This window comes from Emys orbicularis, chromosome 21, assembly GCF_028017835.1.
Source record: "Emys orbicularis isolate rEmyOrb1 chromosome 21, rEmyOrb1.hap1, whole genome shotgun sequence".
Taxonomy (NCBI): Eukaryota; Metazoa; Chordata; order Testudines; family Emydidae; genus Emys; species Emys orbicularis.
The window spans coordinates 21,452,574-21,521,770 of NC_088703.1; the positions used below are offsets into that span (position 1 = coordinate 21,452,574).

The 69,197-nt window shown below is 57.8% G+C and overlaps 2 protein-coding genes across 6 annotated transcripts; both read right to left on the reverse strand.

The window, feature by feature from the left end:
- Window positions 1–4,529: 4,529 nt before the first annotated feature.
- On the reverse strand, window positions 4,530–25,557 carry PPP1R12C (protein phosphatase 1 regulatory subunit 12C). The gene is made up of 23 exons (XM_065420932.1): window positions 25,285–25,557; window positions 20,818–20,948; window positions 19,545–19,663; window positions 19,303–19,462; window positions 18,283–18,427; window positions 18,088–18,162; window positions 17,653–17,741; window positions 16,778–16,917; window positions 16,523–16,608; window positions 12,457–12,633; window positions 12,089–12,211; window positions 11,398–11,483; window positions 10,966–11,058; window positions 10,484–10,574; window positions 9,916–10,047; window positions 9,031–9,121; window positions 7,877–8,004; window positions 7,506–7,582; window positions 6,902–7,007; window positions 6,545–6,649; window positions 5,555–5,605; window positions 5,317–5,364; window positions 4,530–4,682 (listed from the first exon to the last, which is right to left on the reverse strand). The coding sequence occupies exons 1-23, from the start codon at window positions 25,555–25,557 to the stop codon at window positions 4,596–4,598; spliced, it is 2,613 nt and encodes an 870-aa protein (XP_065277004.1). The 3' UTR covers window positions 4,530–4,595.
- A 667-nt stretch (window positions 25,558–26,224) lies between these two features.
- TNNT1 (troponin T1, slow skeletal type) lies at window positions 26,225–35,773 on the reverse strand. Of its 5 annotated transcripts, none has more exons than XM_065420706.1 (13): window positions 35,742–35,773; window positions 35,344–35,357; window positions 32,159–32,191; window positions 31,058–31,090; window positions 29,067–29,088; window positions 28,684–28,747; window positions 28,407–28,523; window positions 27,957–28,034; window positions 27,740–27,850; window positions 27,290–27,399; window positions 26,722–26,812; window positions 26,524–26,564; window positions 26,225–26,270 (listed from the first exon to the last, which is right to left on the reverse strand). In XM_065420706.1, exons 1-13 carry the CDS (start codon window positions 35,771–35,773, stop codon window positions 26,225–26,227), a joined length of 792 nt encoding a protein of 263 aa, XP_065276778.1. The 5 variants fall into 5 exon arrangements, with proteins under 5 accessions (XP_065276778.1, XP_065276776.1, XP_065276780.1 ...); XM_065420704.1 differs by having other exon boundaries at window positions 32,159–32,194; XM_065420708.1 differs by lacking the exon at window positions 31,058–31,090.
- Between the last annotated feature and the right edge of the window lie 33,424 nt (window positions 35,774–69,197).

Genomic DNA, 69,197 nt, shown 5'->3' on the forward strand with positions numbered 1-69,197 from the left:
AGGAAGTGTTATTTACTCCTTCTCATAACACAAGAACTAGGGGGTCACCCAATGAAGTGAACAGGCAGCAGGTTTGAAACGAACAAAAGGAAGTATTTCTTCACACAACGCACAGTCAACCTGTGGAACTCCTTGCCAGAGGATGTTGTAAAGGCCAAGACTATAACAGGGTTCAAAAAAGAAACTAGATAAGTTCATGGAGGATAGGTCCATCAATGGCTATTAGCCAGGATGGGCAGGGATGGTGTCCCTACCTCTGTTTGCCAGAGGCTGGGAATGGGCAACAGGGGATAGATCACTTGCTGATTCCCTGTTCTGTTCATTCCCTCTGGGGCACCCAGCATTGGCTACTGTCGGCAGACAGGGATACTGGGCTAGATGGACCTTTGGCCTGACCCAGTCTGGCCGCTCTGATATGCACCTATGAAGTTCTGGGTGCAGATCAAAGCCCACGAAAATTCCAGGGCTGCAGAGAGTGCCTGCAGGAGGCAACAGGTTTAGTTGACCCAAGAGGCGATTTTTATACGTTCGCAAACACCTGCAGGGGGAGAAAATACCCCGGCTCAAAGGGCTCTTCCACCGCGCCGTGAAAAGCGGGACCCGTCCCCATCCCAACTCCAAATCAGCCACCGGGTTTGCATGACGCCTGGCTACCCCGGTGATGGACTCAGAGCCAGACCAGCGGCCTGCCCCAGGAGACAGATGTTTGTCAGACTCGCCTGCCGCCGCAGGAAGTTGCTGTGATGCGTTTATGAGCCTGTCCCGTGCCTCGGTTTCCCTCTCGGCTTTGCACGGCGGTTAACGCAGCGACGGGAAGGGAGCAACGAAGAACCAGGTGACACCGCCCCAACTTGACTGGGGGGAGGAAAGGGGGAAAGGCCCAGCCGCTGGGGAAGCATGACAAATTTCGGGGGCCCATGTGGGGGGTAACAGTCCTAGAAACGTCGGGCCAAGAGGAAGCATGATGGGGGGATGCGCCAAGGCAAGGCCACGGAAACCCGTATCATCCCGACAGGCGCGTCCCCAACCTGTTCTTAAAACCCTCCAGCGCCGGGGACGCCAGGTAATCCGGGCCAGAAAGTTGGTCTGAGTATCGCCCCTGGCTGCAAGCTCCTGCTTCCTTCTTCTCCGCCCCCGGCTGGACACGGAACAATCGCCGTTCTTCTGCCAACCTCTGAGATCCCCGCCGGCCGTTCCCACATCCGCCCCGCAGCCTCGTCCAGCTCCGGGCCCGAGTCTTGCAACCGTTCGCAGAGCGCGGCTCGGAGGGGGTCGGATTTTCCGGGGAGACGCCAGCAACAGTCACTTGCGCCAGCGAAAAAATAGTGCCAGCGGCCGGGGAAAATTTCCCGAGAGGCGGAGCCGGAAAACGGCAGCTGGGGATGGTGGTGATCTGTGTTTGAAATCATTATAGAGCTTTCGGCCTCTCACCCCCCCCTCCCATTAAATAATTATTGTGGCCCCCCCATTCTTCCGCCCACACTCCTGGGTTATCTCCCCAGACCTGGGTGGAGAGTGGGGGCTAGTGGTTAGAGCAAGGGGGCTGGGAGCCAGGACTCCTGGGTTCTCTCCCCTGGCTTGGGGGAGTGGGGACTGGTTAGGTTAAGATGGGCATGTGGATACGTCTCGGTCGCTTCCCCCAGAGGTGCCAGCCACTCCCGGGCTCGCGGGCGCTCCCCTATGCCCCAGCGTACCTGTAAGGGTTATAGGCCCCACGCCACTCCCCGGTGTGTCTCCCCCTCTTTGAAGTGGCGGGCGCTGCAGAACGGACTCATTTCAAAGGGGCACGGCCGCAGACGCCCAAACCGGGGTAAAGCAGCAGGCTGGTGGGAGAGACTCATTGGATGAACAGAGCCCCGGTCGGCTTGTACCGGCCCCCACACGGAAGCCCCCCGCCTGGGCCCAGAGACCCTTTCGGGGTCTGCTTTCTGTGGCGCACTTTCGTCCTAAATAACCAGGCCAGGCTGCGGGGAAGCCGGCTGGGCCCGGGTAGCCCCGGCTGCTGGAATCAGCCCACCCCCGCAGTCTTTAAAGCACTCCTGCGCCCCCCCCCCCCCCCCCCCCCGTTATCCCACACATCCACCCGCGCCCGTCCCTCCAGCCCCCCTCCCTGGCTCACCGAGCCCTTTAAAAAACACACCAGCCGGGAGCGGGACGGGCTTTAAAATCTTTTTTTTTTTTTTTGTTAAGTTTTCATTTTTGTAAGATTTTTTTTTTTTCTAGCCCTGTGCTTTAAAGATCTGCAGCCAAACTGCTAAAATAAACCAATACAATATATAGAATTTCCTTTGCTGTATTGCACACGTCGTATCTTTCGGGGAGGCGGGGGATGCTGGATAGAAAATACTTTCCTTTATATACAGATATGTTCACGGGGGGTGGCGTGGGGGGGAGCGGCCGCCTGGCTTATAAATTGGGGGGACCCCTCTGCAAACTTCATGGGATTTTTATTTTGCTGAGGGGGCGGGGGAAGATGGCTGCACAGCCTGGAAAATTTTGGATGCCCTCAATTTGGGGGAGTGTTTTTTTGCTGAGGGGGCAAATCAGTTGCATGGCACAGAATTTTGGGGTCCCGTGAGTTTCGGGAGGATTCTGAACTGAGGGGGAATCCGTTTCATGCCCTGGATTAATTTGGGGGGCACTGAGGGAGGGAGAAATCAGCTGCATGGCACTGAGCATTTTGGGTGCCCCCTGGGAATTTGGGGGGATTTTGAACTGCAGGAGACGGGAAGGGCATGGAAAGTTGAGGTTCCCCTACAAATTTCAGGGGGACATTTCAGCAGGAGGTGTGGCATGGCACAGAAAGCTGGGGTTCCCCTCAAACTGTGGGGGGACACTTTCCAGGAAGCCACGCTCGGGGGCCAAACTGACACAATTCAGTTTGCATGGCCGTTTTTAAAGGGAGCCTGAACCCTGCTTTTTTTGCACTTGCATCTGTCCAAAGCGCGCCCCCCCCCTTTTCAAGGGGTGGACGGGGATGTGCTTGGGGCCACTTAAGGAAGGGGGCAGAAAACTGGGATCTGAACCCCCCCTCCCATGGCACATTTTCGGGGGGGCTGAAGCAGCGGCTTGGTTCTGAGATCCATGCCCCCCCCACACACACACTTGGGGGGGGGGCAGCAAGATCTGCAATGCCCTGTCTTACCTGAACCCAACAATCCTGGGGGTGCCCCCCAGCTGGGTTTGCGATAGAGGGGAGTTTGGCAAAGCCAGGAATCCCCATTCGTTCTGTACGTGTCGGGAGGGGCGGGACATTGGGGAGCTGGGGGCACCCCCCCACTTTGGTCATGTGGTGCCTGCTCCCCCCAAATCTACAATGGAAGAAGCCCTTAAGAGGAAGAATTGGGTGGCACCCACCTATTCCCCGCCATCCACATGGTTTGGCCCAGATACTGCAATGGGGACAGGGAAGTGACTATAAAGTCCCGCCCCCTTTTAACACCAAGATTCCAAGGGGGGTGGAGCCAAGGCAGGAATGTGGGGGCAGTACAGCAGATGGGCCCACCCCCTTTGGACCCAACCAGTGCACACTGAGATGCCCCAATGGGGCTGTTTATTCGGGGGTCCTCTCCCCCCGACATCCCCCTACTGGGCCCCTCTGGGGGCTGACCCTAGAGTAGCCCTCCCTGGAACCCCCCTGTTTCTCCCCAGGGGCCCCCCCAATACTGGCATAGCCCCCCCCTTTCCTGATGCCACCCACACTCCCGTCTGCCAGCCCCGCCACTTACGGCAGCTGTACGCCCCCTCCCCTAACAGCCCCACTTTGGCTGGCGTTTTCCCTAGCGCAGGGGTGGGGGGGCATGGCACGGTGCTCCCGTGGGGGCGGGCAGGTGAGAGATCCTTGGCACCCATAGGGGGCGCCGTGGGGCAGAAACAAACCTGCTGGGTGGGAAGGGAGTTAATGTTCTGGGATTTGTTTAGCTGGGGTGTGGGGGAGAATTGAAGGGGCTGTAAAAAGGGGGGGGGCCTTGCAATATCCCTCATCTCCGCTAACACCCCCACGATACAAACGGGAGGGTGGGGGGAGGGAGAGAAGCATTTTGGCTTCTAACTGGAGATTACTGGGGTAACAGAGGCGGGGGGGAAAGGGGGTTACACGCCCCCCCCCCCCGAGGCTGGGACTGGGGGAGGGGGGCAGGCGGGAATCTCCCCCCCCCCCCCCAGCTACTGACAACGAGCGTCACTTAACAAGTAGCAGGAATTGTCAAGAGCCACAAATAATAAATATTTGTCCGGGGCGGGGGCTGGATTTTGCTCCAGCAGCAGGTGTGTTTTTTTTTGGGGGGGGGGGGGGTTGCCACTCAGAGCGATGGGGGGGGGGTTGGTCTGATTATCAGGGGGGCTCAGACACCCCTCCCCCCAGAGGAAAGATTTGTGGGGGAGGTTTAGCAGGAGGTCCTTGGTTTGAGGGGGAGGCGTAAGGGGGTGTGGTCCTGCTGTGGGGGGGGGGAGGGGCTTATTCTGGTCCATAGACTCCCCTCTCCCATGGCACCTTGGCTGGGGGAGCTGGTCTGGAGTGTGGGGGGGGCTCCCCTGCCGGCTGGAAGGGGCTGGCCCGGGAAGTGGGGCGACTCCCTGCCCTGGGCGGGGGGGCATCACTTGGAGAGTTTGCTGATGACCCGGATCAAAGCCGCGTTCTCGTCCTTCAGGCGCTGGTTATCGGCCTTCAGGTCCGATAGAGCCTGGGGGAAGAGGACGGGGGTTAGCGTCTGCTCAGCCCCCCGGTGTCTTGTCTGCCCCCTTCCCCCGGATCAGTCCCCCGGTAATCCCATCTGCCCCGGTGTCCCGTCTGCTCCCTATCCCCGGATTAGTCCCCCGGTATCCCATCTGCCCCGGTGTCCCGTCTGCTCCCTTCCCCCGGATTAGTCCCCCGGTATCCCATCTGCCCCGGTGTCCCGTCTGCTCCCTTCCCCGGATTAGTCCCCCGGTATCCCATCTGCCCCGGTGTCCCGTCTGCCCCCTTCCCCCGGAATCCCATCTGCCCCGGTGTCCCGTCTGCTCCCTTCCCCCGGATTAGTCCCCCCGGTATCCCATCTGCCCCGGTGTCCCGTCTGCTCCCTTCCCCGGATTAGTCCCCCGGTATCCCATCTGCCCCGGTGTCCCGTCTGCTCCTTCCCCCAGATTAGTCCCCCGGTATCCCACCTGCCCCGGTGTCCCGTCTGCTCCCTTCCCCCGGATTAGTCCCCCGGTATCCCATCTGCCCCGGGTGTCCCGTCTGCTCCCTTCCCCCCAGATCAGCGCCCCGGCCCATCTGCCCCGGTGTCCCAGCCCCTCGCCACCCACAGGGCCCATCCAGTCTGGTGCTGATCCAATTACCTTCAGCTCCTCCAGCTCCGCCGCCTTCCGCTCCAAGGCCCGGCGCTCCTGGGGGGCCGGAGAGAGGGGGGGGTTGGTGAGTGGAGATCTCACAGCCCCAGCTGGGGGCGGGGCAGCTCGCCCCCCCGAGGGTGGACTCCTCAGGGGGGCAGAGTGAAGACCCCAGCTGGCTTGGGGGTGGGGGATGGGGGGCCGTGTCCTGGTGGCACGGTGCCCCCACAGCGGGGCAGGTACTTACAAATCTCTCCAGCTCCAGCCGCGCCGGCCGCTCGGCAAAGCGCTCCTGCCTCTGCCAACGACACCAAGCACAGGTGAGAGACGGCGCCCTCTAGAGGGCGAACGCCGCACACCCGATTCGACCCCCCCCCCACCCCAGCCAGACCCGGGGCGACGCTATACAGAGGATCCACCTTCAATTCCTCCTCCCCGCCCCGGGGCAATAACTGGCCGCTGGAGAGAACCGGCAGGTGACTCAGAGCAAAAGCAGCCGCTGAGAGGGACCAGCCCAGCCCAGCCCAGCCCTGCGCCATGGGTCAATATTTACTGAGCATCTCTGGGCAGCGGGTGGAGCTGCAGGGGGCTGCCAGCAGGGGGGGCTGTGTGGGGGCAGTGAGACATCGGACATCAGTGCTGAGCTCCCCACCCCATCTCCCCATGGCAGCCCAGCGCCCCCTAGCGCCGCCCTGGGGCCAGCCCTGCCTGCCGGGGTAGAGCACCTTCTAGCGCCGCCCTGGGGCCAGCCCTGCCTGCCGGGGGAGAGCGCCCCCCTGCTGGACCCCCTGCAGCCCAGCGCCCCCTAGCGCTGCCCCGGGGCCAGCCCTGCCTGCCAAGGGAGAGCGCCCCCTGCTGAGCTCACCAGGGTTTTCTGTCCAGGTCTCTCCTCCCAGCCCGGCTATGGCAGGGGTCCACAGGGAACGCGGCAGAGCCGTGGGCATTCGACCGGGTAACCCGGTGCCTGCCCCCCCGGGGGGCAGTCTGTCAGGGCAGGCAGAGACGCCCCCACGCTGCCTGGAACGCCCTCGTCCCCCATAATGCCCTGGGGCACAACGCTACCACTCTCCTATCACCCTCGCCCTGGCTAGCTATCCCAGAATCCTTTGCAGTGGTGGCTGTGTGGTCTCCCCCTCCAGCAGGCCATGGGGCAGGGGGTCTGGGAGAAGGGAAGGGAGCCCCTCCCCACCGTCGCCTGCCCCTGGTGCCACCCCAGCCCTGGCGCCCCGCCCCTCACCTGGGTCACCCGCTCCAGCTCCAGCTTGATCTGGGTCAGCTTCAGCTGCGTCTCCTGCAACTGCTCCTTCAGCTTCTCGTTCTCCACCTGGAGATCTTCATAGAGCTGGGGGGGGGGGGGGCACAGAGCTGAGCACAGAACCCAGGAGTCCTGGCTCCCAGCCCTCCCCCCGCTCTAGCCACTAGACCCCCCCCCCCCCCCCCAGAGCTGGGGAGAGAACCCAGGAGTCCTGGCTCCCCTCCCCGCCCGAACCACTAGCCAGCCCAGTGCTTGGGTGAAGGGGAGGTTTGGAGGGACAGATGCCCCAGCACGAGGGAGTGGGGTTCAGGGTGCTGGGGGGTTCGGCCCCTGCCCCACCTTTTTGTATTCATGCTCATCCCCGGCGCTGCCCACGCTGCTGAGCCTGGCGCAGCCGTAGGCGTCCGTCCGGTGGGGCAGGAGGCTGTTCAAGTGGTCGGACGTGCTGGTGAGACAGACAGACAGACACCGCCCTGTTACTGCAAGGGGCAGGCTCCCCCCCCCGTACCCCCCAGGTCCTCACCCGGCACCGAGATGCAGCCACCTCTGGGGTGGGCTGTCGGCGGTCTCTAGTTTGAAACACAGCTGGGCTATAGCACCCCCTACTGAGCTCTCTGTCCCCCTCCCTGCAGCCCAGCGCCCCCTGGGGCATCGGGGGGGCCCAGCCTGCCAGGGGAAAGCACCCCCTACTGAGCTCTCTGTCCTGCTCCATGCAGCCCAGCGCCCCCTAGGGCATTGGGGGGTGGGGGTGGGGGGGTCCTGCCTGCCAGGGAAGAGCGCCCCCTGCAGCCTAGTGTCCCCTTGTGCCACCCTGGGGCATTGGGGCCAGCCCTGCCTGCCAGGGGAGAGCCCCCCCCCGGAGGTCTCCCTTCTGGGCCTGAACCCCCTCACCCCCGTTTAGCGTCTCTCAGGACCCCGTGGCAATGCTGGGGGCGGCTGGTACCTGGAGCTCCCGGCCGGCAGGTACCTGGATCCCGGGGCGGTGTCATTCAGCTGCTCCGGCTCTTCGGTCTCGTCGCCCTAGAGAGAGGCCGAGGGGCAGGAATCCATGGGGGCGGGGAGTTAACAGACACCCCGGGAAGCACGCCCCGCCCCTCCGGATCTTCCTGTCACCCAGGTATGAGCCCTCCATAACCACCTACATGTAATCCCGGGCCCCCTCGTCCCCCCACAATTCCCCCCCAGAGAGTCCCAGCCCCCCTCCTGGCTCTGTTATTACCCCCTAGGGAGGCCGAGCCCAGATCTCCCCCCCCACCCCGCCGGCGAAGTGGCCCAGCTGCCCTGCCCACCCGGAGCCTGGCCCCCTCCGCTCACCTCTGCGTTCTGCACCATGCCCGTGGAGCGTCGTTCCCGCCGGCCTTTCCGGCGGTCCCGCACGGCCAGCCGGTTCCGCAGCTCGGCCTCCGCCTCAGAGCCCAGCCCCAACCCCTCGGGCTCCGGTGCTGCAGCAGAGACGGGGCGGGTCAGGGGCGGGGATTGGGGCCCCCCCACCCCCTGTAGCACCCGCCTCAGCCTCTTTGCCAGTTTGTTGGTTTCACCCAGCAACAGGAGACCCGGGACCGGAACAAGCCACAAGGGGTTAATTCAGCTGCTGCACGGGATGTCCAGCCAGAGTCTGGGATGGAACCCAGGAATCCTGGCTCCTGGCCCCCCTGCTCTAACCACTAGACCCCACTCCCCTCCCAAATCCAGGGACAGAATCCAGCTGCCCTGGCCCCCAGCCCCCCCTGCTCTAACCACTAGACCCCACTCCCCTCCCAAATCCAGGGACAGAATCCAGCTGCCCTGGCTCCCAGCCCCCCTGCTCTAACCACTAGACCCCACTCCCCTCCCAAATCCAGGGACAGAACCCAGGAGTCCTGGCTCCCAGCACCCCCTGCTCTAACCACTAGACCCCACTCCCCTCCCAAATCCAGGGACAGAATCCAGCTGCCCTGGCTCCCAGCCCCCCTGCTCTAACCACTAGACCCCACTCCCCTCCCAAATCCAGGGCCAGAACCCAGGAGTCCTGGCCCCCAGCCCCAACCACTAGACCCCACTCCCCTCCCAAATCCAGGGACAGAACCCAGGAGTCTTGGCTCCCAGCCCCCCCTGCTCTAACCACTAGACCCCACTCCCCTCCCAAATCCAGGGACAGAACCCAGGAGTCCTGGCTCCCAGCCCCCCCTGCTCTAACCACTAGACCCTGCTAACTACACACCACAGAGCACAGGGGGTAGAACATGCTGCTGCTGCGCTGCCCTCTGCTGGCCACCTCCTGGGACTGCAGGCAGGGGCTGGCTGGAGGATCTATGGGGGGGGAAGTAGCATGCAACAGCCCCTCCCCCCCCCCACATTTCCCAGGGGCTGGGCTGGACCCAAGAGGACAGAACCCCCCCCCCCACCGAGCAGATTGCCTGGCTCCTGAACCAGGATCCCAATGGGACAAGACGGGGGGGGGGGGGGGCGCGGCACGGGGTCAGACTCACCTTTCTTTGCCTGAGAGTTCACCACGATGGGATTCACGGGATACACCGAGGAGCCCTCGGGGTTGGCTGTGCGGCATCGCCGGGCCGAGTCCTGCAGAGGGGGGATAATGACCCATGGACGTGAGGTGTCTGCTGGACAAGGCCAACCCCCTCCTGGGTAACAGACTCTGAGCCTCAGAAAGCTGGGATCCCCCCCGGATCAGACCCACGGGCCCATCTACCCCAGTATCCCACCTCCCCCGGATCAGACCCATGGGCCCATCTACCCCAGTGTCCCGCCTCCCCCAGATCAGACCCACGGGCCCATCTACCCCGGTGTCCCGCCTCCCCCAGATCAGACCCACAGGCCCATCTACCCCAGTATCCCACCTCCCCCGGATCAGACCCACGGGCCCATCTACCCCAGTATCCCACCTCCCCCGGATCAGACCCACGGGCCCATCTACCCCAGTATCCCACCTCCCCCGGATCAGATCCACGGGCCCATCTACCCCAGTATCCCACCTCCCCGGGATCAGACCCACGGGCCCATCTACCCCAGTGTCCCGCCTCCCCCGGATCAGACCCACGGGCCCATCTACCCCAGTATCCCGCCTCCCCCGGATCAGACCCACGGGCCCATCTACCCTAGTATCCCGCCTCCCCCGGATCAGACCCACGGGCCCATCTACCCCAGTATCCCGCCTCCCCCGGATCAGACCCACGGGCCCATCTCCCTGCCCCCCTCAATGAGACCCCCGGGCCCATGAACTCACTGAAGCCCTTCACACAAACCCAGCTCCCCTACCCGACTGCAGTGTCTGGAGGCAGGGAGTCCCGGAGGTTAACGACCCAGCTGCAGCTAGAGCCAGGGTTGATCGGCCCCGGCTCCGCCCCTGCCCTCACCGTGGTGTCCAGCGGCTGCTCCCCTTCTCGGCCCCGCTTCTCGTCCTCCCCGATTCGCTGCTCGGTGGCCCTGGCATCCCCGGATCGGCCAATGGTCTTCTCGGCCTCCTTCAAGTCCGTGAGGGTGACGCCCTGGCAAGGGAGCATGTGGGTCAAGGAGGGGCATGACCAGGGCTGGCACCCTGGTATGGTGGGAGGGTTGGCACCCTTAGGGGGAGCAGGGTCGCTGGCCAGGGCGGCAGTCACCCCCGCAGGAAGGGAAACGACGTACAGCACCCCCAGGAGGTGTGGTAGCGTCACTGCACCCCCAACAGAGAGGAAGGGACCGGCCCAAAGTCAGTGACAGAGCTGGGAAATGAACCCAGGAGTCCAGGCTCCCCGCCCCCACGCAGCTCCACACAACTAGGTCCCCCCTCCCCTCCCAGAGCCAGGCAAAGAACCCAGAAATCCTGGCTCCCAGCCCCCCCTTGCTCTAACCACTAGACCCCACTCCCCTCCCAGAGCCAGGCAGAGAACGCAGGAGTCCTGGCTCCCAGCCCCCCCTGCTCTAACCACTGGGTAGAAGTACCTGGGTGGATCGCCGGGACTGCCTCATGAGACGCGACCGGGCTTTGCGCTGTGATTCCGACTCCTCATCCCGCACTGGGGTCTGATACGATCTGGTCGGGGTGGCGGGGGTGTTAGTGAGACCGGCAGGAGCAGAGATCCCTCGCCCGGCGCTGGGACACATGCCCCCTTTGGGGTGGGGGGCGGGAGCTGGGTATACAGGGACCCCTCACCCAGCGCCGAGATGCGGCCCCTCGGGGGCGGGGCAGCAATTTCACAGCTCACAGTAACACCGGTTATCGAGCCTGGGCTCTCCTAACCACCATCGCGCCCCCCCCCCCCCTCTTCCCCCCGCATAGCCGCACTCTCCACCCACAGCCAAGGCTGTGGGGCTGTAAGTGGGGTGCTACAGGAGAGGTTTCCCCCTGCAGACACGGTGCTAGTACCCCCTGAAGGTAGAGCTCCATCACCCCCACAGCCCTCCGGCCCCAGGTTGCCCCCTACCTTCGGCGGTCGCGGGGGTCTGTGCTGGAAGTGGGCAGCTGGTTGGGGGCAGAACCCACGTCGATTTTCATCTGCAGGCCGTCTTCCAAGCTCCTATAGCGTCGGCACAAGAGGGAGCGTCAGACAGGGTGCGCTGAGCTACCGGACACATCGCCACCCCGGTAAACCCCACTCCCCTCCCCGAGCGTCCTGGCTCACAGCCCCCACCCCCCAACCACGAGCCCCCACTCCCCTCCCAGAGCCAGGGAGAGAACCCAGGAGTCCTGGCTCCCTGGCCCCATCCTGCTCTAACCACTAGACCCCACTCCTCCCCCCCCCCCCACCTCCCAGAGCCAGGGAGAGAACCCAGGAGTCCTAGCTCCCAGCGCCCCCTGCTGTAACCACTAAACCCCACTCCCCTTCCCGAGCCAGGACAGCACCCAGGCGACTCACGCTCGGCTTGGCTCTGCGTCTGGCAGGGTGAAGATACGCCGGGTGGGCGTCGGCGGGACCCGGGCCAGGCGCGGCGGCTCCTTGCTCTGGCAGGGGAAGCAGAAAAAGGGCCTGTGAACGTCTCGGCTACAGCAGGGCACTCAGGGCTACCCCGGCCTCCAGCCAGGAGGGGGCGTTGCCCAGAGCACAGCTCGATACCCTCTGGGAGGCAGGGTGTCAGTCCCTGTTGCAGCTAATAGAGTGCAGGGGGAAGGGAAAGGAATGGGGTCTAGTGGCGAGAGCAGCGAGGGGGGGAGCTGGGAGGCAGGACTCCTGGGTTCCATCCCAGCTGTGGGGGTCTAGCAGTTAGAGCACAAAGTCATGAATCAGGAAAATTAAGGAGCAAGAAACAGACCAGGGCGGGGGGCAGAGTTAAGGGGAAAACACAGGGCTGGAGAACAGACAGACATCGGGATTGAGGGATCCAGTGGGATCCTAAGTGATCCCTGCCTGATGCTCCAGGACGGGGATCCCAGCCCTCAAGACGCCCTATGGTGCCCCCCCACCGTCCCCAGGGGAGAAGGGCGGCTCGAACTAAGCACCTAACAGCATAAGGCGTCCCGGAATGCACCAGGTCACAGCTGACATAGGCGAATAAGCAGGTGGGCGGGAGGGGAATAAGACCACTCCCCCTATGGGCGGAGCCTCCTACCAGGTCACCTGATGAACTCCCTTCCTCCCGACTGGCTAGCTCTGAGGCTACGCTCTTATTGGCTAACCCCGGGCCAATCAGAGTCCTGTTCCACTTCTGTAGGATTTCCCAGATGTCCTGTGGCTGAGGGGGGAGGGAAAGCGGGAGACAGTTAGTGGGAGAGACAGATAAACAGACAGACAGGCGCGAGAAGTCTCAAAGGCACGCTTTGCATTGTGGGAAAGAACCCCTGCCCTCCCAGAATCCTCTCTGCTGTGGCATTTGCCGTGGCGAGAGAGGGAGGGGTGTGTTTTTCAGTGCCCCCTTGGCTAGACTGTTGGAGTCGGGTGCCCCCCATGGCTACAGGGTTCCCCCCCCACCTCCCTCACCTTCTCCTCTGTGTCCAGCCTGGGGCTGGACGCCGAGCGCTTGATCCTGCCCTCCTTGGGGGGCCCCTCGTCCAGCCGGGCATCCTGCAGCACCCCGAAGCTGCCCGTCTTCCGCAGCCCCGCCCTCCAGGCGGGCGCCGACGAATCCTCCGGCGCTGCGGGACGGCCTCCGGAGAACTGCATGGGGAGGGGGAGGGGGAGGGACGAGAAAAACGGGGAGGGGAGTTGGGGGGGACAAGGGGGTGGAGTCAGGATGGGTGGAGGGAGCTGAACCTAGAGAGGGGGTCACGGAAGGGGATCGAAAGGCAGCGGACATGCTACGCCGGTGGGCGCGGTCTGCCCCATGCCCCCCCATCCCACACGACCCCCATGCACCCCGAATCCTCCTACCCCCCAGCAACCCCTCCATTCTCCCCACACCCACCGATCCTCCTCCCTGATCCCCCCACCTTGACCCCTCCTCACCCCCCTCCCAAATCCCCACTGAAAGCGACACGCACCACCCCACACTCCTCCTCACATTCACCAGCTCCATCCCACGAAGCTGGGGGGGGCCATTAACCCTCCCCCCCCCCCAAACGCACTGGCCTTCGATCGCCTTGCGTGCTAGGCTACGGGTAAGAAGCAGAGTGGAGGAGCTCGGAGGAGGGGGGGGCAGATACCTTTCCCCCTTCTGTCCCCCCATCACATAGGGGGAGGGAGGCAGGTATCCTTCCCCAATCTGCTCCCCCCCCCCCCCCCCAATTATATAGGGACAGGGCTTAGAAAAGGGATCTCTAGTCAATTTCAGACTGCAAGGGGAGTGGGCTAGAAACTACCCGGAGTGGGAAGGAGGGCAGTCGTCTGATCCCCGCAGAAGGGGAAACCCCGCCCCCCGCCATGCACAGCCGTAGGGGTGGAGGGGGGGGGGGAGATGCTGCCCCCACCTGGGCCAACCAGGCCCCCAGCCCTGGGGACAGATTGAAGCCAGCGCCCTCTAGTGGGGAAAAAATAATCAATTATTGTGTCTCCAGAGCTATTCGCTTACCAGCCAAGGGGACGTGCGTCCTCTTAGCAAGTGTCCCCCCGGAAGGGCCCCCGCCCACCTAGTGTATCTCAGCACCGCTGGCCGTGTAAGGTGGGGTTCGATTGGCCGGCGGGACCCCCGCTGTGAACCCTCCCCGTACGCAGGGCCACGGGAACAGGATCCGAGCCCGCATCACCGCCGAGCTCCAGGAATCAGAAAAGCAAACTCAATATCCCCCCGCGTGGTGGGAACCGGGACCGTCTGGGTCCGATCGAGGGTCTCAAACAAGCGTTAAACCCCAAAGGGAGGCTCCCACAGAAGGGGTGGCAAGATTGCACGCCGTCGGGGATGAGATTCCAGGCTAGATGCGGGGTTGTTTTCTCTGAATACTGTGTGGGTGCCTCAGTTTCCCCTATGCCTTTCTTAAGTATGTAGGTGGTGGGATAAGGGGGTGTCATTGTTGCAAAGCCCTAGAGGGCCGGTGTGATGGTGTCTGCAGAGAGAATGGCTGACACCCTGTCTCCCGATGGCCTGGGCCCCTCCTCTGCAAAGGTGCCAACTGAAGGTGTTGGAGAACAAAGATCAGGTGGCCTCCTGGCCCGGGAAAGAGACTAAGGAAGAGGAGGGGCTGGAGAGGTTCAGTTTGGAGCTGGCTGGGGAAAGAGAGGGAGGCCCAGACCCGGGGCCTGGCCTCCCTGCCCCCAAGATGGACCTGACTGAGGGGTCCTGTTTCCTGTACCTACAAGCTCTGTTTTGGACCATGTTCCTGTCATCTAATAAACCTTCTGTTTTCCCGGCTGGCTGAGAGTCCCGTCTGACTGCAGAATTGGGGGGCAGCACCCACTGGCTTCCCCAGGAGCTCCACCTGGGCGGACTCGCTGCGGGAGGCGCACGGGGGGACGGGGATGCTGAATGCTCCGAGGTCAGACCCAGGAAGGTCGAAGCTGTGGAAGCTTCCTGCCCTGGAGACAGTCTGCCCCGAGAGAGGAGGCTCCTGACTGGCTTCGTATGGAGTAGTTCCAGAGCATCGCCCGGTGTCTCTGTGACGGGGGAAGGGGTATTTGAACCCCGATATCTCACGAAGCAAGGACAGCAGAACGCCAAGCCAGGTATCCCTGGAGAGCTAGGAATTCTGGCTTTTAGGTGGTGCACCGCGGGCATCTCTGGCACAAATGGATACCAAGATACTTGCTGAAAAGCAAGTGGCGACTGGCCAGGCAGAGCCAGAGATAATCGGAATGACGGGATTTTGATGACAGACACGTCATTAGAAGCCAGGGCACAAGGCCCGAGCCAGGGAGCCTTTCTGCCCCATGGCAGCTAGCAACCAGGCAAACCAAAGGTGTACCCCAGAGGTACTACGCGGGGGAGGGGGGGAGCTTCCCTGGCCCATCAAACTTCTGGAGCATCGCTGAGATCAAACGGGAGCGGGTCAGACTTAAAAACAACATGGTGGAGGGTATGGTGCGCTGGAGCGGGCTGTGGAGAGGGAGAAAAGGATCCGAGAGGCAGGTCTGCCATCCACAAAGCTCCAGTGTTTCATCTTCTCTCCTCCCCCAGAGCTGGGAACGGAACCCAGGAGTCCTGACTCCCCCCAGTCCCCCCGTACTCTAACCACTAGACCCCACTCCCCCCCAGAGCCAGGGAGAGAACCCAGGAGTCCTGGTGCCCAGTCCCCCCACTCTGACCCACTAGACCCCACTCCAACCAGTTAATCTCTGCTTCTCTAGAAGACACCAGGGATGGAGGAGGCTGCTGGGAGGTGTCTAGAACCAGAAACCCCCCCTTCCCGCAGCTCTGCCAAGGCCCCTCAATCCCCACCCTCTGTCTCCCACAGCGTGGGGCCCTGTGATCCTACGAACAGCAAGCAGAGTCAGCCGGCTGAGCCTGGCCAACTCGTTACACCGCTGGAGAGCCAGACCCCGTTCTCCAGAGACAGCTCGGCTCCCTCTGCGCCGCAGGCCCTGGGAAAGGCCTGGGCCGAAGGGAAGGGAGCAGAGGCTCTCGTGCTGGGCGGGGGGAGAGGAGGGGCCCTCACTGTGGCTTTTTCGCCCCCCTGCGGGACCAGGATGATGCCCGTTTTGCGTAGGCTTTGGCGCCACAGTGCCGGCCCCAGGGGGTCCGGGGCAGGCAGGGTGGGAAAGGGGCAGGCCAGCGGGGACTGATAAAGGGGAAGGCAGGTGGCCGGGAGGGACGGGGGGGCAGGATCCGAGCAGTAGGACAAATATGGGGTGCGGGCGGGGGGAGAAATATAGGGCAGAGATAGAAGAGAATCTAGATGTGGCCAAATTGGAGGGGCGGGGCCAGAACAGTGAGGGGGTGGGGCTGGGGCCCCTAGATCATGCTGACAAGGGGCTGGAAGGAGAGATCCCAGCCCAGTTCCCGGCTGCTCAGTTTCAGGGCCCCCCTGAATGGTAAGAGGGGAGGAAGGAGGGTGGATTGTAGGGTTTGGGCAGCTCCACCCCCTCGGGTGTAATTAGCGAACTGCAGAACGAGCCGGACAGGCGGAGAAAATCAGTGTATGAGGAGGGCAGGAGAACGTCAGTATCACAGGGGCATGCTGGGATCAAGACCCAGTTCACATGGGACAGGGTCTATCCACATGGTGGGACATTAAACTGGGGAGAGAACCCAGGAGTCCTGGCTCCCAGCCCCCCTTGCTCTAACCACTAGACCCCACTCCCCTCCCAGAGCCAGGGAGAGAACCCAGGAATCCTGGCTCCCAGTCCCCCCCTCCCCCCCGCTCTAAGCACCAGCCCCCACTCCCCTCCCAGAGCCAGGGAAAGAACCCAGGAGTCCTGGCTCCCACCCCACCCCCAGCTCAAAACCAACTAGACAGGGGCATTACTACTAAGCTGAAGACTTGACTGTAATGGGGGGGGGGGGGGGGCACCTGTCCATGAAGCCACGCCCCCATGAGGGAAGTGAGCCACCAGAGGGAGTCAGCACCCCTCACAATCCAGCCCGGGGGCAGGGGAGGGGGAAGGGGAGGGAAGGAAACGGGACGGGACAGACAGGAATGGGGACCCGGGGGGCGGGTGTGTGCTGGAGGAGACTCACCTTGGGCCCTGTTGGTGCAGGGGAGACGGGCGGCAGGGCGACCCCATTCAAGCTGCTGCTCTCCTGAGGGGGGGGCTTCGTGGACTCTGTGGGGAGGACAGAGGAGCTGGGGTGACACGGGGGCCTGGCATAACCCCCTCCCCCCATTCAGCCCCACCCAGCCTGGCACCTCTCGCCACAATCTGCCCCAAGGGGCCCACCATCCCCCTCCCGGATCAGCCCCAGGCCCTGCCCCAGCTCACAAGCCCCGCCTACCGGTGGGTTTCTCCGGCTCCTCCCCCTCGGAGGCGGAGCTGTTCTCCTCGTCAGGGACGATGGGGCCCAGAGTTTTGCGCTCCTTGGACTGGTCCTGCACCGAGATCTTCTCCCGGCTGCTCATGCGGCACACGGAGCTCCTGGGGGAGACAGGGGGTGTCAGCAGGGGTGGGGCCCGTTAGGCACCCCGCCGGCAAATGAGCCAGGGGCCGGACCCCACCCATCCTACTGGGCGGCAGCGGGGAGCTCAAAGTGAACCCCCAGACTCCTGCGGTGCTGGTGCCCCCACTCCCGACCCGCAGCCCCCCGATTCCCGCCCTGAGCTCCCCCCTGCTCTGCGGTGCCCCTCACTCCCAACCTGCAGCCCCCCGACTCCCGCCCTGAGCTCCCACCGCTCTGTGATGCCCCTCACTCCCGACCCGCAGCCCCCCGACTCCCGCCCTGAGCTCCCCCCTGCTCTGCGGTGCCCCTCACTCCCAACCTGCAGCCCCCCGACTCCCGCCCTGAGCTCCCACCGCTCTGTGATGCCCCTCACTCCCGACCCGCAGCCCCCCGACTCCCGCCCTGAGCTCCCACTGCTCTGTGATGCCCCTCACTCCCGACCCGCAGCCCCCTGCTAGCCCAGTCCTGGGCTCCCCCCAGCCCTGTCAGTGCCCCTCACTCCCAACCCGCAGCCCCTGCTAGCCCAGCCCTGGGCTCCCCCCTGCTCTGCGGTGCCCCCACTCCCAACCCCCAGCCCCTGCTAGCCCAGTCCTGGGCTCCCTCCTGCTCTGCCGGTGCCCCTCACTCCCAACCCACAGCCCCTGCTAGCCCAGCCCTGCCCTCCCCAGCCCTGCCGGTGCCCCTCCCTCCCGCCCCGCAGCCCCCGCACTCACCGCCTGTGCTTGGCGCTGTACACAGGCTGCTGCTCCGCGCTGGTATCGATCACCGCCTGCTTCAGGTGAGCTTCCTTCTTGCTACGCAGCTGGGGAGGGCAGGGGGGGAGGAGGGTCCGTCGCTGCATTGCTGGGACCCCTGTGATTTCCCCCCGCCCCGAAATCCCCACCAGGTAGGGAGGGTGCTGGGAGATCCAGCGGGCTCAGGGCCGGGGGTTGCTGGACAGCCCCCTTACCCGGCTGAGTGGGGGTCTTGGCCAACGCTCCGCCCTCGGAGCAGGATCCCCGCCTGGGGTTCACCCTTTCCGGCCGTGCTGCCGAATGGACAGGCAGGTCCAAGCAGTGCGGGTGCTGCCCCGATCTGGGGGGCAGGGGCGCAGGAGTGGGGGGGGCGGGGGGAAGAGGGAACAGGGCTGGGGGGGCCCCCTAACTCACGTCCTCCTGCTTCTTCTGCAGCTCCGCCAGCAGGCTGAGCGTGTCCTCGTCCGCCAGGTCGCACGGCCGCTGGCCCTGGCGGGGAGCAAGGGGGAAGGGTTGAGAGCAGCCCCAGTCCTCCGTCTGTCCCCCCCCACGACCCCAAACTTCCCTTGACCCTGCCCCTAGCCCCCTCCCGGGATCCCGCCCCCTCACCACGTTGTTGAGGGTGTCCATGTCACACAGATGCTCCACCAGCAGGCGGCAGGCTTCTTCCACCCCCCAGTGGGCCGCCGCGTGCAGGGGGGTCCAGCCGTCCTTGTCCTGCACGTTGGGGTCATAACCGGCCTGCAGGAGCAGCCTGCGCAGAAGAGGGGAGAGAAGTCAGGATGCCTGGGGAGGGATGGGGAGTGGGGTCTAGTGGGTTAGAGCGGGGGTGGGGGGGGCTGGGAGCAAGGATTACTCCTTTCTAACCCCACTAATCTTGGGCAAGCCACTGACCCTCCGTGCCTCGGTTTCCCTAGCTGTAAACATGGGCCGCACCTCTCTCGAAGGACCAGAGCGGGGGCTGGGACACAAACGGCTGCTCCCAACCCACAGCTGCATCCCCAGGGGGGCTGGGCGGCTATTAACTGACCCTGGGAGACGGGCGGGGGCAAGGGGGGGGGGGGAATCCGAATGCGCTGACTCCGCTCCCCCGGCGGGACTGGGAGCCCCTCGGACCTGCCAAGCTAGTCGGACTGGGAGGGGCAGCACAAACCCTTGGGGGCTGGGCGGGAGGGACTCAGCAGCCAACGCAGCTCCCATGAGCCTCTGGGGGGCAGGTGGCTCCCCCAGCCCGGCCCAGCGGGGGCGGGAGCTGGCAGGAACTGGGGGCCGGAATTGCCAGGAGAGCAGGGAGCACAACAAACTCCGCCAGCCCGGTTGTCAGTGACGCCCAAGGGCGAGAAGGAAACTTGCAACAGGGACCCACAGCAGTGCCTGGAACGAACCAGAGGGGAATGGCTGGGACACGGGGCCTGTCCCCTCTAGGGGGCGCCGGCTCCCATCCGGCCCCACGGCAGGGACTGGCTGGCTCAGGGGGGGTGGGGAGGGCCTTTCCCCTCTGGGGGACACTAGCTCCCATCTGGCCCCAGGGTGGGGACTGGCTGGCTCGGGCGGAGGGGAGGGGGCAGGGAATGGGACACAGGGCTTTTCCCCTCTAGGGGGCGCCGGCTCCCATCCAGCCCCGCTCACCTCATGACCTCGATGTAGCCCTTGGCGGCGGCCACATGCAGGGCACTGGCTCCGGTCTTGGGGTGGCGCGTGTCGTCGATGTGCCCAGCGTTCAGCCACTGGCGCGTGTCCTGCAGCATCAGCTCCTCCTCCTCCCGCTTGGCGGCCGCCACGTCCACACCTGCGGGGACAGGCCGGGCGTGAGGGCGGGGCGGGGCGCCCCGGGGCCCCGCCCCCTCCCGCGGCCCCGCCCCTCCCCGCACCTCGCTTGGCGATCTCCTCCCGCAGCAGCGCCTCCATGCCGTCGTCCTCGGCGATATCCAGGGGAATCTCCCCGTCGCTGTTCACCGCCGCCACCTGCGCGCCGTGGGCCAGCAGGTACCTGGGGACAGGCAAGAGCGTCAGTCCTGAGGGCCCCTCCGGCCCGTGGAGCCCTCCATGGCCATGGGGCAGCCCCACCCCTCCCCTGGCTCCATCCCTTTGCAGTAACAAGGCTGCAGGGAGACCTGGCGCTGAGCCCCTGGCTTTGGGGGGGCTGCAGGACCCCAGCTTCTGCCCCCAACAACTTCCCTAGTTGGAGGGGGCCCCACAAGAAGGCGCCTGTCCCACTTGTGGGGAGGAGCAGGAAATTGATGGGGGGGGGCATGGGGTGAGCGGGGAGATGGTCGCAAGGGAGCAATGAGGTGGTGCTCACAGCTGTGGGGGGAGGTTGTTCAGGGCAGGGTGGGGATCGGAGCTGGGGGGAGGAATCAGAGCAGGAGGGGGGGAATCAGAGCAGGAGGGGGGAGACTGGAACTCGTGGGGGGGGGAGTTTGGAGCAGGAAGCCCGGGTCTCTTTGGCCCATGGGGGGGATTATGCAGCACGTGACCAGGGATTAGCGCCATGTGACAGGGATTACGGGGAGTTGGGGGGATTAGGGGTCAGTGTGTGGCCGGGATCCCAGCAACTGACCTATGGGACTAGCAGCGCGGGCAGGTGGGAGAGGAAAGACCCGGCTGCCCACAGGGGGCAGTTTCTCCTTATGCCCAGAGTCCCCTGCCCCGCCAGAGCCTGCCCCACCCCCCGCCGGTGGGCACCCACATGGAGCTCACCCTGCACTTGCCCAGACAGGCGGGGTCCCTCCCGCACCCCACGATCAGACAAACACACCCACCCACGGAGGCTGGTTCTCCCGCCCCCTGCACAGATCCGACCTCCGGGCACGTCCAGCCCAGTGTGAATTCAGGGGGTTGTGACTGGGGCCTGTGGGTCTGGCCTGGGGGGGTGGGGAGGGAAACCAGGGGAGATGGGCCCATGGGGCTGACCCAGGGGCAGGGCGGAGGCAGGATACCGGGGTAGATGGGCCCGTGGGGCTGATCTGTGGGGGCGAGATACCGGGGTAGATGGGCTCGTGGGGCTGATCTGAGGGGCAGGGCGGAGGCAGGATACTGGGGTAGATAGGCCCATGGCTCTGATCCGGGGGCAGGGAGGGGGTGAGATAATGGGGTAGATGGTCCCATGGGCCTGACCACCCCCCCCCTCCCTGCCCCACTCACTGGGCAATCTCCTTGTAGCTGCAGGAGGCAGCAACATGCAGAGGCGTCCAGCCCTCATTGTCCGCCTGGTTCACGTCAGCTCCATTCTCCACCAGGAACTGCACCACCTCCAGGTTCTCATCAATGCAGGCCTGGCGGGGGGGGGGGGGGGGGGTCAGAGACTGAGCGGATCCAGCCCCCCTCCCCCAGCTCTACCCACTAGGCACCACTCCCCTCCCCGAGCTGGGGACAGAACCCAAGAGTCCTGACTCCCAGCCCCCCTGCTCTACCCACTAAACCCCACTCAGAGCCGTAGATAGAACCCAGGAGTCCTGGCACCCAGCCCTTGCCAAGACATTCCCTCACGCATCCATCTGTCTGGCCCTGGGCCGAAGCAGCCCTGGGGCTGGGCTCAGGCAGGACAGGTTTACCGGCCCCTGCAGCCCCTGGGACATGGGGGGGGACGGGGACGTGGGATCCAGCATCAGCACCGGCTCCCAAAACGCGGCCAGAAATAGCCAGAGGGGGGCGGGTTCGCCTGGCAGAGGCATTTCTCTCGCCAGCCCTGAGAGCCGGGCGCATGACCGAGGCTGTGGGTCGGCAGTGAGGGGCACCAGCAGTGCTGCGGGGGGGGGGGGGGGCGCGCTCAGGTCCTGAACAGGAGTTCCCCCCCATCCCCTGCCGGTGCCCCTCACTCCCGACCCGCAGCCCCTGCTAGCCCAGCCCTGGGCTCCCCCCCACAGCTCTGCCGGTGCCCCTCACTCCCGACCCAGCGCAGTGAAGACCGAGAACTCCCAACCTCATCTCCGGTGGGCTCTGTGCAGTGCCCGGGGACCACCCACCATCCTGGCACGCAGCCATCCAAGGAGTGGGGGGATTTGGGGGGACGCGGGTGAAGCCAGGCAGCAGGCAGGGAGGAGGGGGAAGATGCCCAGCACAGGGACCGAGAACGGACACAAGCAGCAAGAACCCTTGGTTCTATGGGGCTGAAATCGCAGATGGCGCTTTGGCCGGGCACCGGCGGCTTTCACCTCCCCGTCGGGCTGGGGAAGGGGCTCACCACCCCCCCAGCACAGGGGGATTCCCCCAAACCCCCTCGCCGGGGAGCTGTGTGTGGACCCCTCAGCTCCATGCGCCCACCCAGAATGCCCTGGGGTGGAAGGCTATGGGGCACCCCAGATTCTTGTCTGTAGGGGGTGGGCACCCCACTCCCATGGGAAGATGGTAACAGGTTGCTGGGGCATATGGACCTGACTGCCCCAGGAATAGGCACTGGGAGACCCCAAAATTCACTCTCACATGGGCACGCGCCCCAGAATTCACACTCACTGGGGGGGTGTAACCTGATGGGGGGGAGGCTGTGCAGCCCCCCTGAATTCACACCCCTGCCTCTCTCACCTAACAGCCCCCTCCTGTGCTCCCCCTTCCGCCTCCCTGCCCCCGCTCACTGACGCGGTCCCCAGTTCTCCCTGGCTACGCCCCATTGCAGGGTTTGGGGTGGGGACTGGGCAAAGTGCCGCACAGGGCGATCTGCAACGGGGGTTGAGCTGCGGGGAGCTCCCCCTGAGGGGGGACAGGCCCCGCGCCCCGCGCTGTCGGCCGCCAGCCCTGCTGGGAGGAGCTGGGGGCGGAGGGAGGCCGGGGTCCAGGGAAGGGAGCCAAGGCCGTCAGGAGAATGAAGTCATGGAAAGTCGGGGCGGGGGGACGGGACGGAGGGGGAGCTGGGAGCTTCCCTGATGAGAAACCCAGAAAAGGACTGGAACCGAGTGGAACCTAAAAATAACCTCCCGGACGGGCCCTGGCATGGGGCCGGGCTGGATCCTGGGGGGCTGATGGGGGCAGAGCTAGGACACAGGTGAATGGAGACAGCCCCACGCCCTGAACAGTTCTACAGGCCCTGCCAATGGGTCGCTCCGCCACAGCCCCCCAGGTTCACAGCTGTGCCGGGCAACCAAGGGCTGGGCTAGCAGGGGGCTGCAGGTCGGGAGTGAGGGGCGCTGGGCTAGCGGGGGCTGCAGGTGGGGGGCAGGGCTAGGGGGTGGGAGCCCAGGGCTGGGGGGCACCGGCAGGGTTGGGGGAGGGGGGGACTGTTCAGTTGGAGCTCGTCGTGGCTGGTGGTGGCACGTGGTACTCTGACGGGGCAGCCAGCAAACCCCGGAGCTGCTGGCCCGTACCAGGGTCTGTTGCCCGGGCGCAGGCTGTGGGCCACAACAGGGCACCAGGCTGAGGCCTCCCCAACTCATTGCATGGCCGGGCACAAGCGAGATGGGGGCTCTGATCCTGCGCATCTTCCTGGAGGCCAGAATCGGGGCCTCCCATTGTACTAGGTTCAGCACAGACACACCCCCCCTGCCAGGAGTCGGGGGGTCCCCACACGCTGGGCACTGCACAGACCCCACTGGGGCTGGGAGTTCTCTGTCGGGCTGGCCATTGCCCTGAAGAGTCTGTGGCTTGGGATGGGGGGAGAGCCCAAGGCTGGGCTAGCAGGGGGCTGCGGGTCGGGAGTGAGGGGCACCCGGCAGGGCTGGGCTAGCAGAGGGCTGCGGGTCGGGAGTGAGGGGCGCCCGGCAGGGCTGCACTAGCAGAGGGCTGCGGGTCGGGAGTGAGGAGCGCCTGGCAGGGCTGGGCTAGCAGGGGGCTGCGGGTCGGGAGTGAGGGGCGCCCGGCAGGGCTGGGCTAGCAGGGGGCTGCAGGTCGGGAGTGAGGGGCACCGGCAGAGCTGGGCTAGCAGGGGGCTGCGGGTCGGGAGTGAGGAGCGCCCGGCAGGGCTGGGCTAGCAGGGGGCTGCGGGTCGGGAGTGAGGGGCGCCCGGCAGGGCTGGGCTAGCAGGGGGCTGCGGGTCGGGAGTGAGGAGCGCCCGGCAGGGCTGGGCTAGCAGGGGGCTGCGGGTCGGGAGTGAGGAGCGCCCGGCAGGGCTGGACTAGCAGAGGGCTGCGGGTCGGGAGCGAGGGGCGCCCGGCAGGGCTGGGCTAGCAGGGGGCTGCGGGTCGGGAGCGAGGAGCGCCCGGCAGGGCTGGGCTAGCAGAGGGCTGCGGGTCAGGAGTGAGGAGCACCCGGCAGGGCTGGACTAGCAGGGGGCTGCGGGTCGGGAGTGAGGAGCGCCCGGCAGGGCTGGACTAGCAGAGGGCTGCGGGTCGGGAGTGAGGAGCGCCCGGCAGGGCTGGGCTAGCAGAGGGCTGCGGGTCGGGAGTGAGGAGCACCCGGCAGGGCTGGGCTAGCAGAGGGCTGCGGGTCGGGAGTGAGGAGCACCCGGCAGGGCTGGACTAGCAGAGGGCTGCGGGTCGGGAGTGAGGAGCGCCCGGCAGGGCTGGGCTAGCAGGGGGCTGCGGGTCGGGAGTGAGGAGCACCCGGCAGGGCTGGACTAGCAGGGGGCTGCGGGTCGGGAGTGAGGAGCGCCCGGCAAGGCTGGGCTAGCAGGGGGCTGCGGGTCGGGAGTGAGGAGCACCCGGCAGGGCTGGGGTCCCCCAGGAACCCCACAGAGGACGGCGGATTGGAGACTGGCGGGTCACCTGAACTGAGACGCTTCCCCTGCATTTAGCGCAAGGGGGCTGGGTGCCAGGACTCCTGGGTTCTCTCCCGGCTCTGGGAAGGCAGCCAAGTCTAATCCCATAGAGTCCCTGCACCACAAAGTGCTACTGGGGGCTGAGGCTGTTTTCCGCACTGGGCCCCCTCACCCCGCCTGGAATAGAACCCAGGCGTCCTGCTCCTTTTTCTGCCCCCGGCCGCTGGCTGTTCAGTCCCCTCCCCAGCCCCCCAGCTGCTCCTGAGCCCCAAGGAGCAGGTGCTGCCCAGGCTGACAGCTGGAGCGACCCCCAGCTCCCTGCATCGCATCACCCTGCCCCACGGCTCCCAGCTCCCCGACTGACCGACCCCCCCAGCCCCACTGACCTGCCTCCCCGCTCCCCGACTGACCGACCCCCCCACTGACCTGCCCCCCCGCTCCCCGACTGACCGACCCCCCCACTGACCTGCCCCCCCGCTCCCCGACTGACCGACCCCCCCAGCCCCACTGACCTGCCTCCCCCGCTCCCCGACTGACCGACCCCTCCACTGACCTGCCCCCCCGCTCCCCGACTGACCGACCCCCCCAGCCCCACTGACCTGCCCCCCCCCCCCGACTGACCGACCCCCCCACTGACCTGCCCCCCCGCTCCCCGACTGACCGACCCCCCCAGCCCCACTGACCTGCCCCCCCCCCTCCCCGACTGACCGACCCCCCCACTGACCTGCCCCCCACTCCCACTCCCCGACTGACCGACCCCCCCACTGACCTGCCCCCCCGCTCCCCGACTGACCGACCCCCCCAGCCCCACTGACCTGCCCCCCCTCCCCGACTGACCGACCCCCCCAGCCCCACTGACCTGCCCCCCCCGCTCCCCGACTGACCAACCCCCCCCCAGCCCCACTGACCTACCCCCCCCAGCCCCCGACTGACCGACCCCCCCACTGACCTGCCCCCCCCGCTCCCGCTCCCAGCCCCGCCCCCACCTGGTGCAGGGCGCTGATCCCGTCCGCGTTGGTGCCGTTGACCAGGCCGGGCACGGGCCGCTCCCCGCCGGGCCCCCCCCGCAGCATGGCCCCGGCCTCGCCCAGCTCCCCCCCCGCGCAGGCGGCCAGGAACTCGGCGGCGCGCTCGAAGCGCACGGCCCGGGCGCGCGGCGGCCGCGGGGGGCAGGGCGGGGCCGGCGCCGCCTCCCACTGCCGGAGCTGCTCGCGCCGCCGCTCGCGGGCCGCCGCCGCCGCGCCCCCGTCCGCCGCCATCTTCCCGGCGCGGCCCCGCCGGCTTCCGTCCCCCGCCCCCTCCCGCCGCCGGCTTCCGTCCGGCCCTGGCCCCGCCTTCCATCCGGTCCTGGCCCCGCCCCCTCGCCGGCTTCCGTACCCCGCCGCCGGCTTCCGTCCGGCCCTGGCCCCGCCCCCTCCCGCCTTCCTTCCAGCCCTGGCCCCGCCCCCTCCCACCTGGCCCTGGCCCTGGCCCTGGCCCCGGCCCCACCCCCTCCCACCTGGCCCTGGCCCCGCCCCCTCGCCGGTTTCCGTAGGGGCTCATGGGAAATGGAGTCTGTTCAGCCCGGGGCGGGGCCTGCCCGGGACTCTCCTCCCCTCGCCGGCATCGGTTCCCGGGGCGGGCCCCGCCCATTTGTCCTCACCCGAGTGGGCGGGGCGTCCCATGTGGGCGGGGCTTGGGAGAGTCCCGCCCCCCACTCACATCATCCTGGGCGGGGCTGTGCACGTGGGTTGCCGCGCGGGGGCGGGTCATTCTCCGGCCCCCCTGCGCCCCCCCACAAAGCACACGGAGGCAGCGTCTGGGCGGGCGGGAGGCCGGTTTATTGCCCGGGGGGGCGGGAGGGCTCCTCCCCCCCGGCTGATGGGCTGCGTGGGACGGGGGGGGGAGTTATCCGCGGGGGGGGCAGAGGCTGCTCCGTCTCCGGGCTCATTTCCAGCGGCCGCCCAGGCGGGCCTTGGGGGCCCCCTTCTTGCTGCGGAGAGAAAAGGGGGGCGGGTGAGAAAAGGCGTCAGCAGCCCCCCAGATTCCCACCCCCACCCCACAGTGTCCCTCCCCCGGGCCTCACCCCACCAGCCCTGCTGGTCTCAGCCCCATCCCCCACGGCCCAGCGCTGCCCCCCCCCGGGGGCTGGGAGGGGGGAGAAGGATTTGGGGGGGTTGGTCTCTGGACCAGGACCCCAACCCCCGTCCCAAGCAGGGGAGATGGATACTGCGGTGGCTACTCACAATTTCTGGGCATGGCTGATGCTGTTGTAAAGGATGTTAATCTGCAAAGGGGTGGAAGAACCAGTTATTACCCAGCTGGGCCAGCCTCAGTTTACCCTCCCCACCCTACTCCCCGGAGCCAGCCAATGCCCCACCCCGGGGCTGGATGGGAGCCGCCGCCCCCTAGAGGGGAAAGGCTCCCCTGCCCCGTTCTCTCACCTCGTATTTCTGGCGCTTGAGTTTCTCCATGAGGTCAAACTTCTCCGACTCCAGCTGGTGGATCCAGTCGTGCAGCTCCTTGGCCTTCTCCCTGTGGGGCCAGAAGGAGGCGCTATCATGATTGGGGCGGCTGCTAGTCAGCCCCCCGCCCAGCAAGGGCCCCTCGTACCCAGAGCGCCCCGGGAAACGGGAGGCATGCTCCACACGAGGTAGCAGTGCTTGCTAGCCCCAGGGGCTCATGGGAACAAAGCGCAGAGCATCATGGGAAATGAGGGCATAGATGGCCAAGGTAGCAATGGTTGCTAACCCCAGGGGATCATGGGAAATGGGAACAAAGAGCAGAGCATCCAGGGAAATGGACACAGATGACCAAAGTAGCGGATTGGGTTCCTAACCTCAAGGGGTTATGGGAAATGAAAACCAAGTGCAGAGCATCATGGGAAATGGGACCATAGATGGCCAAGGGGTAGCCCTGGTTGCTAACCCCAAGGGATCATGGGAAATGGGAGTCAAGCACAGAGCATCATGGGAAATGAAGTCCCCTGAGTGCTCCCCCTCCCCCCCGTACCTCAGCTCATCCTCCCGCATGCTATCGATGTTTAGGGGCTTCCGTCGCTCGGCCAAGATCCGGTTCTTCATCTCCCGCCCCGTCTGCCGCTTGCCCCGCTTCTGCTCGGCCTGGCAAACAGGGCACGGGGGTCATGTCAACACAGGCTCCCTCCAGAGCCGGGCCCTCTGGGGTGGGGCTCAGGGGGCTGGTTATAGTGGGACCCCTCACCCGGCGCTGAGATGCGGCCATCTCTGGGTGGAACGCCGGGCTTGCTTATATGGTGACCTCTCACCCGGCGCTGAGATGCGGCTGCCTCTGGGGCAGGGCAGCTGGTGATTTTCAGACCACTCCCCATACTGCAGCCCTGAGTCCACACCCTGATCCCTGCAGCACAGCACCCCCCCATCCAATGTCCCTGTCCAACCTCTCTCCCCCCAGCTCCCCCCCGCTCCCTGACTCCCCCCTCACCTTGACCAGATAGCCGCCGAAATGCGGCATGGTGGACAGAACCTTCTTCTTCTTGGCGTCGTCTTCAGCCCGTTTCTTGGCCTCTTCCTCCTCCTTGCGCAGCTTCTCTTCCTGCATGGGGGGGGGGGGAGCAGAGCTGTCAGCCATGCGGCTGGGGGGGTACAGACTGGAGGGGATGACCCCCCAGCCCAGGATGGGGGGATGTGGGGGAACTCACCGCTAGCTTGGCCTGGCGTTCCCGCTCCTTCTCGGTCCGGAACCGCACCTGCTCGTTCCGTTCCGCTCGTCGGCGCTCCTGCCAAGGGCCCGGGGACGGGTCAGAGCATGGCCGACCACCCACCGCGGCCCCCGGCCGGCCCCACCTCTTCCCTGGAACCCACGATCCGCTTCCCTGCCCGCCACACCCACAATCCGCCTGGCACCCTCCCCGGTACCCACAATCCACCTGGCACGCCCCCCCCCCCAGTACCTACAATCCCTGTCCTGCCCCCCATACCCACAATTCCCTTCCCTGCCCCTTGTACCAACAATGCGCCTGGGATGCCCCCAGTACCCACAATCCCCTGCCCCCCATACCCACAATCCACCTGGCACGCGCCCCCCCATCCACAATCCCCTGCCCTGCCCTATGTACCCACAAATCCCCCCCGTGCGCCCCAGGACCCACAATTCTCTCCATCAAGCCGATGAGCTCCTCCTCCTCCTTCTTCCTCTGCTCGAAGTGCACGTCGATGAGCGTCTGCAGCTCCAGCAGGTCCTTCTCCATGCGCTTGCGGTGAATGTCCTGGGGGGCGGAGAGAGCGTGTGAGCTGGGGGGCACCCCACATGGATACCTGCAACATAGCGCCCCCCGCTGAGCGCCTGGTCCCCCACAGCCCAGTGCCCCCTGCCGAGCCCCCGCCCCGCCCCCTGCAGCCCAGCAGGATCTTTCTTACGATACTCACATCAAAGTCCACTCTCTCCCCATCGGGGATCTTCGGGGGGGCCAGCTGGGGAACCACCGGCCTGCTGCGGGGGGGCGGGGAGGAGGGATAAGAAACATGACAAAGAGGAAAGGGATTGACGCTTGACTGTTACAAGTTCAGACCCCGCCCGGCGCTGGGACTCGGCCCCTCTGAGGTGGGGCACGGGGGCTGGGCACACAGGGACCCCTCGCCCGGCGCTGGGATGCGGCCCCTCTGGGGTGGAGCGCGGGGGCTGGGTCTACAGAGTCGCTCAGTGCATTGGGACAGCACTCCTGCCCAGGTTGTGGGGTTCCCTGCTCTGACTTGTGGGTGGAAGTGGGGGATCCCCCATCTTAACCCCTCCTCACGGGTACCGCAGTTACCTGGGTTTGGGACGCTCCTCTTCTGTGAAGAGAACAAGAGAAACATTGTTATTAGACAGAGAGATTGGGAAACAGTTTATGTGTGGGGGGAATTGGGGGGACCCGGGGGGATGACACCCCAAAAACCTCTTAGCAAGAAAGCCCCGATATGCTCCACCTGTATCCAGTTCAAATGTCGGGGTACCTCCATAAGGTGGGGTGAGAATTGATGTGTGTGGGGGAATCCATGGACAGATGGCCCCCCTCAGACGGGGAGGAGAGAGTCCTGGCTGTTGAATAAAAAAAAAGGAAGGAAAAAAAGGGAGGAAGAAAAATGTATCCCTGAAGAAGAGAAGAAAATCCATGAGGAGTGGGGGGCTACAAAGTGGGGTGCAGGGAGCGGCACCGGAGATCCAAGGGGGGGTGTCATAACATTAGCTGCGGAGAAGGGTTTGGGGGAGCATGATGCTGGAGGAAGCCAGGGGGCCAAACAAAAAAGTCCTTCCCGTGGAAGGTTTTTTGGGGTGCCAGTAAAGGGTTAGAGAAGGGGGTTGAGGAAGACGGGGCCCCAGGAAGGGGCCTGCAGTGGGGGAGGGGCTCCCCCACCCCAGGGGACACAGACTATGTCTGTTGTGAGTAGTTTTAGAGGCAAGCAAACTCTGCGGCTGCCGCGTCTCTATATAGATAGAGGCTCATATACATTCAGCGCCCCGCCCCCCAGCAGCTCCCCTTCCAGCCCCCTCCTCCCAGTGCAGTCGGGGTGACTCCGGATGGACCCGGGGGGAGCTAAGATCAGAATCCGGCCCTGACCCCATTGCGAACAGGAGTGACTCTGGCTTCGGGGGTGGGGGACAGGACTGAGATCCAAAGTCCTGACCCCATTGCGAACAGGAGTGACCCCGGATTGACCCTGGGGAAGCTGAGCTCAGATTCAGCTCTGACCCCATTGCAAACAGGAGTGACTTCAGATTGACCCTGGGGAAGCTGGGCTCAGATTCCAGCTCTGATCCCACTGCAAACAGGAGTGACTCAGGATTGACCCTGGGGAAGCTGAGCTCAGATTCCAGCTCTGACCCCACTGCAAACAGGAGTGACTCCAGATTGACCCTGGGGAAGCTGCACTTAGACCTTCCCCCATGACAACAGAGCCCGGTGAATGTATATTTGGGTCACAGCCATGCACCCGGGAACCGAACTGTATCCCATACAGCCGCTGGGTGTATAGATACATTCTTCCCGCCCGGCCCCGGGCTGCACCCCGGATTCGTCACGGATACATGGGGAGCATGTGCCCCGCCGCCCATGTATCGGGACCCGCGCCGGCCAGCCACGCACCCCGGGTTCGCAGGAGCCCACGTCTATATCCCAGCCTGGCCCGGCCCACGTGGGATTTAGCACCAGCCCTGGCCCCCAGGCTGAGATATAGAGAGAAACATACGGGGGGGGGGGGGCGCCCCGGGCAGAGCTGGGGGGGGGGGGGGTGAGCCAGGGACCCAGGGACCAGGCTAGAGTGGGAGGGTGGAGGTGTCAGTCACTGGGGTGCAGGGATCTCCGGCCTCTAGGTGGCGCCCTCCCTCCATGCCAATAACCAGCAATTTCTATCCACCCCCGGCCAGTCCCCATCCATCCACCCCCCTCAATCCACCCCCATCCACCCCCATCCATCCACCCCCCTCTATCCACCCCCAGTCATCCCCATGCATCCACCCCCCTCTATCCACCCCCAGCCACCCGGCATCCAGCCACCCCCGTGTCCATCCATCTTTAGCTGCCCCTTCTGGGGACTGGACAATGCAGACGGACAGATGGGGGGAGGGCGCGATGCCTGAGAGGCCCAGGCCCTGGGGGGGTGATTTACCCTGGGGGAGGCCTGGGGGGCCCAGCCCAGCTCTGCCCATCCCCCGCTGTGGCAGTGCCCCTGCACCCTCAGCGGGGTGGGGGCAGGGGGGCGCCCCATGGGAGCCCCCACCTCAGGGGTATTTCTCCAAGGAGGAAGCGAAGCAGGAAAATACCTGGGTCTGCGGCCGGCTGGGGTTCCTCAGACACTGCACACAGCCATGGGGGGGGGGGGGGGGTTAAGGGCAGGTATGGAGGAGGGGGAGGGGAGATTGGGGGAGGGGAGGGAAGATTGGGGGACGGGGGAGGAGAGATCGGGGATGGGGGGAGCGAGCGCGGGAGAGAAACGGAGAGGCGGTTAAACCAAGGCAGCTTGGGTGGGGGCCCGTTAAATCCGGTTACTCGTTAGTGGGGGGGGAACTGCCCCCTCTGCCCCCCGTTCCAATGTCCCTGCCCATCTCCCTCTCTCACCCTGATGAGATCACAATGTGCCCCCCCCCCCAACACATGCAGTGGGGGCTGGGATATGAAGGGAAAGGGACAGTGATGCAGTGGGGGGTTGAGGGGAGAAGGACCCTGCAGTGATGCAGTGGGGGGACAGAGATGCAGTGGGTTTCTGTGGGGGAAGGGCCCTGCAGTGGAGGGAGGGGAGGCATGCAGTGATGGGGAGGGGGAAGGGCCCTGCAGTGATGCAGTGGGGGGGACAGAGTTGCAGTGGGTGGCTGTGGGGGAAGGGCCCTGCAGTGATGCAGTGGGGGGATGGGGGAAGGGCCCTGCAGTGATGCAGTGGGGGGAGGGGGGAAGGGCACTGCAATGATGCAGTGTGGGGGTGTCCCAGGTCAGGTACACGCTTGACTCTAACACAGGCATCCTCTGTGCTGCCCCACCCTGGCTGATGCCCCCATGGCCACCCCACCCTCCGCCCCCAGGGGAGGAAAAAACCCTTCAGCCGACAAACTAGAAAGGAGGAAGCCTGTGAAGAGAAAACGTAACATGGACGAGAGCAAATGTGATGGGAACAGAACCCAGGAGTCCTGGCTCCCAGCCCCCCCTGCTCTACCCACTAGATCCCACTTCCCTCCCAGAGCCTGGGAGAGAGCCCAGGAGTCCTGGCCCCCAGCCGCCGCCCCCGCCCCATTCTACCCCTAGCCCCCACTCCCATCAAGTTGCTTCTTCCTGATTCCAGCCGGGCTGTGAGGTCTCTGCTCCTGGTGACCTAGAGGAAAGAGGGGGGTCCCCGTGGCACGGGGGAGGGCCGGTGTGTGCAGCCATCTCACCTTCCTCCTCCTCGGCCTGCTCAGCCTGTTCCTCTTCTTCAGAGAGAGAGAAAGAAAGAGAGTGCAGGGTTAATGCTGGGCTGCGCGTTCCCGGGGTCCCATCTCAGGGGGCAGATTGCAGGAGTCGGGGGGGGGGGGTGTCTGGGGGGAAGGTTTGGGGGGGGTGTAATGCTGGGCCACAGAAGATTAAACAAATTAGCAGGCTGGGTGACCTGGAAGCAACCCTTGAGGATGTTTCAAAAGGGCACAGCCACGGTGAACAAGGCCATTCCTGGTAGACAGGTATCAGAGCCGTGTTGAGGCGCCTCGAGCCTTTAACCCGTTTGCCAGCACTGTTAGAGACTCAAAGAGCAGCTGCTAAATGTGTCTCCGTTTACCGCAAGCTATCGAATTAGCTGGTAGACGCTGCATCCATCCCGTTCCTGACCCCTAATGCTCCGTCGCTGGCTTCTAGCGACTTGGAGAGCAAATCTTATCTGCCAGATGGGATGTGTGATGTAATAACGCCTTGGTCCTCATCTGTCCTCAAAACCCACAGTTCACCCTTTGGGAACCTTGTCTTTTATTCTTCCTAAACAGTCTCAGGTTTCGGGATTGAGGATTGGCCCTGAGTGTGTGTTTGGTGGGGGGGGAGGAGATGTGAAATATTCATTGACCGGGGAGCGATTGTGTCTGATCCTTTGGGATTAGAAAGAACTTCACCCAGGGTGAAATGGGGTTTTGAATAACCTCTCACTATATCTGATTGGGCTGACTGGATGGGAACCTAAAGGGGACGGCGTTTGGCTTCGGGTTAACCGGCCTGGTGCTGCAGAAGCTGGTTTGTTACTGGCTTGGTCAATCTGATTGTAAACCACCCGTTTTTTGGTGGGGGGATTGGCTGCCCTGGTTCTTGCAGTCTGCCCTGAGGGTCACCTTCTCAGTGCAGCCCATCCAGGCAGCCGGTCACAGGGGGGGAAGGTTTTTTTTTTGGGGGGGTGGGGGGGAACCAGTCCTTGCGGGGTCTCCCCAAGGCTGTGATAGCCCCGGCCAGGAAGCCGGTGGCTCCGTCCCTTCCCCTGCGGCCGCCTCCTCTGGGGGGGAAAAGACAGATGGTCAGAGACAGATGTGGGGGTGGGGGAGCTGGGACCCTCCATCCATCCCCCTTCCCCTTCATCCATCACCCCACCCCACACCCTTCCCTCTCCCCCTCACGCTGGGGCCAGACCTAGAGCATATTTGACTTCAGACACAAATTTGATGATTTAAAGGGAAACGGGGGTGGGGGCATAACCCCCACCCCACCCCACCTCTGAGAAGAGCAGCTAAGTCTGTGAAAGAAGAAGGATTCCTGGCCAAGCAGACTTGCCCTTTAAGAAGGCTGGCTCTACAAATACTTGTCTGCAGACAGAAATTGAAACATTAAAGGGGAGTTGGGGGTGGGGCATAGGGAAGCCACTTTGCCATCCTGTTTTAGGGGCTGATAAATCTGCAGAGCCCACAAAAGACTAAGTCGGATGGTGACTTTCCCTTTAAGAGGGCGGGCCCTACTAATATTTGTCTGCAGACAGAAATTTAAAAATTAAAGGGGAGTTGGAGGGTGATTCTAATAATGATGCCCCTAAACCCAGCCCCTCCCAAGGTAGCAGTGGGGCAGCCATAAGCTGTGGGTCAAATAAATAACCAAAAAATAGAGCAATGATTAATAATATCCATACGAAACAGCCTTTAAGGGAAAGTAGCACGCTGAACGGTGTTGATATTTATTTAATAATTTCTGATGGATAGTAATTATTAACCTTCAGTCATTAAATACTAAAATCTGTATGTAGTACATTAGTAAGAATTTATAAGTGATTATTAACACCCATTAGTAAACATTTCAATATAAAATATCTATATAAATTAATAATTTGTATTGATTAGCCATCTGTTGTTAAATATTTGAATATAAAATATGCAAATAAATGATTAACCAATTATTATTTATAATTATTAACCACCAGTTATTGATATTTAAATATTAAAATATGTATATAATAAATTGTTAACCATTTGCCATTAGATATTTGACTCTTATGCAAATAAATGATTAACCAATTATTATTTATAATTATTAACCACCAGTTATTGATATTTACATATTAAAATATGTATATAATAACTGTTAACCATCTGCCATTAGATATTTGACTCTTAAAATCTGTATAAAATCATTAAATTATCAACCATTTATTATTGATAGTAATTACCTCTCCATCATTAAATATTTGAATAGTAAAATTTTTAAACAATAATTAAATTATTAACTATTATATATCATCATTAACCACCTGTCATTATCTAAGTAAGCATTAAAATTGTATATAACGATTAAATTACCAACCATTATTGATAATACACCTCTACCTCGATAGAACGCTGTCCTTGGGAGCCAAAAAATCTTACCGCATTATAGGTGAAACCGCGTTATATTGAACTTGCTTTGATCCACCGGAGTGCGCAGCCCCCCGCCCCCCCGGAGCGCTGCTTTACCGCGTTATATCCGAATTTGTGTTATATCGGGTCGCGTTATATCGGGGTAGAGGTGTAATTCTAACCTGCTATCATTAAATATTTTGAATATTAACATATTTACCTAATAATTATACTCTCTGTTATTGTTCATAATTATTAGCCAGAATAAATATTACAATCTAAACAGGCTAAGTAAATGATTAGCCATTTAGTATTGGAAATCGTTATGATCCACCTGAAACCTGTGATTGATTATTTGTCTGTTAACGCAGCTACACAATGGTGAAGTTACTAACCATTATTTCATCCCTGATTGGCTATTTACGGGTTATTAACCACACTAGATTGTGCCGATTGCCCTATTAGGTAAGAAGAGGGTCCTATCGTGGGACGAATCCCTCTATGTCCATTGTAACCCGACCCGATTATCCGGGTTGGCCTAAGAACAAATGGGGGTGAAGCGACTGAGAAGGGAAACTCCTGGCCTGACCCAGCCGAGGGGGCCTGGGCCTCTTCCCTGGCCACCCGTCCCCCCAGGGGCTCGGACGACTCCTGCCCCAGACTGACCCACTGGGGTCTTCTCCTCCTCTGTCATTCCCAGCGGAGCACCCCAGTCATTAATAATGGCTAGTTAACAGCGACCAGGGATTAACTGATTGTGGTGGCGGAAGGGGGGAAGCGTCACGTACCTTCATGCTGCTCCCTGGGGAGAAAAGGAGAGAGAGAGAGAGAGAGAAGCTTGTTGCTTATTAGTGTAGCCAGCACCTGGCCTGGGTCCTGACCCATCCAGGGCTGCTGTGTGCCGGGACCCCCCTGCCTTCCCAGGGATAAGATCCATGGGGCAGCCCAACTTAATTCAGTTCCAGGGCAGGGACTGGCTGGCTCAAGGGGGTGGGGAATGGGACATGGGGCCTTTCCCCTCTAGGGGGCACCGGTTCGCATCCAGCCCCAGGGCAGGGGACTGGCTGGTTCAGGGGGGCAGGGAATGGGGCACGGGGCCTGTCCCCTCTAGGGGACGCTGGCTCCCATCCAGCCCCAGGGTGGGGACTGGCTGGCTCAGGGAGGCGGGGGGCGGGCATTCACTTACTCCTCATACTCCACCTCTTCTGCGTCAGACATGGTGGTGGCTGATGGGGTTCACCTGGGGGGGGGGGGAGAAATAGACACAGATCAGCACTTTGGTGTTGGGGGAATTTCGGTGGGGGAAGATTTCAGGGCTGGGCTAGCAGGGGGCTGCGGGTCGGGAGTGAGGGGCACCGGCAGAGCTGGGGGGAGCCAGGGCTGGGCTAGCAGGGGCTGCGGGTCGGGAGTGAGGGGCACCGGCAGGGCTGAGGGGAGCCCAGGGCTGGGCTAGCAGGGGCTGCGGGTCGGGAGTGAGGGGCACCGGCAGCACCCTGGGATCAGGGCAGGGGGCTGGGCTGTCCTTGGGGTGGCCTCAGAGCTCGGGGTGCACGGGGGGGGCGAGGGGGGAGCCGGCAGCTGCTGAAAGGTCACAGCTATTTCGGGATCTGGCTGCCATTGTCTCCTGCATTTGTGTCTCTGTGTCTCTAAATAACAATGCGAGCGGGCGGGAAGCCAGGTGCCGGGATCTGCCCTGTGCCAGCCCCCCTCCCTCCCACTCCGCCCCCCTGCTGTCACTCCTGCGCCGAGCGTCCGGGTCTCAGCCGGGCTGAGAGATGCAGCCGCTCCGCTCCCCGGGGCCTCCGGGGGCGCCGTCCTCTGGCTCCCCGCACCCCCTGCACCCCGTGGCTTACTGCCAGGCGGGTGTGAGTTTGGGGGCAGGTTCAGGGATGAATTTGGGGGGCAGGTTGGGGGGTTCAGGGAGGAGTTTGAGGGGCATCAGGGGGGATCGGTGAAGGGTTTGCGGGCCAGGAGTAGATTTGGGGGGGAAGAGTCAGGGGGAGTTTGGGGGGATGGTTCAGGGGGGTTGGGGTGGCTTTGGGAGGGAGGATTTGGGGGGTCCTGGGTGACAGAAGCGTTTGGGGGGCCAGCTGGGAGTTTGGGGGGAAGGTTCTGGGGATCAGGGGTGAGTTTGGGGGGAAGGTTTGGTGGGGCTGGGGGTGGGGTTGGGGGGGTCGGGGCATGACTTTGGGGGAAGGTTATGGGGTGCATTCAGGAGGAAGGACTGGGAGGTCAGGGGTCTATGGCAGTTCTGTATTTCACCACAGATACCCCCCAGTGGGGGACCCCAGGTGCCCCCGGCCTGCAGCCCCCCCAGGCACCCCCGTCCTGCAGCCCCCCCAGACCCTCCAGGCCTGCAGCCCCCCCGCAGGCCCCCCAGCCCTGGTACCTGGGGATGGGCAGTTGGTTCAAGGCTCCTCAGGCTCCACACAGAGTCGCTCTCTGCGCTGTGGGGGGGGATTTATTAGGGGGAACCGGACACCAGGCCCCCCAGCTCCATCCCACACGATTGGCCGGAGGGGGTGTGACATGCCCGTGATGTCATCGGCAAATTCCTAGGGGGAAAATTCATATTAATAGGACCAGGGGGACATGACCAGACAGATGGATTTTTGGAGGGATGCTGTGAGCTTCCCCACATCAGTGCCCCAGCTGGGGACCATGGCACTGCGAGCTTCCCCACATCAGTGCCCCAGCCAGGGACCCCGGCGCTGCGAGCTTCCCCACAGCAGTGCCCCCAGCCAAGGAGGGCAGGAGGTTGGGGAGAGTGAAAGAATAGACACTGCTGGGTTCTGATTCCATTGTTCCAGAGATGCCTGGGCTGAAATGTCAGGGTAACCCGAGCCTCTGCAGCTGTCAGAGGGGAGATAAACATAGCCGGGGGGGGGGGGGGACAGGGTTCAGGAGTGAGGGGCACTGGCAGATCTGGGGGGGAGCCCAGGGCTGGGCTAGCAGGGGGCTGCGGGTCAGGAGTGAGGGGCACCGGCAGAGCTGGGGGGAGCCAGGGCTGGGCTAGCAGGGGCTGCGGGTTGGGAGTGAGGGGCACCGGCAGGGCTGGGGGGAGCCCAGGACTGGCCTAGCAAGTTGGGGAATTCTGTAGAAAGAATCCAGGCCTCTCAGGCACAGTGTGGGGGGGGGAGGGGGGGGAGAAGCCAGGACTCCTGGGTTCTCTCCCTGGCTCTGGGAGGGGAGTGGGGTCTGGTGGGTTAGAGTTTGGGGGGCTGGGCGCTAGGACTCCTGGGTTCTCTCCCTGACTCTGGGAGGGGAGTGGGGTCTGGTGGGTTAGAGTTTGGGGGGCTGGGCGCTAGGACTCCTGGGTTCTATCCCCAGGTACCTGATCTCACCCCCAGTCCCCGCGCACCTGTCACTGCGGTGGGAACATTTCTGAGCTTTGTTCTATACTGGGAGTAGTGAGCTCACGGGGCTGGCACCGCCTGCGCCATGGGGGCACAGCTGGGGGAGAGGGGAATCTGCCGGGGGGTGGGGAGGGGAGAGATCGATCCATCCCACATCCCCCCTGGCCAGCCAGCCATCCCCAGCCACCGAGCTGCCCCCCACAGCGGCCTGGGAACGGGCGACCCACGAAATAAACCCACCACCGCATCACACCACTTTGCCTCCTCCTCCCCGGCCTTGTCTCTCTGCTGTGGGAAGGGGGAAGCCGCCAGCGGGCGAAATGCCCCAAATCCCCCCTTTCAAGACACACCGGGAAGGCTTGGAACCGGTTCCTTCAGGCCTGTGCTGGGTCACAAGCGAACCGAGCCGCGTCAGGCGTCAGGCGCTGGGAAACGGGGACGCGCCACCTTCGCGAATTAGGAGACGCCGACTGTATTTCCCTGGCTGGTGAGATGTTACCGACGCCACCAGACTAGCCGGGGGATGCTCCACCTCCGTTCCCATGGGTTGACGCCGAGATCAAAGGGGGACATTGGCGGCGAGAGGAACCGGGCGGTGGAACCGCCCCGGCATCACTAGTTCGATCTGGAGTTTGTGGTAAACGGTCTAGGAACCTTGGACTGGTAAATGGCCTGATGCCAGTTCCCCAAACTTTTCACGTCACCCCCCACCTTTACCCCTGTGCGTAACCCCCCCGTCCCCCTGCCCAGGAGCTGTGGCCGGGAGCCGGGGCCGGGGCCGGGGCTGGAGCTGCGGCCAAGCCAAGAGCCAGGGGCCGCCGCTGGGAGTTGGGCTGGGGGGGGGGGGCGCAGCTGGGGGGGGGGGGGCTGGGGCCACGATCAAGGCCCGAGACTGGGGGCGGGGTGTGATTCTGGGGGCGGGGCCACAGCTGGAGGTGGGGCTGGGGGTGGAGCTGGGGCCGAGGTCAAGGTCCAAGGATGGGGGCGGGGCTGGGGGCGGGGCCACGGCTGGAGGTGGGGCTGGGGGTGGAGCTGGGACCAGGAGCGGGGCCGCGGTCAGGGCTGGGAGCAGAGTCGGGAGATGAGACCAGGGCAGGGCCGGCTCCAGGCACCAGCTTGGCAAGCAGGTGCTTGGGGCAGCCACTCCGGAGAGGGGCGGCAGGTCCAGCTATTCGGCGGCAATTCAGTGGACGGTCCCTCACTCCTGCTCGGAGCGAAGGACCTCCCGCCCGGAGCGAAGGACCTCCCGCCGAAGTGCCACCGCAGATCGCGATCGCGGCTTTTTTTTTTTTTTTTTTTTGGCTGCTTGGGGTGGCCAAAACCCTGGAGCCAGCCCTGGACCAGAGCCACAGCTGGGGGCAGGGCCGGAGCACAGCTGGGGGCGGACCGGGACTGTGTGGTGCTCCCTCCCTGCCCCTCATGGGGGCTGGCCCGGGCCTCGCCGCATGCCCCCAAACATTCCTCCATGCCCCCCATTACCTCGATGCAGCTAATTCCCTGTGTCTCCCCAGGAAATAGAATTGACTTCACGGCCACAGTGGAGGTCTCGAGTCGCCGGACCGAGGTCTCCCGCGCTGGTGGGGACCCCCCCCGCCAGGTCTCATGGGGGAATCCACACAGACATGCCCTACGGGCGCCCGATCGCATTCTCACCCGTGCAGCTCAGTCCGAAACAGCTTCTGGCGACACAGCGGCTCCCCGCCTGGCCGACGAACCCGCCCTAAAATCTCCCCTCAGACCCGTGGGGCTAACGAGCCTTTCACCAGGACGCTCTCTCGCGCCGTTTCCTCCTCAGGACATCTCCAAAGAATGGGCTGGAAGCGGGTAGTTGGGGAAGAACTGAAATATTCACCGACCGGGCGGGGAACGTGTCCGACCTCTCGGGATTGGTAGAACTTTTTACTTAGGTGCGGAGTTTTATTTTTCCCCGGGGGTGCTCTGCCCCACGGCCCTGCCCCCCTTTTGCCCCCCCAAGGCCCTGCCCCCACTCTGCCCCTGCCCCGAGACCCTGCCCTTGCCCCACCTCTTCCTGCCTCTGCTCCGCCCCCTCCCTGAGGCCGCTGCCCGCCCGCCACTCACTGTTCTCCACCCTCCCACAAGCGCCTCCCCCAGCCACTGATCAGCTGTGACTGATTTTTTTCCCCATGGGTGCACCAGCCCCGGAGCCCCCACGGAGTCGGTGCCTATGACTTTTTATATGGTGAATAAGATTTTAACTGATCCTCATCATATTTGACTTGGCTGTCCGGGTGTGACGGGACCCCGGGGTGCAGCCTGGGACTGTGGCACCGCTGGGCCCCCTGAACGCTCCCCAGCCTGGGCTGTCTCTCACAAGGCCTTGCTAGTGACAAGCAGCAAACGCCTCCAGGCGCTGGGATCACTCAGCACAACTGCATGGGAGCCCCACAGCTAGCTAGATGCAACAAACACTCCCAGAGCCACTCATGAATCACAGAAAAAGGCACCAGCCAAATCCCCCCAGCGCCCAGCCTTGAACCTCAGGAATATACCATCTTACACTGCTCAAGACGAGCAGTGCAAATGTATTCATTGGTTCACCACTTCATCAGTGGAAAGTGGACATACACCAGCCTGATTTGTGCAGATTTACCAAACACTTCAGGCAAACTCACTGGTAAAGATAAACAGTAAAACGAGTTTATTGATTGCAAAAGAGAGATTTTAAGTGATTATAAGTGATAGGCAAAAAGTCAGCGTTAGTTACCAAAGGAAGATTAAATATAAGCACACAGTCTAAACTCTACTCCTGGGGGGATTCTGCGCTACTGAACATATGCATAATTAATGAGCCATGCATATTTTTAATTTTTTGCACAGAAAAAAGCTTCTGCCAAAATGTTGCTGCAGTTCCACCTTTTGCCCACCAGAGGGCGCTGTGGTGATAGTACAAAGCAGCAGCTCCTGGCCAGCTAGGGAAGAGAAAGAGCCAGCCTTCTTTGCAATGCCTGTCAGGCCAGGTCAGGATACGGGGGCTATGGGGAGACAGACAGCGTGGGCATCTGGGGGGGGGTCAGACAGGGGCTCATAAGGGGTAGTGGGGGAGGACAGACTGGGGCAGGGACTGAATGGGACTGGAGGCGCAGGGCTAAAGGGGGGAGGGAGGTGCAGGGCCACATGGTGATGGGGGAGGGAGTTCAGAGCTACATAGGGACAGAGGGTGGCTGAGTGGAGGCACAGAGACACATGGGGACTGGGGCACAGGGACACATAGGGACAGGGGTGGGTGGGTGGGGGCACAGAGACACATGGGGACAAGGGGAGGGGGTACAGGGACACATAGGGATGCGGGGAGAGGGTGCAGGGCCACGTGGGGATGGGGGGAGTGGGTGTCTGAGTGGGGGCGGAGGGACACATGTGGACAGGGGATGCAAGGACACATGGGGGTGCTGGAACACACGGGGACAGGGGCAGATGTGCCTGACTGAATGGGAGAGGTTAGGGGTCAGCCAGGGTCTGCATGGGGGAAGCTCCCTAACAATCCCTCCCCACCCACCCCCAAAAAAACCTGTTCCATACTTTTCCCAGACATACCCAACAAAGCTTCAAGTTCACACCCAGGCGCCTTCCTAGCAATTTACTTCCCTCTCCCTCAGCTCCTCCGTTACCCCTGATTGCCCCCAGCCTTTGCACTGCTTCTGGGGGTGCGGGAAATACGATTCTGAATTATTACTCAGAGTTCGGTATTAATATATATAGTAAGGAAACTATTTGTCAAAAAACATTTCCTGAATCTTTTTTGTTATCTGTATTGTTACAGTTGTACTTGCTGACAGGTATTTTGAAATAAATGACCAAAAAATAATTGAAAGTAGTGTGATTATCTTGTGTTATTTTGACAAATAAAATATGCAGAATTTTGTAGAATCTTAAAATATTGTGCGCAGAATTTTCAATTTTTTGGCGCAGAATTCCCCCAGGAGTAAAACTCTCAACCCTTTTAAACTGGGTAACATCTAGATTAAGCAGTTGTTCTCACCCCACTGGATATTGCCATTCATAGGACACAGATTTCACCCTGAAACCTGGCCCAGTCTCCTCTGTTGCAGTCTTCAGCCTTCTGAGTGTCCTTGTTGCCTGCAGCGTAACTGGGGGAGGAGATAAGGCAAAACATGGGGCCCCCGCGCTCTATTTTATACCCTCAGTCCATGTGCTTGGAGAACACAAGTCCAGGCATGTCTGGGGGGGCCTTGCTGAGTCCCCCAGCAACACCCTGGTATGTCTCCTGTGAGTGAGTCATTGAATTGTAACTCCCGTGCAGGACAATGGCTGGTGATGTTGTCACGGAGTCACCGGGTGATGCTCGGGAACTGCTCCCTATGAAGCCAGTCAGGACTCTGGTGAAGTCTCCTCTCTGTGAGCAGACCTTCTTCAGGGCAAGCAGCTCACACGGCTTTGACCTTCCTGGGTCTGACCCCGGAGCATTCAGCATCCCCGTCCCCCCATGCGCTTCCCCCAGCGAGTCCGCACAGGCGGGGTCCTGGGGAAGCCAGAGGGTCCTGCACCCCCAACTCTGCAGTTAGACGTGACTCTTAGCCAGCCAGTAAAACAGAAGGTTTATTAGACGACAGGAACACGGGATAAAACAGAGCTTGTAGGTACAGAAAACAGGACCCTTGAGTCAGGTCCATCTTGTAGCCAGGGAGGCCAGAACCCCCTCTGGCCCCCCTCCATTTCCCCAGCCAGCTCCAAACTGAAACTCTCCAGCCCCTCCTCTGGCCTTTGTCTCTTTCCAAGGCCAGGAGGTCACCTGATCTCTTTGTTCTCTAACACCTTCAGTCACCCCCCCCCGCCCCCAGGTTTCGCAATGGAGGTCTACTCCCCCTAGCCCCCCGATGGCGCTTTTAACTGCAACACAGCAATGCCTTTCATCTCTTGTGATATGGGACAAGTTCCCAAGCTGGGAGCAGCCCAGCCTTTGGGGCAGGGGGTTTGTTTATGAACAGAAGCTGGGTGATTAAGATAACAACAAGCTTGTAACTAAAGTAAATTAGGGATCCTTAGATGCTCCTGAAAGCGTTGGCAGGCGCGCCAGTTAAAAGATTGGAAACAAAGGGTAGGAATGAATGGAGAGAGGTAAATAGGGGTGTCCCCCAGGGATCTGTACTGGGCCCAGTCATATTCAACACATTCATAAATGATCTGGAAAAAGGGGTAAACAGTGCAGTGGCAAAATTTGCAGTTGATACAAAACTACTCAAGTATTAGGGGGTAGCCGTGTTAGTCTGTATCCACAAAAACAAGGAGGAGTCCGGTGGCACCTTAAAGACTGACAGATTTATTTGGGCAGAAGCTTTCGTGGGTAAAAAACCACTTCTTCGAATGCATGGAGTGAAAGTTACAGATGCAGGCATTATATACTGACACATGGAGAGAAGGGAGTTACCTCACAAGTGGAGAACCAGTGTTGACAGGGTCAATTCAATCAGGGTGGATGTGGTCCATTCCCAATAATAGATGAGGAGGTGTCAATTCCAGGAGATTAAAAGCTGCTTCTGTAATGAGCCAGCCACTCCCAGTCCCTAGTCAAGCCCAGATTAATGGTGTTAAATGTGCAAATGAATTTTAGTTCTGCTGTTTCTCGTTGAAGTCTGTTTCTGAAGTGTTTTCGTTCAAGTATAGCTACTTTTAAATCTGTTATAGAATATCCAGGGAGATTGAAGTGTTCACCTACTGGCTTTTGTATGTTACCATGCCTGATGTCCAATCTGTGTCCATTTATTCTTTTACGTAGGAACTGTCCGGTTTGGCCAATGTACATGGCAGAGGGGCATTGCTGGAACATGATGGCATATATAACATTAGTATATGTGCAGATGAATAAGCCCCTGATGGTGTGGCTGATGTGGTTGTGTCCTCTGATGGTGTCGCCAGAGTAGATCTGGGGACAGAGTAGGCAACGAGGTTTGCTATAGGGATTGGTTCCTGGGTTAGTGTTTTTGGTGTGTGGTGTGTAGTTGCTGGTGAGTATTTGCTTCAGATTGGGGGGCTGTCTCTAAGCGAGGACTGGCTTGTCTCCCAAGATCTGTGAGGGTGAGGGATCGTTTTCCAGGATAGGTTGTAGATCATTGATGATGCGCTGGAGAGGTTTTAGCTGGGGGCCGTACGTGATGGCCAGTGGCGTTCTGTTATTTTCCTTGTTGGGCCTGTCCTGTAGTAGGTGATTTCTGGGTACCCATCTCGCTCAGTCAATCTGTTTTTTCACTTCCCCAGGTGGGAATTGCAGTTGTAAGAATTCTTGATAAAGATCTTGTAGGTGTTGGTCTCTATCTGAGGGATCGGAGCAAATGCGGTTGTATCTTAGGGCTCAGCGGTAGACAATGGATCGGGTGATGTGTCCTGGATGCAAGCTGGAGGCATGGAGTAAGTACAGGGATGTGAAGCCCTGGAAGATTTGTGTTCAGAAAAGGGATAAGCTTTAAAAAGAAAGCTACAGATCAAGAACGGAGAGAGCTGTTAATGGCCAGTGATCAGGAGACAGGAGCACAGCCCCTACCTGAGGCGACAGAAGCGGCAGAAGCAATTGGAATGCAAAAGGCAGCAAATAAACTGCAACTGGAGCATGAACAGAAACCAGCAGACCTTCGATGGCTGCGAAAGCAAAGGCTCGCTGCTGAGGAAAGGGGTCACCAGCTGCGGCAAGAAACGGCCAGAATTCAGCTCGAAGTCAAAAAAGCGATCAAGAAACTGTATCCGCTGGAAAGTTCCGTTTCGAACAATGCTGGTATGTTACATTGCTCTGAGCAGTTTTCTGTACTGAACCCATTGTGCTCGCCCCCTCCAGGGGGAGGGGGACTCTAACCTGGGGGGAAATGGCTGTTTGTCTGTGTGTCGAGCTGCAGACTCCTCTGCCCCTGGAACTGCTCGCCGCAGTCCCCAGGGGGACCCCATTACTGCAATGGCCCTTCTCGCTGGTCACACACTTCCCAGGGCTAAGCCTAGCTTCTCCACCCCCCAAAACCGCTCCTCTCCGAGCCTTCAGCGCGCCTGGTCCTTGTCAATCCCTCTTCGTTTTACTGCTCCCACTCACTTACTGCAGGAAGCGCCATCCACGGGGTGCAGTAGATCCCACCGCTCCCACCAGTTGTCACAGAGTGTGGGGGAGCCAGGGCCCTGCACCCCCCACTTCCTGCGATTCACCATGACTCTCAGCCAGCCAGTAAACCAGAAGGTTTATTAGACGACAGGAACACAGTCTGAAACAGAGCTAGTAGGTACAGAAAACAGGACCCCTCAGTCAGGTCCATCTTGGGGGGGAGGGAGTTTAGACCACAGCCCTGGGGCTCTCTCCGTTTCCCCAGACAGCTCCAAACTGACAAACCCCTCCAGCCGTCTCCTCCAGCCACTGCCCCCTGGCTCCTCCTCCAGCCTTTGTCCAGTTTCCCGGGCAGGTGTCACCTGTACCCAACCCCCTCCTGGCTCAGGTTACAGGCTCAGGTATTCCCTCAAGTGAAGTCACCCCCTGCTATCCCATCCCCAATTCACCCCCTGCTATCCCATCCCCCATGCAGACAGTCCCAGTACAACTCCCCTGCGACATCCCCAGGTCAGTCCTCCCCACTCCCTGCTCCGTCACACGGTGCAAGAAAGCAGTTTGTCTGTGCATGACGTTTCTGAACGTCTGTCTAATGTCTCAGAAGTGAATCGGGAATTAGATCAAGCACAGAAAGATCTCATTGGTCAGGAAAATGTTTCTCTGGAGCAGATTAAAGTGGATGGTCGGGTTAAAGCCCTAACGGAGGAAGAAAAGGCCAGGGTAGATTTTTGATGGGTGATGGATTGTTGGCTCGTACAGCTTATAAAAGTGAACCTGAAAAGGATAACTGTGATTTGCTGGAAGTAGGTCAGTGTGGTGAGAAGAGCAGCAGTTTATCTGTTGGGAGTGGCAATGTGCCTGGTAAGGAAAGTTTGGATGAGTCTAGGCAGCCTTGTGAGCTGATGGCTTTATCTAGTCAGCAGTTTGGGAAGGCCGGGATAGTGGAAGATGAGTGTCCCTAGACCTTACCTGTGTGGAGAATTGTGACAGTGAAGGAAATGTGCCTGTGTCTGTCAGGGGTATTGACTTGCCTATGGAGGGAGCTACCCCAGCCTCCAAGCAGTTGTCTGTGAACAGCCCTGTGTGCTGGGATAAGGGAAAGGTTATCCCAAGCTGTGTGTCTGGTGAAGGAGAATGTGTCTCCGGCTCTTCTTTGTGGAGCAGACAGAAGGTGCCTTTCAGCCTGTGACGGTTGAAAATAGTGCAGTTGTCTCAGAGTTGGTTCTGGATTCAACTAAAGCCCAGGAAGGGAATGGTCCTGAGTTTGTGTCTGCTGGGGAGAATGGCCCTGTGACTCGGTTGCGTCCAGTTAGTGGCTATGCAAAATCCCAGAGCAGACAATTCTGGTGCTTGTATTTTGCCTGTTGCTAATGCGCGGCTGGAAAGGGATGTAGCAACGCTGTGTGATCAGGGTGATATCCTAGCCAGGGCACAAGGAGAGCAGAAAGGTGATTTAATTGTGTTACCGACTGACAGTTTGAAAACTTGTAACAAGAAGGAAAAGATTCCTGAGCTTGTGTGTGGTGAAAGGAAGGAGAATGCTTCTGACCTTTTATCTAGTGCAGGGGTCTCAAACTCAAATGACCATGAGGGCCACATGAGGACTAGTACATTGGCCCGAGGGCCGCATTTACTGACACCTCCCCCCCGCCGCCCTTGGCCCCGCCCCCACTCCACCGCTTCCATGAGGCCCCACCCCTGCCTGCCTGCCCTGCCCCTGCGCCGCTCCGGGAAGCCGACGGAACCTGGGGAAGGAGGGGTGCAGGGGTCTGTGTGGCTGTTGCTTCAGGCACCGCCCCCAGCAGCTCCCATTGGCTGCGGTTCCCCATTCGCTCCCGGTGCACGTCCGGCCGGAGCCACTCTAGGTAAACGCTGGGGGAGGGCGGGGGGGCCGCGAGGAGCTCGCGGGCTGCAGAAAATAACCCTGCGGGCCGCATGCGGCCCCCGGGCCGCGTGTTTGAGACCCCGATCTAGTAAGTCTATGAGTTTGCCTGAAAGGGGGTTGGGTAGGAACCCACCTGATGGGCCAGAGGTGATCCTGGATGTGAGTGAGACTCCGAAGTTGGTAGCAGCTCAGCGGAGCAGTGCTTCTGTGGAGCAAGGTCAAGGTGAATTGGTGCTTAGAAAGATTCCCGAAGAGAAAAATGGTCAGGCTAGTCTTTGCAAGCAGTTTGCTGCAACTGAAGGGTGTGGAAGTGATTTCATCAAGAAAGTTTCAGTTCCTACCAGCCAGAAATGTTCTGGTGTGAAGGGATCCACTGACTTTCCTTTTGAAAAATCCACTGTGGATAGTTTTGAGAAGGTCTCAGAGGGAGTAAAAGCGGTTACGGGATTGAAACAGCCCTGTGACCAAGTGGCTGGGTTTGGCCAGCTTGTTGGGGAGACAATGGTGTTGAGAGAGGAATGTCTCCATGCTGATTCTGTGAGTGAACTGTCTGTGTCTCGGGTTCAGAGGGAAGACTGGGTAGCTGAGCAGAACAGTTGTGTAGTTAATCTCTCGAGAATGCAGGGGAGGGCAGGTATACGCTCATCTCTAGACACTTTGGATATGACTTGTGGTTTCTCAGGGGACTTAACACCTGATTCCATGTGGCAGCAGTGCTTGGTAACGGAAGGACCACAGAGTCTAGCTTGTTAGTGAAAATGGACAGTATCTCTTTAAGACAGAGCCCAGCCTTGGAATTGGTATCAGTTAAGGAACTGAAAACTTGTGAACTGCCTCCTGTCTGTGGTAATGCAAATTAACCTGCTGGCAGGGAGCAAAAAGACTGGCCAATAGCTGTTAGCCCCGACAGCCCACCCCATCTGCCAGTGAATTCTCTTACGCAAGAGAAATCCGGGTTTGATCCTTCAAGAGAAGAGAAAAAGAGAGAACTTCCTTTTGCAAAGGGAAGCCACAGGGTAACCCAAAAATGCCCAAACCCCAATGGTATTGGGCCAAAGGTGTGGCATGACAAACACGATTGTAGATGGACACTTGCAATGGATTTGTTGTTGTTGCTAGGGGTGATTTTTGTAACTAATGTGTTGCTATTACCCACAACTGTACAAATGTGCAATGGGCCTAATCTTTTGGAAAATCCCTTAAACATGTTGAAAGTGATACATAAAAACACACTTTATGTTAAAAGGCCTTGTAATTTTATGAGTCAACAGTGTGCCCTTGTTGCCAAGAAGGCCAATGGCATATTGGGCTGGATAAGTAGGGGCATTGGCAGCAGATCGAGGAACGTGATCGTTCCCCTCTATTCGACATTGGTGAGGCCTCACCTGGAGTACTGTGTCCAGTTTTGGGCCCCACACTACAAGAAGGATGTGGAAAAATTGGAAAGAGTCCAGAGGAGGGCAACAAAAAGGATTAGGGGGCTGGAGCACATGACTTATGAGGAGAGGCTGAGGGAACTGGGATTGTTTAGTCTGCAGAAGAGAAGAATGAGGGGGGATTTGATAGCTGCTTTCAACTACCTGAAAGGGGGTTCCAGAGAGGATGAATCTAGACTGTTCTCAGTGGTAGCAGATGACAGAACAAGGAGCAATGGTCTCAAGTTGCAGTGGGGGAGGTTTAGGTTGGATATTAGGAAACACTATTTCCCTAGGAGGGTGGTGAAGCACTGCAATGGGTTACCTAGGGAGGTGGTGGAATCTCCTTCCTTAGAGGTTTTTAAGGTCAGGCTTGACCAAGCCCTGGCTGGGATGATTTAGTTGGGAATTGGTCCTGCTTTGAGCAGGGGGTTGGACTAGATGACCTCCTGAGGTCCCTTCCAACCCTGATATTCTATGATTCTATGATTCTATGATTCTAATGCTAATGTTGCATTGTTAATGTCTGTAAACAGTCTTGGAACTTTCCACAGGAAAAAAGACATTCCAAACCCAATGTGCGGTATGAAAAGGGAAACTGAGGCACACTACCATATTTCTTTCACGGCTAAATGCCAAGATTCCTGTACTATGGACAACATTAATATCTACATTGTCTTGATATTAATTGGGTTCCAAACATTTGCAAGAGGTTGTATGGATAAAGTAGCTATGTTTTTAGCTCTTGGCAAGATCACATGAGACACACAGGAACCATGCAGCAAGAGCAGACCCAATCCACTATTGTGCTAACCAACTTTTATCTTGAGTTTGTAAAGAGATTCAATCATGTTATTGAACATGACTTTGATAAACCATTTCTGTTATACACGGATACGGCTTCTAACCCAGTACAAGCTGTAGTGAGACAGAACCCAGGATGGGGAGCTCTTGGGATGCAGGCAGTGATGTTTGTGTCATCCCTTCCTGCATCCATTTTGCATTGGGGGATTTCTGGCGGGACCCAACTGAGAGTGCCAATTCAGGACAAATTGCTTAAACAAGGCAGTTACAGCCCAAGGCTGGGGTTTTTCCACCTCTAAGGCAAACCAAACCAGCCAGACAAAGAGGACTTTGGTCTCACCCCACTGGCTAACCACAAGTCACACAAGCAATTCCCTTAGACACTGCAGTTTCCCAGTATCACCACCAGTGCCACTCGTTATGGGGATGAATGGTTATGAAAACCAACACCCCAGTAAAAGAAAAAAAGGTTCTCCCAATCCCAAAGGACCAAGCCCCAGACCCAGGTCAATATACAAATCAGATCTTGCCCACAAATCACGCTGTTGCCAATCCTTTAGAATCTAAAGGTTTATTCATAAAAGGAAAAAGATAGAGATGAGAGTTAGAATTGGTTAAATGGAATCAGTAATGGCAAAGTTCTTGGTTCAGGCTTGTAGCAGTGATAGAATAAACTGCAGGTTCAAATCAAGTCTCTGGGATACATCCCCATGCTCGCATCTGTATCTTTTTCCTTTTATGAATGTGACAGGCTGGATCATAGAAACCCTCCTGGGAGGTGCCACCTGATGTGCCAAGACTACTTCTATGCCTGCTTTCCCTGCCAGCTCAGGACTCCAGCACCCTGTCTTATGAATAAACCTTTAGATTCTAAAGGACTGGCAACAGCGTGATTTGTGGGTAAGATCTGACTTGTACATTGACCTGGGTCTGGGGCTTGGGCCTTTGGGATCGGGAGAACCCTTTTTCTTTTACTGAAATGGTTGTGGGTAAGGACAAAGTCACAAAGCTCAGCTACCAGGAGTGCTGTGGCCTCATCGGGGACACTGTTCTTGACAGCTGGTAGTCCATCTCAAGATAGTTAAGTCCCAGGCAGACTGCGAAGAGCTACAAAAGGATCTTTCAAAACTGGGTGACTGGGCAACAAAATGGCAGGTGAAATTCAATGTTAATAAATGCAAAGTTGGAAAACATCACCCCAACTATACATATACAATGATGGGGTCTAAATGAGCTAGATAAAGAGATCTTGGAGTCATTGTGGATAGTTCTCTGGAAACATCTGCTCAATCTAAAAAGCAAACAGAATATTGGGAATCATCAATAAAGGGATGGATAATAAGACAGAAAATATCATATTGCCTCTATATAAATCCATGGTACACCCACATCTTGAATATTGCGTGCAGATGTGGTCGCTCCATCTCAAAAAAGATATATTGGAATTGGAAAAGGTTCAGAAAAGGGCAACAAAAATGATTAGGGGTCTGGAACGGCTGCCGTATGAGGAGAGAGTAATAAAACTGGGACTTTTCAGCTTGGAAAAGAGACGACTAAGAGGGGATTTGATAAAGGTCTATAAAATCATAACTGGTGTGGAAACATTGAACAAGGAAGTGTTATTTACTCCTTCTCATAACACAAGAACTAGGGGTCATTGAATTAAATGAATAGGCAGCAAGTTTAAAACAAACAAAAGGAAGTATTTCTTCACACAACGCACAGTCAACCTGTGGAACTCCTTGCCACAGGATGTTGTGAAGGCCAAGACTATAACAGGGTTCAAAAAAGAACTAGATAAGTTCATGGAGGACAGCTCCATCAATGGCTATTCGCCAGGATGGGCAGGAATGGTGTCCCTAGCCTCTGTTTGACAGACACTGGGAATGGGCGACAGGGGATGGATCACTTGGTAATTACTTACTCTGTTCATTCCCTCTGAAACACCTGGCACTGGCCACTGTTGGAAGACAGGATACTGGGCTAGAGGGACCATTGGTCTGACCCAGTCTGGCTGTTCTGTTCTTATATAGAACCCAGATATATCTGCCCCCGCTGTAATCCTCACAGAGCTGAGCTAGAACCCAGGAGTCCTGACGGGGTCTCTCTCTCTCTCTCCCCGCAGCATCAGTAATAAAGTAAGAATATTCATTAACATTTTAAACCCAACCAGTGTCCCTTAAGTGACGTGCCATGAGATGTCAGAGCATGTTAATATTAGAGCTGAGTGGGTCTAATATTTATTTAATTTTCTTTTTTTTATGTAGGAATTAGATACAGGGTTCCTGTCAGCGAACTGCTAAGTTATCTGCCAAAAACCTCGAGTTTTCAAGTGCCTAAATAGCCCCAGGACTCACGGTTAAAGTTGTGTCTCCCCCCCACACACACACACCCTACGAAAATCTGAAACGACGCCTCTGAGCTGGGTTATTTAAAGGGAGCCTGTGGCTTTGGCTTCTGGAGAACCGGTAAGGAATAGTAGAAGCTGGTTTGTTCCTGGCTTGGTGCATCTAATTAGTAAAAGAACCCACCGGTTTGGGGGACCGTCTGCCCCGTTCTTTGCAGTTTGGCCTGATTGAGCATTCTTGGTGTGCACCCCATTGACCGCAGTCACCGGTGCTTTTTTCCCTCCCGTCCCCCGCTACCCTCCCAGGGAATTTTTCGCACCGATTTTCACCCCCTTGTTTGAATTTTGGTAACAAACAACCCCGGGCGGTTCTGGGGAACGATTCAACAACATCAACCCCCAAAGCGCTGGGACAGAGTCCTGCAGGGCTGATAAATAAAGATGTTCAATATCTTCATTCATGAGCTGGATGGTGGGATGGATTGCACCCTCAGCAAGTTCGCGGATGACACTAAGCTCGGGGGAGAGGTAGATACGCTGGAGGGCAGGGATAGGGTCCAGATTGAGGATTGGGCCAAAAGAAATCTGATGAGGTTCAACAAGGACAAGTGCAGAGTCCTGCACTTTGGACGGCAGAAAATCCCAGGCACTGCTACAGGCTGGGGACCGACTGGCTAAGCCGCAGGTCTGCAGAAGAGGACCTGGGAATTCCAGTGGAGGAAAAGCTGGTATGAGTCAGCAGTGTGCCCTTGTTGCCAAGAAGGCCAACGGCATATTGGGCTGTATTAGTAGGAGCATTGCCAGCAGATTGAGGGATGTGATCATTCCCCTCTATTCGGCACTGGTGAGGCCACATCTGGAGTATTGTATCCAGTTATGGGCCCCCCTACGACAAGAAGGAGGTGGACAAATTGGACAGAGTCCAGCGAAGGGCAACGAAAATGATTAGGGGGCTGGAGCACCTGACTTATGAGGAGAGGCTGAGGGAACTGGGCTTGTTTAGTCTGTAGAAGAGAAAAGTGAGGGGGGATTTGATAGCGGCCTTCAACTACCTGGAGGGGGATTCCAAAGAGGATGGAGCTCGGCTGTTCTCAGGGGTGGCAGATGACAGAACAAGGAGTAATGGTCTCAAGTTGCAGTGGGGGAGGTCTAGGTTGGATATTAGGAAACACTATTTTTAAGGCCTGGCTTGACAAAGCCCTGGCTGGGATGATTTAGTTGGGGATTGGTCCTGCTTTGAGCAGGGGGTTGGACTAGATACCTCCTGAGGTCTCTTCCAACCCTGAGATTCTATGATTCTATGACCCGTCTCAGCCTCCGGTCTCCATCCCAGTTCCTTCTTCAGCAGCCCCGGTTACAGCAGGGGGGCTGGGAGCCAGGACTCCTGGGTTCTATCCGCAGCTCTGGGAGGGGAGGGGAGTCTAGTGGTTAGAGCAGGGGGGCTGGGTGTCAGGACTCCTGGGTTCTATTAGCAGCTCTGGGAGGGGAGGGGAGTCTAGTGGTTAGAGCAGGGGACTGGGTGCCAGGACTCCTGGGTTCTATCCGCAGCTCTGGGAGGGGAGTCTAGTGGTTAGAGCAGGAGGGCTGGGCGTCAGGACTCCTGGGTTCTATTAGCAGCTCTGGGAGGGGAGGGGAGTCTAGTGGTTAGAGCAGGGGGGCTGGGTGCCAGGACTCCTGGGTTCTATCCTCAGCAAATCAGACTGGGTTCCCCCGTCCCACCTATGGGAGCCTCCCCATTGCAAAGTCTTACCAGCTCGGTTATCATCTTCCCAGCTCTTCCGTCCATACGGGTCAGTTTCAGCTGGTCCCGAATGGCTCCTTGGTCCCACACCCGGCAGGTTTGGGACGCATCATCTTCCCATCTCCTAGCTCATCCAGCCCATGGGGCCATGCACAAAAGTATTCCGGCCAATACCCACTTTCCTCGCAGATGGGGAGAGGGCGGCTCCTGGGGCCCAGGGTGGAGAAGGAGAGAGACATATCTAGAATCCCCGAAATGTTGGGCTGGAAGCCAGGACTTTGAGAGGTCGCCTGATCTACCCCTGGGACACCCTGCACCCCATATCCACTGCGGTGATATGTCTCTGATATGTCAGGGACAAAACATGCCGTGTGAGGTATCATTCTGAAAGTCTTGATGCATTGAACATTAATACCCTGTTAAGTCATATGCGCTGGCCTCACATGGGGAGTTATGAAATTTGGCTACGTACAGTGTGTGCCGGAGAAACATGGTGTGACGGGTTGGATCATAGAAACCCTCTTGGGAGGTGCCACCTGATGTGCCAAGACTACCTCTGCCCCTGCTTTCCCTGCCAGCTCAGGACTCCAGCACCCTGTCTTAGAATCATAGAATATCGGGGCTGGAAGGGACCTCAGGAGATCTAGTCCAACCCCCTGCTCAAAGCAGGACCAATCCCCAACTATTTTTTTTGCCCCAGATCCCTAAATGGCCCCCTCAAGGATTGAACTCACAACCCTGGGTTTAGCAGGCCAATGCTCAAACCACTGAGCTGTCCCTCCCCCCGTCTGCTCCAACACAGACCCAGGGTCTGAATTACTTACCCCAAAGCTGCAGGTTTACCTGAAAGCAGCTCACAGAAGTGTTCCTGTCTTTAACACTCAGATGCCCAACTCCCAATGGGGTCTAAACCCAAATAAATCCGTTTTACCCTGTAACAGGGTAAACTCATAAATTGTCCGCCCTCTATAACACCGATAGAGAGATATGCACAGCTGTTTGCTTCCCCAGGTATTAACACATACTCTGGGTCAAGTAAAGTGATTTTATTAAATACAGAAAAGAGGATTTAAGTGGTTCCAAGTAGTAACAGACAGAACAAAGTAAGTCACCAAGCAAAATAAAATAAAACGCGCAAATCTATGTCTGATCAAACTGGATACAGATAAGATCCTCACCAGTTCCAGAATGCTCCCTTTTACAGACTAATCTCCTTTTAGCCTGGGTCCAGCAATCACTCACACCCCTTGCACACTGTCCTTTGTTCCAGTTTCCTTCAAGTATCCTGGGGGGTGGATTTGCTCTCTCTTTAGCCAGCTGAAGACCAAATGGAGGGGTCTCCCATGGGTTTAAATAGACTTTCTCTTGTGGGTGGAGACCCCCCTCCTCACTTCTATGCAAAGTCCAGCTCCAAGATGGAGGCTAGGAGTCACCTGGGCAAGTCACATGTCCATGCATGACTCACAGTTTTTACAGGTAGCAGCCATTGTTTACATGCTACCTTGAAGGTCCTCAAGTAGACTTCTTATGTGGGTTGGAGCATTCCAAGATCCATTGTCCTTTAAGTGTTTCTTGATTAGGTACTTAATTTAAACATTCCTTTCTCCAGGAACTGACCAAATGCTCTACTAAGGTTATTTAGAAATCAAGCCAGTTCACAGCCAACATTCATAGCATTCATAATTTTGAATACAAAAACAATACATGCATACAAATGGAATTAATATATTCAGTAGATCATAACCTTTACGGAGATATGTTACATGGCACATGTAGCATAAAACACATTCTACGCATATTTCCATAAAGCCTCATGGGAGGTACCGTCACAGTTGGGAACACCCAAAAGCAGCCTTCAGGTACAAGAAGGAACAGGCCAAACAATGCTGATGAGGACATAGACACTCCCAAGGATTATCCTTACACAATGAAGAGGGTTTGACTCATGGCACAGCAGAAGAGCTTTCCAACAAGCTGGAAGAAGGTAGAAGAGAGGGGCAGGGACCCTATTGTTTGTTGATGAGTGGCTGGAAAAGCATTCATGTAACTGCCGCTTGGGTGTGCCCCTGCCTGGGGGTGGCTGTGTGAGTGCAGGACCTGGAGGGGTTTGCAGCTTGTGACAGCAGCATAGTGCAAGAGGCCGCCCTGGCTGGGGAGACAGAGGGCTCAGTGGTACCCCAGTTCCAGGTTGCACCCTGGGGAAGTCTGTCACAATCCCCCCCTCTGACTAGAGTCCTAGAGAGGATCAATTAGGGTGAACTGCAAAGAATGGCGGCTATTCCAATACTTGGATTCACCAAGCCAGCATAAGACAGCTTCTTTATTACCTCCCTGGTTACTCAGACGTCCAAACAACGCAGTTCCCTTCAAGTGATCCAGCCTCAGGCCTCCATCCAGGTACCCACGTCGAATATGATGATTTCTGTAAATCTTATTTCATCATAGAAAAGAAAAGGTTCCACCAATCCCAAAGGAGCGGACACATCACCTCCCAGGTTACTGAATATTCCAGATCTTACCCAAATACACGCTACAGCCAATTCTTATTAACTAAACTAAAATGTATTAAAAAACAAGCAAGAGAGAGAGAGAGAGAGTCTGGTTAAAAGATCAATATACACACAGACATGAGTTCAATTCGTTGAGATGCAGATTCATAGCAGGGATGGTGAGCTTCGTAGCTGCGAGGAGTTCTTTCAGAAATAGTTCATGTTTATAGTCCAATGTCCAAATCTCTCATTCAGGGTGGACCAGCATAACTGGGACCTCAGCCTTGCGACTCAAACTTCCCCTGATGAAGCTGAAGCAGATCGGAGATGATAGAATCAGGACCGAAGGATCTTTTATACAATTTCATGTCCTCTTTGACAAGGTGGGATTTTCTCGTGGAACAAGAGGTAATGAGGATGACTTTGAAGAAGGTCCATCACCGGTACTTAGCTATACGAATTAACATAAGGCCATTTGCTTGTTCCTCCACCATTCACAGTACATTTCAAAGAGAGATGAATACCGAGAGATCCCATGTTAACAATTCATTTAAATACTAGGATCTTCTTTTGATCTCTGAATTTTCCGAATACAGCACAGACAGGGACTGTTGATTACATTGTCCACCCTACTCAGACATATGTAAATACACAAAAAACACAAACATGATCTCCCCACCTGTCTTTTGAGGGTGATTTATTTTGCAGGATGTTTAACCCTTTCTAGCCATGCGTCACACCCCCAACGTGAGGCTGGTGTGGAAGGGCGAAATGAGAGCTCCTGGATCCACCTTAAGGACCTTCCAACATTGATATGAGCTGAGATTACATTGAATTTTTTGTAAGGCCAAATTATGGATGCCTGCTTTGGCCCCAGCCAAAAACGTAGCCCATACTTTGTGAAAAGTTTAGTGAGTCCAGGGTTTGGTCTATGTGTTGACTTACCATCGCCATTAATGTTCTTCAGAGAGCGCTTCCTCTGGCATCTAGCCATGGAGGCTGTGAGCTGGTGTACCTCAGTTTCCCCTTGTGCCCAGCAGTTCACGCTTGTAGTGGTTTTTCTGCTGTGGAAAGTTCTAGAAATGTGTCTGTGCGTTAGCTGTGGAACCGTAACATTATTAGGCTTTTTAACACAAAGTGTGTTCTTGTTGAACCAAACAGCATAATCATAAGGGTTTCTGTTCTGTACCACTGTAGCTAGGCGGTGTGGTCCCCTGACGCCCCAGAGAGGGACTAGTCCTGGCCAAACCCCTCTACAGATAGATAGCTAGATAGAGGGGGTGGACGGGATAGATAGATAGATAGATAGATAGATAGATAGATAGATAGATAGATAGATAGATAGATAGATAGATAGATAGATAGAGGGGGTGGACGGGATAGATAGATAGATAGATAGATAGATAGATAGATAGATAGATAGATAGATAGATAGATAGATAGAGGGGGTGGACGGGATAGATAGATAGATAGATAGATAGATAGATAGATAGATAGATAGATAGATAGATAGATAGATCGGGTGGACGGGATAGATAGATAGATAGATAGATAGATAGATAGATAGATAGATAGATAGATAGATAGATAGAGGGGGTGGAGGGGATAGATAGATAGATAGATAGATAGATAGATAGATAGATAGATAGATAGATAGATAGATAGATAGATAGATAGATAGAGGGGGTGGAGGGGATAGATAGATAGATAGATAGATAGATGGCGGCAAGGGACACACAAAGAATGCAGGGCCCAGCCCCTCCAGCAGGGGGCGCCAGGGACACACAGAGCGCAGGCCCCGGCCCCTCCAGCAGGGGGCGCCAGGGACACACACACAGCACAGGGCCCGGCCCCTCCAGCAGGGGGCGCCAGGGACACACAGAGCGCAGGGCCCGGCCCCTCCAGCAGGGGGCGCCAGGGACACACAGAGCGCAGGGCCCGGCCCCTCCAGCAGGGGGCGCCAGGGGGACACACACACAGAGCGCAGAGCCCGGCCCCTCCAGCAGGTTGCGCCAGGGACACACACAGCGCAGGGCCTGGCCCCTCCAGCAGGGGGCGGCAGGGACACACAGAGCGAAGGGCCCGGCCCCTCCAGCAGGGGGCGCCAGGGACACCCACACAGAGCGCAGAGCCCGGCCCCTCCAGCAGGGGGCGGCAGGGACACATGCCAGAGGGGCTCATCGCGGGACACGATCTTTCATGAACCGAGTCGTCTTTAATTCCCGGGGAGACTCCGGGGCCACCCTAGCAGGTTGGCCGCCCTCACGCTGCCGGCGCGGGGAGCAGGTGGCGCGTTTAGCGAGCGACAGCAAGGAATTCGCTCCCCGCCTGGAAAATACGGGAGCGGCTGCGATGGGCAGGGCCGGCCTGAGGGGTGGCCCACCCAGGCGTCCACCCAGGGATGCCCTGGTCACGGGGTGCCGTGTGGCCGCGCAGAGGTGCGCGTTGCCGGTGTAGAGTCAGAAACTGTTCCCGGCTGGCAGGGGAGCACCTGGGGGCGGGGGGCAAATTTCTCTCTGCATCCTGGTCAGTTGCCCCGTGTGGGCGCAGGAGGGAGGTGCAGGGCGCAGGGGTTGCCCCCAAAGCTGGCCGGATTCCACCACGGCGAATCGCAAGACGGCCCCTCGCCTCGGTGCCTATCCTCCGCCAGCCAGGAGGCCGAGCAGCGGGTGAAAGCCCAGGACTGCTGCAGCCGCTGTATTCCTGGCTGGCAGGCCCCACTCCTCGGAAAGCAGATAGTAAACTTTGCATCGGAGTGTCATGCCAAAGTAAACGCAGAGTCACCAGGGAGCAAACACCCTCACCCCGCTGCTGGAAACATGCCTGACAATTAGCCGCACGCTCCCTGGCTGTGTTGTCTGGGCAGGCATCGGCTTGGCAGAGCCGCCACTGTGCCAGAAGGAAATCCACGGGTGGGACGCAGGGTCTGGCGTGCGGCGGGCAGCGCGAAAGACGGGGTCTGTCCAGCCCTCGCAGCCCGGCTTCCGACGGCAGCCGGTGCCAGCCGCTCCAGAGCCAGGCGATTAGGCGGGGGGGGGGGGGTCCCGTGCTCGGGGGAGCCAAAGGAGAACAGTGGGTGGGCGCAGGCCTGGGCGGGCTGGGAACGGGGCTGTGATCCCCGGGGTGACGCCTGGGACTGTGGCACCGCTGGGCCCCCTTAACGCTCCCCAGCCTGGGCTGTCTCTCACAAGGCCTTGCTAGTGAGAAGCAGCAAACCCCTCCAGGCGCTGGGATCACACCCAGCTAGATGGCACGAACACTCCCACAGCCACACAGAGAAAGGCACCAGCCACTGTGTCACGGAGTATGGGGGGACTCAGGGCCCTGCACCCCCGGCGGCCTGCGATTTCCCATGACTCTTAGCCAGCCAGTAAAGCAGAAGGTTTATTTAGACGACAGGAATACAGTCCAAGACAGGTCTTGCAGGCACAGACAACAGGACCCCCCTCAGTTAGGTCCATCTTGGGGTCCCCGGGCACCCTAGCCCCTTTGGGAGATCAGAGCCCTGTCTGCCTCCCAGCCATGGTCACTAGCCAGCCTCCGAGACTTTGCCTTTAGCGACCCCTCCCACAGCCTTTGTTTAGTTTCCCGGGCAAAGGTGTCACCTGGCCCCAGCCCCCTCCTGGGTTCTCATGTTACATGCTCAGGTATTCTCCGTAGGTCAGTCTCCCATCCCCCAATGCAGACTATCCTAGCTACACTTCCTTGTTAGCATTCAAAGCCCACAGTAAGAACAGTCCCAGTTCGTCACACACTGTTACCAGATGTGCCCGTTATGTTGGGGCATGCTCATTTATTGGGGTTTGTCATAACTATAAAGGGAAGGGTAACAGCTCTCCTGTGTACAGTACTAAAATCTCTCCTGGCCAGAGACTCCAAAATCCTTTTACCTGTAAAGGGTTAAGAAGCTCGGGTAACCTGGCTGACACCTGACCCAAAGGACCAATAAGGGGACAAGATACTTTCAAATCTTGGGGGGGGGGGAGGGGAAGGCTTTTGTGTGTGCTCTTTGTTTTTAAGGGGTTGTTCGCTCTTGGGACTGAGAGGGACCAGACATCAATCCAGGTTCTCCCCATCTTTCTAAACAAGTCTCTCTTATTTCAAACTTGTAAGTAAAAAGCCAGGCAAGGCGTCTTAGTTTTACTTTATTTTCTCAACTTGTAAATGTACCTTTTACTAGAGTGCTTATCTTTGTTTGCTGTACTTTGAACCTAAGACAGAGGGGGGTCCTTTGAGCTCTTTAAGTTTGATTACCCTGTAAAGTTATTTTCCATACTGATTTTACAGAGATGATTTTTACCTTTTTCTTTAATTAAAAGCCTTCTTTTTAAAAACCTGATTGATTTCTCCTTGTTTTAAGATCCAAGGGGGTTTGGATCTGTTTTCACCAGGAGTTGGTGAAAGGAAGGAGGGGGGAAGGGTCAATTTCTCCTTGTTTAAGATCCAAGAAGTTTGGATCTGTATTCACCAGGGAATTGGCGAAAAGTTTCTAAAAGCTTCCCAGGGTAGGGAATGGTGGCAGCGGACCAGAACTAAGCTGGTAGTTAAGCTTAGAAGTCCTCATGCAGGCCCCTACATTTGTACCCTAAAGTTCAAAGTGGGGATACAGCCTTGACATGGTGGCACAGCGGTGGAGATCGTTTTAAACCCAAAAGCCAGTAAGAGATTTTTTTTTTTCCTTCTAGCTGCTTGGAAAGCAGAGCTGAAGGTAGATGCATATCTTATCTCTCCTTGCCTGAAGGCAGAGGTGTTAAGTTTTTTTTAACGAGGGCCTTTGTTAAGAGAAGGGTTCAAAGCGAGCAAACTTTGACTGGTAAAGGCAATTTACAAGCTGAATTGTTTTTTTTTTTCTTTTTACATCCTCGGGAGTAGCTTGTTAGAAAGTCTCTGTTAACTCAGCAGCAGCCAGAGCTAAGTACATCCCAGTTTCAGTCAACTGCAGAGGGAGTGACCCAGCACAAGAAAACAGGAAAATGACTACCAAAGAAGAAAAAGCTAAAGAGGAGGCCCACAAGAGAGCTATGGAGCTGAAAGAAAAAGAGATAGAGCTGAGAGACAGAGAAGAGAAAGCCAAAGAGGGGGCCCACAAGAGAGAGATGGAGCTGAGAGACAGAGAAGAGAAAGCCAAAGAGGAGGCCCACAAGAGAGAGATGGAGCTGGAAAAAGCCAAAGAGGAGGCCCATGAAAGAGAAGAGAAAGCCAAAGAGGAGGCCCACAAGAGAGAGATGGAGCTGGAAAAAGCCAAAGAGGAGGCCCAAGAGGAGGCCCACAAGAGAGAGATGGAGCTGGAAAAAGCCAAAGAGGAGGCGAGAGAAAAAGAAAGGAAACATGAACTGGAAGCAGCAAGGGCTAGGCAGGATGCATCAGACCATCCTAGCAACTCCTCTCCAGGTACCACTTCCCATCCCAGGAAATTCCCCACCTACAAGGCAGGCGATGATACTGAGGCCTTCTTAGAAAATTTTGAAAGGGCCTGCCTTGGATACAGCATCACTCCAACCCAGTACATGGTAGAGCTGAGGCCGCAGCTCAGTGGACCCTTAGCAGAGGTGGTGGCTGAAATGCCTAAGGAACACATGAACAGTTATGAACTTTTTAAAAACAAGGCCAGAATCAGAATGGGGCTAACACCTGAGCATGCCCGTCGCCGGTTCAGAGCCCTAAGGTGGAAACCCGATGTGTCATTTACCCGACATGCCTACCACATTGGGAAAAATTGGAATGCCTGGATATCAGGAGCAAATGTTAAATCTACGGAAGAGTTGCCCTTCCTAATGCAAATGGAGCAGTTTTTAGAGGGTGTTCCTGAGGAAATAGAAAGGTACATCCTAGATGGGAAGCCCAAAACTGTAACCGAGGCGGGGGAGATTGGAGCCAAATGGGTGGAGGTGACAGAAAAGCAAAAAGCTAGTAGCAGTTGGAGCGAATATCAGAAGGGGCAAGCCGAAACAAAACCTTACCACCGGGGACAACCCAAGGCCCCACCCACATCCCAAGGGAAACCCCAGACGCCTTCTCACCCCACCACACCAGTCTCCATCAACCAACATCGCCCCGGTGATACCTTAGCAGGGCGATGTTTTAAATGTAATGAACTGGGGCATATAAAGGCTCACTGCCCCAAGAACCCCAACCGATTACAGTTCATTACACCCCAATCACACCAAAGATCCCCAGACCCAGATGCCTCTCTCATACCCTCGGAGCGAAGGGAAACCTTGAGAGTGGGCGGAAAGAAGGTTATCGCTTGGAGGGACACTGGGACACAAGTGTCAACTATCCACCAATCCCTAGTGGACCCCAAACTCATCAACCCGGAGGCTACAGTGACAATTCAACCCTTCGTGTCACAGTCTGTAACCTTGCCTACAGCCCAGTTGCATGTCCAGTACAAGGGCTGGTCAGGAATGTGGACTTTTGCAGTCTATGACAATTATCCCATCCCCATGCTGCTGGGGGAAGACTTGGCCAACCATGTGAAGCTAGCCAAGAGGGTGGGAATAGTCACCCGCAGCCAGGCTAAGCAAGCTTCCACCCCCATCCCTGTTCCTGAGCCGTCCACCAGGGCCCCGTCTGTGTTACCAGAGACCCAAACAAAGGTGGTGGAACCGGATCCCCTGCCAATGACTGCAACAGCCGTAGTGGATCCAATCCCAGAGACCCAGCCAAAGCCAGTCCCAGAACCGGAACTGGCAACGCAACCAGCACCAGAACCATTGCCAGCACTGAGTCCAGCGCTTGCAACCCCGTCTACAACTCCAATGCCAGAGGGCACCAGTGAGCCTGAACTGGCGGAAGCAGCAGATAACCCTACCCAAGAGGCTCAGCCAGAGCCTGAAATACCACATAGTGCACCAGCGGACAGCGGTTCACAGTCAATGAAAAAAGCCCCAGCACCTGCATCGCTTCCAGAGGGACCAAGTCCCAGTCCACAGTCCAAGGAGGAACTGATGTCTCCAGCATCAAGGGAACAGTTCCAGGCCGAGCAGGAAGCAGATGACAGCCTTCAGAAAGCTTGGGCGGCGGCACGGAGCACCCCACCGCCTCTCAGCTCTTCTAACCGATCCCAGTTTGTTGTAGAACAAGGACTTTTATACAAGGAGACTCTTTCTGGTGGGCACCAGGAAGACTGGCATCCTCAAAGACAGTTGGTAGTTCCCACTAAGTATCGGGTAAAGCTCTTGAGCTTAGCCCATGATCATCCCAGTGGCCATTCTGGGGTGAACAGAACCAAAGACCGGTTGGGGAAGTCCTTCCACTGGGAGGGAATGGGCAAGGACGTTGCTAATTATGTCCGGTCTTGTGAGGTGTGCCAATGAGTGGGAAAGCCCCAAGACCAGGTTAAAGCCCCTCTCCAGCCACTACCCATAATTGAGGTCCCATTTCAGCGAGTAGCTGTGGATATTCTGGGTCCTTTCCCAAAGAAGACACCCAGAGGAAAGCAGTACGTACTGACTTTCATGGATTTTGCTACCCGATGGCCGGAAGCTGTACCCTTAAGCAACACCAGGGCTAAAAGTGTGTGCCAGGCATTAGCAGACATTTTTGCCAGGGTAGGGTGGCCCTCCGACATACTTACAGATTCGGGAACTAATTTCCTGGCAGGGACCATGAAAAACCTGTGGGAAGCTCACGGGGTGAATCACTTGGTTGCCACCCCTCATCACCATCAAACCAATGGTCTGGTGGAGAGGTTTAATGGAACTTTGGGGGCCATGATACGTAAATTCGTAAATGAACACTCCAATGATTGGGACCTAGTGTTGCAGCAGTTGCTTTTTGCCTACAGGGCTGTACCACATCCCAGTTTAGGGTTTTCACCATTTGAACTTGTGTATGGCCGCGAGGTTAAGGGGCCATTACAGTTGGTGAAGCAGCAATGGGAGGGGTTTACGCCTTCTCCAGGAACTAACATTCTAGACTTTGTAAGCAACCTACAAAACACCCTCCGACACTCTTTAGCCCTTGCTAAAGAAAACCTAAAGGATGCTCAGGAAGAGCAAAAGGCCTGGTATGATAAACATTCCAGAGAACGGTCCTTCAAAGTAGGAGACCAAGTCATGGTCTTAAAGGCGCTCCAGGCCCATAAAATGGAAGCGTCGTGGGAAGGACCATTCACGGTCCAGGAGCGCCTAGGAGCTGTTAACTATCTCATAGCCTCCCCCACCTCCAACATAAAGACTAAGGTATACCATGTTAATTCTCTTAAGCCCTTTTATTCCAGAGAATTAAACGTTTGCCAATTTACAGCCCAGGAAACAGATGACGCGGAGTGGCCTGCAGGTGTCTACTACGAAGGAAAAAGGAATGGTGGCGTGGAAGAGGTGAACCTCTCCACGACCCTGGGACGTCTGCAGCGACAGCAGATCAAGGAGCTGTGCACAAGCTTTGCACCGATTTTCTCAGCCACTCCAGGACGGACCGAATGGGCATACCACTCCATTGACACAGGTAATGCTCACCCAATTAGAACCCCACCCTACCGGGAGTCACCTCATGCCCAAACTGCTATACAAAGGGAGATCCAGGACATGCTACAGATGGGTATAATCCGCCCCTCTACCAGTGCATGGGCATCTCCAGTGGTTCTAGTTCCCAAACCAGATGGGGAAATACGCTTTTGCGTGGACTACCGTAAGCTAAATGCTGTAACTCGTCCTGACAACTATCCAATGCCACGCACAGATGAGCTATTGGAAAAATTGGGACATGCCCAATTCATCTCTACTTTAAACTTAACCAAAGGGTACTGGCAAGTACCACTAGATGAACCCGCTAAGGAAAGGTCAGCCTTCTTCACCCAGGCAGGGGTGTATGAATTCAATGTACTTCCTTTCGGGTTGCGAAATGCACCCGCCACCTTCCAAAGACTTGTAGATGGTCTCCTAGCGGGATTGGGAGAATCTGCAGTTGCCTACCTCGATAATGTGGCCATTTTTTCTGATTCATGGACAGAACACCTGGAGCACCTGGAAAAAGTCTTCGAGCGCATCCGGCAGGCAGGACTAACTGTTAAGGCTAAAAAGTGTCAAATAGGCCAAAACAGAGTGACGTACCTGGGGCACCAGGTGGGTCAAGGAACTATAAATCCCCTACAGGCCAAAGTGGATGCTATCCAAAAGTGGCCGGTTCCAAAGTCAAAGAAACAGGTCCAATCCTTCTTAGGCTTGGCCGGATATTATAGGCGATTTGTACCACACTACAGCCAAATCGCCGCCCCGCTGACAGACCTAACCAGAAAGAAACAGCCAAATTCAGTTCAGTGGACTGATGAGTGTCAAAAGGCCTTTAACCAGCTTAAGGCAACCCTCATGTCTAACCCTGTGCTAAGGGCCCCAGACTTTGACAAACCGTTCCTAGTAACCACAGATGCGTCCGAGCGAGGCGTAGGAGCAGTTTTAATGCAGGAAGGACCGGATCAAGAATTCCATCCTGTCGTGTTTCTCAGCAAGAAACTGTCTGAGAGGGAAAGCCACTGGTCAATCAGCGAAAAGGAATGCTACGCCATTGTGTACACGCTGGAAAAGCTACGCCCATATGTTTGGGGACGGCGTTTCCAACTACAAACAAACCATGCTGCGCTACAGTAGCTTCATACCGCCAAGGGAAATAACAAAAAACTTCTTCGGTGGAGTTTAGCTCTCCAAGATTTTGATTTTGAAATACAACACATTTCGGAAGCTTCTAACAAAGTGGCTGATGCACTCTCCCGGGAAAGTTTCCCAGAGTTAACTGGTTAACAATTGTTCTTGTAATAAAACATATTGTTAGTTTTTATATAATCAGTAGTATGTCTAAAGGTACATGTGTCTTGTTAACTCTGTTTTCTCCTAGAACTCCAGGAAGAAATCACAGCCAGTGTGGAACCGAACGTCCAACACTATCTGTGATTTGGGGGGCGTGTCATAACTATAAAGGGAAGGGTAACAGCTCTTCTGTGTACAGTACTAAAATCCCTCCTGGCCAGAGACTCCAAAATCCTTTTACCTGTAAAGGGTTAAGAAGCTCGGGTAACCTGGCTGACACCTGACCCAAAGGACCAATAAGGGGACAAGATACTTTCAAATCTTGGGGGGGGAAAGGCTTTTGTGTGTGCTCTTTGTTTTTAAGGGGTTGTTCGCTCTTGGGACTGAGAGGGACCAGACATCAATCCAGGTTCTCCCCATCTTTCTAAACAAGTCTCTCTTATTTCAAACTTGTAAGTAAAAAGCCAGGCAAGGCGTCTTAGTTTTACTTTATTTTCTCAACTTGTAAATGTACCTTTTACTAGAGTGCTTATCTTTGTTTGCTGTACTTTGAACCTAAGACAGAGGGGGGTCCTTTGAGCTCTTTAAGTTTGATTACCCTGTAAAGTTATTTTCCATACTGATTTTACAGAGATGATTTTTACCTTTTTCTTTAATTAAAAGCCTTCTTTTTAAGAACCTGATTGATTTCTCCTTGTTTTAAGATCCAAGGGGGTTTGGATCTGTTTTCACCAGGAGTTGGTGAAAGGAAGGAGGGGGGAAGGGTCAATTTCTCCTTGTTTTAAGATCCAAGGGGGTTTGGATCTGTATTCACCAGGAGTTGGTGAAAGGAAGGAGGGGGGAAGGGTCAATTTCTCCTTGTTTAAGATCCAAGAAGTTTGGATCTGTATTCACCAGGGAATTGGTGAAAAGTTTCTAAAAGCTTCCCAGGGTAGGGAATGGTGGCAGCGGACCAAAACTAAGCTGGTAGTTAAGCTTAGAAGTCCTCATGCAGGCCCCTACATTTGTACCCTAAAGTTCAAAGTGGGGATACAGGCTTGACAGGGTTACTCTTCTCTTTTAGGGGGCGGGGGGTCTGTACTTCTCTCAATGTGCTGCTTGTGTCACGTGTGTTTTCATATGGAGCTGTACTTGTCCCTGCTGCAAGTCCCCTCCCAATGGAGCGATCCTGCAGGACCTCGGTTCCCCTGGGCTGGGTTCCTCCAGCCCCAGAATCAGATGAACACACGCACACACACACACACACACACACACACACGCCCAGAGGGAGGGCAAGTGGGGCAATTTGCCGCAGGCCCCACAGGGGCCCCGCGAGGCCTGGCCGAGAATCCCTTTCTTCACCCAGCGGCGGTCCAGGTCTTCAGCGCCACTTCGGCGGCCGGGGGCCCTTCAGTCGCTCCAGGTCTTCAGCGCCACTTCGGCGGCCAGGGGCCCTTCAGTCACTCCGGGTCTTTGGTGGTATTTCGGCGGCGGGTCCTTCAGTGCTGCCGAAGACATGGAGCAACTGAAGGACCCGCCACCGCCGACTCAGAGTGCCGCCTGGTGACCCCTTATATGTCTTTGAACTCAATCGGCTGGGTCAAGCAGCACTTTGAAGCTGCCACCCTTATATGCCACAGGTTCAGCACATCTGTCATAAATATAAAGGGAAGGGTAACAAACTTTATGTATGCAGTAACATCACATCCCTCTTGGCCAGAGGTACAGAATCACTTACCTGTAAGGGGTTAATCCGTTCAATTAACCTAGTTGGCACCTGACCAGAAGGACCAATGGGGAAGGAAGATGGGGCGGGGGGAGGTTTTGTTTGGGCTCTTTTGTGTGTGTTCCCTCTTGGGACAAGGAGAGAGACCAAGCAGGTAATCCGCCCCGCTAATGGTGCATGGGCATCTCCAGTGGTTCTAGTTCCCAAACCAGATGGGGAAATACACTTTTGCATGGATTATCATAAGCTAAATGCTGTGATTCACCCAGAGAACTATCCAATGCCACGCACAGATGAGCTATTGGAGAAACTGGGACATGCCCAGTTCATCTCCACCTTAGACTTAACCAAGGGGTACTGGCAAGTACCACTGGATGAATCCGCCAAGGAAAGGTCAGCCTTCATCACCCATGTCGGGCTGTATGAATTTAATGTGCTCCCTTTCGGGCTGCAAAATGCACCCACCACTTTCCAGAAACTTGTAGATGGTCTCCTAGTGGGATTGGGAGAATCTGCAGTCGCCTACCTTGATGATGTGGCCATTTTTTCTGATTCATGGGCAGAACACCTGGAGCATCTACAAAAAGTCTTCGAGCGCATAAGGGAGGCAGGACTAACTGTTAAGGGTAAAAAGTGTCAAATAGGCCTAAACAGAGTGACTTACCTTGGACACCAGGTGGGTCAAGGAACTATCAACCCGCTACAGGCCAAAGTGAAGGCTATCCAAAAGTGGCCTGTCCCAAAGTCAAAGAAACAGGTCCAATCCTTCTTAGGCTTGGCAGATATTACAGGCAATTTGTACCACACTACAGCCAAATTGCCACCCCACTGACAGACCTAACCAAAAAGAAACAGCCAAATGCAGTTCAGTGGACTGAAGAGTGACAGAAGGCCTTTAACCAGCTTAAAGCGACACTCATGTCTAACCCTGTGCTAAGGAAGGGTGTGGGAGCAGTTTTAATGCAGGAAGGACCGGATCTGTCGTGTTTCTCAGAAAAAAACTGTCTGAGAGGGAAAGCCACTGGTCAATCAGCGAAAAGGAATGTTACGCCATTGTATATGCGCTGGAGAAGCTACGCCCATATGTTTGGGGATGGCGTTTCCACCTGCAAACTGACCATGCTGCACTGAAGTGGCTTCGTACCGTCAAGAAAAATAACAAAAAACTTCTTCGGTGGAGTTTGGCTCTCCAAGATCTTGATTTTGAAATACAACACATTTCAGGAGCTTCTAACAAAGGGGCTGATGCACTCTCCCATGAAAGTTTCCCAGAATCAACCGGTTAAAATCGTCCTTGAAATGTGGGACATATTGTTAGTTTTAATCAGTAGTATGTCTAAAGGTGCATGTGTCTTATTAATTCTGTTTTCTCCTAGAGCTCCAGGAAGAAATCACAGCCAGTGTGGAGCAGGCTGTCCAGCACCGTCTGTTTGGGGGGCGTGTCATAAATATAAAGGGAAGGGTAACAACCTTTACGTATGCAGTAACATCAAATCCCTTTTGGCCAGAGGTACAGAATCACTTACCTGTAAGGGGTTAATTAGTTCAATTAACCTAGTTGGCACCTGACCAGAAGGACCAATGGGGAAGGAAGATACTTTCAAATCTGGGGGGAGGGGGGGAGGAGGAAGGTTTTGTTTGGGCTCTTTGTGTGTGTTCCCTCTTGAGACAAAGAGAGAGAGCAAGCAGATAATCCAGATCCTACTGAAATGATCTAAAATTACAGAAATTCCTGTTTTGTAACTTTGAAATTGAGCCTAGAGGGGAATCCTCTGTGTTTTAAGTCTTTTTATTACCTTGTAAAATTACCTTCCATCCTGATTTTACAGAGGTGCTTCTTTTACTTTTTTTTTAATAATAAACTTCTTCTTTTAAGAACCTGATTGGTTTTTAGTGTCCTAAAAACCCAAGGGTCTGGTCTGTGCTGGTCTGTGCTCACCTTGTTAACCTATTTGGTTGGTAGATTATTCTCAAGCCTCCCCCCAGGAAAGGGGGTGAAGGGGCTTGGGGAGATATTTTGGGGGAGGTTGGGCTCCAAGTGGCCCCTCCCTGAATGTTTGTTTAAATCACTTGGTGGTGGCAGCAATACCGTCCAAGGAC

Coding starts and splice junctions, on each gene's coding strand:
- TNNT1 (XM_065420704.1), bottom strand. CDS start 35,773: ATGTCTGACGCAGAAGAGGTGGAGTATGAGGA. Junction 28,035..28,406: donor TCGGCTTGATGGAGAGAATT/GTGGGTCCTGGG, acceptor GGCCCTTGGCAG/GAGCGCCGACGAGCGGAACG. Junction 26,565..26,721: donor TCAAGCGCCAGAAATACGAG/GTGAGAGAACGG, acceptor ACCCCTTTGCAG/ATTAACATCCTTTACAACAG.
- PPP1R12C (XM_065420932.1), bottom strand. CDS start 25,557: ATGGCGGCGGACGGGGGCGCGGCGGCGGCGGCCCGCGAGCGGCGGCGC. Junction 11,059..11,397: donor GACGCAGAGCCAAGCCGAGC/GTGAGTCGCCTG, acceptor CCGACGCTATAG/GAGCTTGGAAGACGGCCTGC. Junction 9,122..9,915: donor AGCAGCCGCTGGACACCACG/GTGAGGGCAGGG, acceptor CCCCCTCTGCAG/GACTCGGCCCGGCGATGCCG.